Source organism: Saccopteryx bilineata, chromosome 2 (assembly GCF_036850765.1).
Source record: "Saccopteryx bilineata isolate mSacBil1 chromosome 2, mSacBil1_pri_phased_curated, whole genome shotgun sequence".
In the NCBI taxonomy this organism is placed as follows: domain Eukaryota; kingdom Metazoa; phylum Chordata; class Mammalia; order Chiroptera; family Emballonuridae; genus Saccopteryx; species Saccopteryx bilineata.
The window spans coordinates 82,757,109-82,821,347 of NC_089491.1; the positions used below are offsets into that span (position 1 = coordinate 82,757,109).

Sequence of the window (64,239 nt, forward strand, 5' to 3'; positions counted from 1 at the left end):
TGTTTCAAGGCACAGGTTTTAATCTGGTCGTTTATTTTTTTTTTCTTTCTTTCTTTTTTATTTTCTGAGCCCATTTTTCTTCTAAACTACCTTGGCTGGACTGCAAGAGTCAGGGTGCTTCTGGGAGGCTTGAAGCCTCTCAGAGGCATGGGTGAATGTTGCTCAGGCTCCCTGGATTAACTGAAGCCCTCAGCGCAGGCTGGCTGGGACAGCAGCAGGAACTCCTGCTTGAGGTTAGCACTCCTCGAGGTCCCCTTCTTCCTGTTCCCCTTCCTCACTGTCCCTCCTCTGATCCACTCATAAGTAAACTTGAGACATAATATATGGAAGAAGACTTATCGGGCCTTGAATGTCACACCATCCTGGGGCCAACCCTGAGCCTGCCTCAAGTGAACTCAGGAAGGGGGGCTACTAGAAGGCAGTCAACCTCCAAAGTGAGGTCATTAACCATTGGACCTCAAACTTATGTGCTCCAACTTTCTTTTCACTTAAAAGAAATGCCATCTAAGACATTCTCTAGGCTAGTAATAAAACTCTAGAATGCTTGTTCATATACATAACAAAACTGAGAGACAATGTGTGTGTTCATGTAAATTTGTCTGTGTAAACATGTTTACAACCTGGCTAGTAAAATTGTTGTGGGTCAATGGTCTCTTCAGTTACTGATGATGATGTTTTATCATTTCTAAGCATGTTTAAAATTTACTATTCATGTACATATGTATCCACAAACAGTATCATGTACTGTTTAGTATGCTATATAATTTTATAGACAGCATACATTGTATGTATCAATTATTTAATAAATGTAATCATAAAGAGGAGCCAGTATGTCAGCATTCCAACCAAGTGCTGTTCTGATGGGGACGGTCTCGTGAAAGGGGATTATAATGCAGTCTCACTTGAAATGCAGCAGACACCAACCATGAAGGAATGAGGAGCTAATTAATAATTTTTTAAAAATTGGGCAAAGGGAAAGTAAAAATGAAGGTAAGTGAAGGCTTAGCAATATCAGGGAAGTGGAACACTCATGTAGGGGGTGAGAGTGGAGACCTTTCTTCCATCACCAAGGAGGTCTGTAAGAAACCACGGAAGCTTTTGCCGATTTGAAATTCCACCAGCTGAAAAAGAAAACACTGCCGGGTTATTGAAGAAAAGTCTTGGCACCGTAAGCACAGGAAATGAAACTTTTCATTTTGCACTGACTTGTATATTTGTTATAGTCACCTCCCTCCCTCTTTCAAAGGCTGAGGAACAGGCTGAGATCAGAGATGTAATTTGCATAGATTGCCTAGTTGACAGCAGCAAATCAACAGTGAAAGACTAATTAACTAAATGAAGGCAACAAAGAAACAAGGTTTTGGCAAATGACAAAGACATTCATGGAGCAATGTTTACTTCTACTTCAGCAAAATTCTGTTTTTAATTAGCATCAGGATGTTTTTGTTGGGGTCATTTGGGTGGAAGTTCTTTCCCTTAAGTGTTGCATTCTAGAGTCAGGTCTGGTGAGGGGGAGAAGCCCCCACACACCGACCCTCTTCCAGGGATGTCCTCCCATCTGCTTGCCCCTCATTGCAGAACCACCCTGGGCCTATGACAGTCCAAGCCCTGTACCAACTCCCTGGTTGTTTCAGCCCCTAGTCATTTTAAACTCCGCTATAATCTGTGAAAGCAAGGAACCTGAATGCCCAAAGAATTTTTTTAAAAACTTGTACTCCCATTAAATCATTTGAGTTAAAAAGGAAGCTGCTCAGTTTGGTCCTGGGCCATTCTGCCATCACCCTCACCACCCTCACTCTAGACTTTTTAGCAGAAAGATACCCGAGTCAGATGCCACAGGGCTGGTTAGGAATGAAACTGAAATCAACAGAGGAGTCTTAGCTTTCAGAGGTTCCAAGTTCATTTACATCTTCCCTCCAACACTCAGCACTGTGCTTGGGGTGGGCTTGTTTGGGCCCCCTTTGTGTGCACTCCTGCAGCCCAGTGTTAAAATCACAGGGATTAAATTCTCCTTCGAGGGAGGCCCCTCCCAGGAAGGAAGAACAAGTATGTGAATTAGGTGAAGGTGCTTTATTCTCTCCCCTTCCTCCATCTCCTCTCCTTTCCTACTTCCATTGAATAAAATGACCCTTTCCTAACCCAGACATGGGCAATGGAAACTTATTTACAACTACTACCAGCTCAGCTGAGGTCAGTCTGAAATTGGAACTATGGATGTTCATGTTGCTGTTCACCACTCAGCCAAATAAGTAGAGACAGATACTGAATCTTTATGGGTGCTTTATTCCAATGACCATCAATCTGATAAATTGGCAGTTGTGTACCCAAGGACGGTTTCCTCTTATCAGCTAAAGCTAACCTTTTTATAAGGGGAGAAAAGGGTTTTGGAATTCAAGGGAAACAAAGTTTATTAAATAAAAGTCGCATTCCAAAGATTTGTTAGAAATTATTTATTTATTTGTGTTATAGTCGGCATTCTGTCCCTGGAGTACAAAGGCTTTGCTTGCAGACTCCTGGGGCTCAAAGATGGATAGCTTATAAATCTCACGAAGTCATGTAGCCCCATTCAGGTAACCCAGTTCCTGGAACAAAGCTTTTACTTGCACTAATTATAACTAAAGCTATTATAACTCAAACTAAAAATTTAAATCTTGAGTTTCACCTATCAAATCAACTCAACAAAAAAAACAGAGGCAGAAAAATTCAAAGCATTTTCCTAGCACAGATATCTCTTTCTTTTAAGGTTATGATGAAAGCTGATTGTATTGCCTGACCTGTAGTGGCGCAATGGATAAAGTGTCAACTTGGAATGTTGAGATTGCTGGTTCAAAACCCTGGGCTTGCCCCTTCAAGGCACATATGACATGCAACCAATGAACACCTAAAGTGAAGCAACTATTAGTTGATACTTCTCACTCCCACCCCCTCTCTGTAAACTCAGTAAAATCTTTAAAAATAAAGAAAGAAGAAAGAAAGAAAGCTGCTGGTATTGAAGCTTACTAGAGGTTGAGCACAGGTCTAGTTGTTTTGTTTTTTTTATAACTATTAATCCGTGTAAGTCTCCATTTTACACACAATTCAGGTAACTGAGGCAGGGAGAAATGAAGGGACTTTTTGCTCAAGGCTCACAGTGGAGCCCAGGTCTCTTCCAAAGTTCAAGCTCTGCTACTCTCATGTGCTGCCTTCCAAATCTCTGGCTAACCGTCCGTAATGCCTGTGGGTCTGGGCAAGAGGAGTCCCTGCCTGGGCTCAGAGTTTTTTTAGAGAAACTAGGAGGCTCTGCCTATTTAGGGCCCACCTTCCCCCTACCGATCCCCTCTATATTTTTAGACTATTTTAAACCAAAATTTTCAAGGAAATGTGAAAAAAGAAAAAGTTAGGAAAGGAGAGACTTCATTTAGATAAAGCAATTTGCAAAGAGGAGAAACATAGTCTTCTGCAGAAACTGAAAATGCACTACGCAGAGGCAAAGGGGCGGCTGCCTTTCATGGAGAAAGTTCCTAACCAAGTTTACAACTAGTCCAACTTTATGCAAATGAGGTTTTCAAGTTCATACAGTTCTGATTGTTCAGTATCATGCATTCTGACTGGTCATTACACAGCAGTTCTTATTGATTGGTATTGTTGTAAATGAGGATATAATTATGAATTTCTGATTATATGGGGCATGTCTCAGTCCATTGATAGAAAGATGAAACCGGGGATTACCACTATCGTGTTGACTCAGACTGATCCCAGGAAGGGAAGGTAACTTTGGGCTACATGCCTCTTTAGTCAAGAGCAATTTTCAGAGTGGGTTTACAGAGGAGGGCTGTCAGCCATGAGTTCTATAAGCAGTTTGATGCACTATTCAAATCTCTTGAAGAGAGATTGAATAGTGCATAAAAGTATCTATTATAAACACCAAAGTATAAAATTTTATTCATAGGATTATAGGAAACAATTGAATCACAGGAATATGACTAGCTGTGTATTTGTAAACTAAATGTATTTGGCTCCATTCTTGGCTCCGGCACTACCTTGAAGACTAAAAGTAGAATCTTCCTCTGAGTTTCCCTAAGAAGGTGCTTTAGGGTTGGACAGGATAGTTCCACAGAATAATTTTTAGTATTTCTCTGTAGATATCTTTTCATCTCCAAATTTATACAAAAACATCAGCTAAATTGTGTTCCCTCAGATCCCTTTAGGAAGTCTAACAAGATTCACAAGAAATAGTGCTACACAAACATGGCCATTTGAGGAGCTGAATAATCATGAGGGGAGATGATGGAAAGCACACAGGCATCAAAGACACTTGCTACAGGAATGTTCCTAAGGGCTGTGGTCTTTAGTAGGTTTTGAATGACGAACTTCTTAATGACTTTGTCCTTGGGCAGACATTGGGTGCAGTTGGTGCAGCAAATAGGCTGCACATGGCCTCAGTCTTCTTTGCCACAACCATTTTCCTTCTTCTCGGTTGTCTTGAAAGCAAGGACCAGAGAGTACCATTCCTTTTTTAAAAAATAAGATTTTTCTCCCCTGTCCTTCTTCGTTTTTCTTTTGTATGAATTTGGTCATACTCACATTTTCAACTTGATCCAAATTTGCAATAAGGCATAACAGGATTTGAATGGACAAAGTGTACTTATGAACTTTGGCCCTCTGATGTTAAGAGCAGCACTTTATGGATATCTGTTGAGTTGATGGAAAAGTTGGATTTGGCACTTGTGAAACAGTGTGAATGGAAATTATGTAAATCAATAATTTTCAACCTTTTCACTTCATGGCATACATAAACTAATTTCTAAAATTCTGTGACATACCAAAACATGTATTTTTTTTGCCAATAAGACAAAAAATAGATATAATTTTGATTCATTCACACCAGAAGGCTATTGTGTTAGCTGTTATCTCTCCTTTTTTTTTCTTTTTTTTTTTTTTTATCACACTCTAAGGGAAAATAAGTCAGTGCCCCTGACTGATTAGTTAGGCTTTACTGCTTAACCCTGACTTGGATTCTATAAGGTATCATAGTGTTCCTATAATAATTACCTTGCAACACATATTAATGCAGATTGTCACATCTTCCTAGAAGGATATATGTGTGTATTTTTTTTGAGGACAAATCATGTCCCTTAATAATAAAAATATACTTGTAAAATGTTTTATCATGTTTACATATCCACTTTTAAATTTCTATTATGTGTATACTTTAGAATATGCATAGCATTTTATACCTGTAGTGAGTTGGGGACCAAAATATAAACAGGGTATTTTTACAATCTGGATATCTTGGGGACAGAGGTGCTGGGCCTAACCCCTCACCTCACCTGCCTAGTTAACAAATAGCTATACCTGACTCTTGCTTGTCCCACCCATGTTCTCTGGAAGAGACTGGAAGCTAGTTTCTTATTGGTGTAAAGTTAGATTTGAATGGTATGGTGGGGGTTGTCTTTGAGTTGTCTTGGAAACAACTGAATTGCTAATGGACCACATTTTTTTCCCTAAATAAAGGCGGTTGCGTTTTTGGGGGCAGCCATTGCATCGGCTTAGGAGCAGTAGAGACTGTTCGCCGTGCCGTCCTCCCAAACCCATCTATAGGTATATATTTTTAAGTCTCTGTCTATCATTTATTCAATTTCATACCTTTTCCCATTCAAAGACTCCATAATAGACTCGTTGTGGCTGGACCGCAACAGTAGTATATATAAATATATATGTATATTACAATAAAAACATTTCAGAGATGTGTGCTCAAAAAAGGGTGAAATATTAAGTACTGTATCTTCATAATCTTAGGTCCTTTGGCTTAAACATGTGGGTAGACATTCTCTGGATTCGACATTTATGTTATAAACTGAAAGTTTTGTTTTGGTCATAAGCAATAGCACAAGATTTCTATATACACAATTTTCTGGACATGTTAAATATACTCAGGAGAGCTAGATTGTGTGAGATTGTGTGCCTGTAGTATTGGGTAAATATCATAGTCCTCCAAGGTGGCTATGGGCTCTCAGGAAAAATCAAGTGCCCACAAATTGTCGTGAACCAGCCTCGAAGAGTCTATTCCGGGGTCCCGAGCGAGAAAAGGTATGAAATGGAATTAAAGATAGACAGAGACTTAAAGATATATACATACTGGATGGGTTCAGGAGGACACCATGGCTTACCAACAGTCACTACTGTTCCTGAGCTGCAACATGGCTTCCCCAGAAAAGATATTCGTCTTTATTCATGGAAAAACATGGTCCATTAGCAATTCAATTAAGTTTCCAAGGCAACTCAAAGACAACCCCCACCATACTAGTCAAATCTAACTTTACACCAACAAGAAACTAGCTTCCAGTCTCTCCTGGAGAGCATGAGTGGGCAGAAAGCACAGCTTTGTTAACTTAACTAGGCAGGTGAGGTGGGAGGTTGGGCCCAACACCTCTGTCCCCAAGATATCCAAATTGCAAAATACCCTGTTGGCTTATTCGGTCTCCAACAACAAATTATCCCTTCTAGAGTCCGTGTTCACAGAGAGCTTCTTCTCTACTCACCCTGGGCTACACTCTTCCCCATAACCCTCCTCTCATCTTCCTACACTGGCTTTGCTTCCCTCACTGCTTGGAATATTATATAGTCATGGCATAAAGTGGATCAAGTAATACATGCCTCATAGGGCCAAAGCTTTTTCACTGAGCATCCATGAGTAGTAAAAGAAAGTAAGTTCCACACATCCCAAAAGTGGAACTCAAAATTTTAAAATAGTAAGGCCCTGAGGGGGAAAAAATCTGTGATCATGACTCTATGATAGGGTATAGCTTCCGTGTATACCCAAGATCCCACTCCCCAGGGGTGAAAGCCAAAGAAGTGAGCACTGCTGCTCACTTCTCAGCCTTAACAAAAACAAGCAGCAGGCCCTGGCCGGTTGGTTCAGTGGTAGAGCGTCGGTCTGGCGTGCAGGAGTCCCGGGTTCAATTCCCGACCAGGGCACACAGGAGAAGCGCCCATCTGCTTCTCCGCCCCTCCCCCCTCTCCTTCCTCTCTGTCTCTCTCTTCCTCTCCCACAGCCGAGGCTCCATTGGAGCAAAAGATGGCCCGGGCGCTGGAGATGGCTCCTTGGCCTCTGCCCCAGGCGCTAGAGTGGCTCTGGTCGCGACAGAGTGACGCCCCGGATGGGCAGAGCATCGCCCCTGGTGGGCGTGCCGGGTGGATCCCGGTCGGGCGCATGCGGGAGTCTGTCTGACTGCCTCCCCGTTTCCAGCTTCAGAAAAATACAAAAACAACAACAACAACAACAAAAAAATCAAGCAGCTGATCACACCATATCTCCTTTCACATGCTACATGGCAGAAGGGGAAAGAGACCTCTGGGTTTTGTGTTTCGGTCAGTGGTTGTGGTGGTAGAGGCAGGGATTGGGGCTTTCAGCAAGGTTGCGGTGGGCCTTGCCCACCTCCCTGCTCCATGTGGTAACATGTTCACAAGTTACCTGCCTTCCTTGCCTATCTCCACCCCTGAGAGGCTGTGGAAAGCTGAGTGAGTGGCATAAATGCATGAAAGTGTGTAGTTACCTCAGCTCTTTGACCGTCGGGAAGTGTGGGCCCAGAGTGTATCAGGATTTGAAAGCAGGATAAGTTCTCTGCCTTCTCCTCTTGATGGGAAGTGGCTAAAGGGCAATGAAAGGGCTTAGCAGACCTGGAGGGGAAGAATACACTGCTATGGGCTTGAGTAAGAAATTTCCACATATCTCCAAGTAACGCCCATGTCACTCTCTCACCACCAGAAGTGAACTAGATTCAAAGCTAGGGACATGGAAATGGAGCCATGACCTGGGTCACCCTGTCTCCTATCCACCAGGAAGCCCAGTTCTTCAGGGGTTCACAGACAGGATAATTTTCCTTTAAAAAATGGCTTTTCAGATGTTAGAAAATTAGCCCTTGCACAGTGGACACAGCTAGGTGTGCACCAGGCGGAGGATGGGGGTGCTGTGCTGCATGCTGACGTGGCCGTGCTAAGGCCAGGACTCTGGGAGGTGCTCCGTACAGATCAGATATCTCTGTGATATCCATCTGTCTTGAACCAACTTTAACTCAGAAATGAACTCCTGCTGGCTGGTCACCCTGGCAAGGAAGCAACTTTTCACTGAGACTATGCATTGCCTGGCTTGATGACATCAATTCAGGGCCAATGGATCACGCGGTCGTCAACAACGAAGAACACTCATAGTGCAGTCACATAGCACCTGCAGAAAAATGAGAGAGTGAGGGAAAGCTCAGCTCTTGAGTAGAACAGAGGGGAACAGATTAATAGGGGAAAGAATGACCCAGGGTAGGAAGGAATGGGAAAGGGAATGTCTCCATCATTGCTAATCAACCCACTTCCACTCTATGCCCCTTCCTCACAATCTGACTCAGGCTCACCTGTTGATGACTGATTAGAACACTGACAAGGCAAGATGGACTTTATATCATCTTGGCAAGAGTGTGAGTATGCGTGTGTTCAGAGCAGGTGGTAGTAGAGGAAAAGGTGTCTGAGCACAGGCAATGCCTGCCAGGATATTTTTAGGCCTGCCAAACTCCATTTTGGGCAAGTGCCTTTCTTACATTCTTTCTGACATTGTGCAGGATCTTGTACTTAATGCCAACAGTGGCCTATCAGGGCTGAGGTATCCTCTGTGATTATTATATGCTTGGTAGAGTCATTGGATATCTTCTTTAAGACATGCACAGTGCATGCACCACAGGTGGGTTCTGCAATTTATGACAACAGTGTAGTTTTTCTGGGCTTACCTTGGACCATCAGTCAGCCCACTGAAGCCAATGTGGCCAAGCATTCTAAAATACATCTATATGGTATCTTGGTCAACACCATTAAAGGACTGAGTGGAATGACTGCTAAAAAAGAACCATGAGATGGAGTCACCAAAAAGGAGGCGTGCCCATGAAATAAAGTATCACTGGAACCACCTGCTGTGCTTTTCCCACCTGGAGGAGAGAAGCGCTTAGAGTCAGTGTAGCTCATTCTGGCTCCACTTCAATCTCTTCACCTGCCTTGCTCCTCATATCTGGGCCTGAGGAAGCAACTTTTACCTCCTAGGAAAGGTTCACACAGAGCAGGTAAAGCCTGGGAAGGTTGTCTATTTTTTATTACATAATTGACATCACACATTAATTTTAAAAATCTGATTCTCTTAACTTGAAGTTCAGACAGGATAAGTAACCACAAAGGTAGAAAATACAGTCCTTGACAATTCAGGGGGAGTTAATCCTCAGGACTGTGACCTTTCTCATGCTCCCATGGCCAAACACTGGTCATCCAAGGACAGGTGCTGGCTTAAAGAGCTAAATCACTGGCCAGGGGTCACATATCAAGTTATACCTGACTCACAGATCCTAGCTCTTCACTAGGAGCTGCGCCACATTCTGCAGTAACAACAGTCTAATATCACACCCTCTGACCTCTACCTGAAGTTTTTCCAAATTGCCCCTCATATGCCAATTAGTCAGGACCCACAGTCTACTTAGTGCTTAATGGTCCTTTCAGTTTTTCCTTGTCCATCAACAACCTCTTGTCTTTGTTCTCTCTTTTTCCTTGGTAGATGTTATAAGCTGACTTGTATGTCCTCCCCCCAAAATTCATATGTTTAAATTCTAACCCCCTAGTACCTCAAAATATAACATTTTGGTTTTAAAGGTGGTATTAAGTAAAAATGAAGCCTTCAGGGTGGGGTCCTAACCCACTATGTCTGGTCCTTGCAAGAACAGGAAGAGAAAGCAGGGATGGGTGCACACAGAGAGAAGGCCACATGAGGACATAGCAAGCATATAGCCATCTGCAAGACAAGAAGGGCTTCAGAGGAAACCAAACCTGCCCACGCCTTGCTCTTGGGCTTTCAGCCTTTAGAACTGTGAGAAAACAGATTTCTGTTGTTTAAGCCATCCGGTCAGTGGTGTTTTGTTATGGCAGCTCTAGCAAACTGACAGACTTCATGATTCATCACACTTAAAAAACATACTAAACACCCTCACCTCATTATTTTTTCATCATTCCTATCTGACAAAAGTCCAAATCTTCTGCCTCTTATACGTTCGACCCCTAGTAAGTGGCTGAGACCTACTAGATGAGATCAAACAACTGAGCATATCATGCCCTTATAGTTCTATGGTCTATAGCTAAAGGGCATTTCCAGTATTGCATGCTATTCATACCTACATTCATTGCATAGATTTGGTTAGTTCCTTCTATGTGCACTTAGGATATATCAGTGAACAAAATTGGCAAACTCCCTGCTTCTTGGAGCTGATATCATTGTTGCACGATCAACTCTCTTGTCCCCTACTAATCTATTTGAAATATTCTCCACTTTGATAAACTTTTGTTCCCCTAACCTCAACAGATGTGCTGAATGTTTCTTCACAGAGCAAACCATGGCCATCAAAAGAGAACATTCTTCACAAAACCCAAAAAACATTTGTTTCCCTCTCTTCCTTTGTGTTAAGAGTGAAAAAAGTTTTCTAGGGAGAGTCTTTTGATTTATGTAGTTGGGAAAAGTGTCTTTGCTTCCCTAGGCCTACGTTTTAGTCTATGTCAGGGGTCCCCAAACTTTTTACACAGGGGGCCAGTTCACTGTCCCTCAGACCATTGGAGGGCCGGACTATAAAAAAACTATGAACAAATCCCTATGCACACTGCACATATCTTATTTTAAAGTAAAAAAACAAAACGGGAACAAATACAATATTTAAAATAAAAAACAAGTAAATTTAAATCAAGAAACTGACCAGTATTTCAATGGGAACTATGGGCCTGCTTTTGGCTAATGAGATGGTCAATGTGCTCTTCTCACTGACCACCAATGAAAGAGGTGCCCCTTCCGGAAGTGCAGCGGGGGCCGGATAAATGGCCTCAGGGGGCCGCATGTGGCCCGTGGGCCGTAGTTTGGGGACCCCTGGTCTATGTTGTGACTTGGATTAATTATCTTATTCCAGAACGGGAACTCACTGCTCTGTCATAAGCATTAGGTGCTTAGCATTTGGTTGGTACTCAAGAACTCTTTCGGAAATGAGTGAGAAATGAGAGGGCTGGTTGGAGAGAGGGTCCACATATCACATCCTAGGTCAGAGCAAAGAGAAAGGCGACAGGAGTCTGAGGGGTGTCCACCTAAAGCTGTCTCCTGGAAACCACCAAAGGTTTCACCTCAGGAACTCTGTCTCCTTGGCTTCTGGAAGACCACAACTAGAGATTTAGCCTTCAGGTTAAATGAGGTTGTGGTGGAGCTTTCTGGACATGCTTCCCCAGCAGAGGAACTCTTCTCACAGTTCCTCTATCACTGTTTGGCAGGAAGGGCTCAGCTTTGGGGGATTCAGATCCTCAAATTCCCCATGAATGGCCTCTGCCTCAGAATGCTTTCATAGGGCTGCTCACCATCTGGACCTGCTGGAGTGTGACCCATCTTCTCTGCATATTGCAAACCCATGAAGATAATAATGGTAATAATAATTATGATATTTAATATAGAAACTCAGTACTCAACTCCCAAATCTCATCTACTAAAGGGGGAATATTTAAATGCACTAATAATATGATTGGGAAGTTAGAATGAACAGGTAAATTGATACAAATTTAATGCCTGACTTTGCTGAAGTTATCTCATGGATTGGGCAAGTAACACTGTCCAAAGTCCCCAAGAACCCCAGTGCCCTAGAAATATCATGACTGATCCAATGGACAGTGAGACCTCAAGATGGCTCCTATTCACTAAAGTTGAGTAAGTTGATATCTCAAACTATCTCTGCAGGAAAAGTGTATTTTTGGAAATGCTTTTATATAATTACACCAAAGGCTTCACTGTACAGTTTGATATTTTTATATGGTATATATCCTGGAAATATTTCCATGGCAATTCTCATAGATTGACTTAATTTTGTATTTTGGTGTGCCATAGTTTAATTGGACAATATCTCAGCCATTTTTTAAGCTTAAGGGTCAGGGAAGTTAGAACCTCCCAAATGGGAACTGTAGGAGAAAGGGTCGTCTGCAGGGCTATGAAAGAGCAAGGCTCAGGACACATTATTAAGGCTGTGCCTGGCACACAAGAGAAACCTCATAGCCTACCTGAAGCTCCTTATGGAGAATGTGAATCTTAGCAAGTTGTTTGGCAGATCATAGCTACTCAATGAAATGTATAAATAAATGATATAAATACTCTCTTCTAGTTTAGACTTGTGTCTTCCAACCACCAGCCTGCGAACTAGTCCACCAGAAATTTTCTGCTGGTCCACGAAAGAGTTAACCCCCCTGATGTTGTATAAAGATTATAGACCTAATGATTGTAATCAAATTTGCTTATGCTCAGGGTAATTTCTGCCTCAGTGGTCCCCAAAACAATTCTCCTATTTTCACTGGTCCCCAAATGTATAAAGGTTAAAAACCACTGGTTTAGACAGCCACTGGTTATAATGTTCAAGGTACAGAAAAAACAATGTTATAAAGATAACTTGAAAAAATAGTGAAGGATGGTACAGGGGATGTTCTCTGACTTTCAAACACAATTTTCAGCCAAGGAAAATCCCAGCACTTTACAACAAAAACTGTCAGTGTGGGTATTAGATTTAAGTGAGTTAAGAACTTGCCTCAGATACAAACTGAAAAGGGTGCCAAATGACTTAGTAATGAGGAAAAGTAATATATTAATGCAATATTAAAAAAAATAAGTATTAATAATAAGAAATCCTTGATAAAATATCAAAATTTTAAGGACAAGATCTAGCCCTGCAATGATAAAAGTCTGAAAGTTTGCCCTGGCCGGATTGGCCAGTTGGTTAGAGTATCGTCCAGAGAGCAGAGGTTATCAGGGTTTTTTTTGTTTGTTTTTTTTTGTATTTTTCTGAAGCTGGAAACGGGGAGAGACAGTCCGACAGACTCCCGCATGCGCCCGACCGGGATCCACCCGGCACGCCCACCAGGGGGCGATGCTCTGCCCCTCCGGGGCATCGCTCTGCCGCGACCAGAGCCACTCCAGCGCCTGGGGCAGAGGCCAAGGAGCCACCCCTAGCGCCCGGGCCATCTTTGCTCCAATGGAGCCTTGGCTGCGGGAGGGGAAGAGAGAGACAGAGAGGAAGGAGGAGGTGGGGGTGGAGAAGCAAATGGGCGCTTCTCCTATGTGCCCTGGCCGGGAATTGAACCCGGGTCCCCCGCACGCCAGGCCGACGCTCTACCGCTGAACCAACCGGCCAGGGCCAAGGTTATCAGTTTAGTTCCCGGCCAGGGCACCTACAGGAACAGATTGATGTTCCTCTCTCTCCCCCTTCTTCTCTCCTTAAAAAAATTTTTTTAAAAGAGAGAGAGAAAAAAACCTGAGAATTATACAAGTAGGCGGTGGGGGTGGGAAGTAGGGGGCCAGGAGAAAACGTTCAAAGTTAAGTTTTGATAAATCCCATTCTGTCTATAATTTTCTCACCAAAGAAACAGAAATGTACTTATTTGGTAATTATCCTGGGCACCTTTTATACAACACTGCTAAAAAGGGCTATGACTTGTTTACCTATGATATTGAAGCTGTCATAATAAAAATTTCTGGTCACTTTTCAGTCTCAATATGTACAGAAGCACTTGAAGAATATTTGACTTTTTCTAAATGGAAAACGGTAGCTCTCTAAAAATGTGCCAACAAGATGGTTACCACAGTTGCCAACCAAAGAAAAGATCAAAATACTGGGCTGCCATAAAATCATATTGTCAAAGTGTGGGACAGGAAGAATATTGCTTGTAATTTGAAAAAAGAATTAATGTAAATCATAAATTTATATGCTGCTTCTCCAAAACTGTTTCAGTAAGCCAAAATTAAATTATTTAAGATGGAAATTCTCTCAATTGTAAATGAGATAAGCAAAGAAGTAATTCTGACAATATTATGGATACATTTGCTTTTAATAAAGTCCGGGAAATTATACCAAATTCTGCTTTTGGCATAATAAAATATTTAAAGTTAAAATACTGTTAAATTTAATACACCTACTTTTCAATATTTTAAAATTATTTTAACGTTGTAGGAGAAATTAACCACTAAAATTTAATAAATTCATATATAATACATATAAAGATTGGCGTCCAGATTCTAGATGTTTTCCCCTTTTCCTGAATTTGCATCCTTCTCCCAGAAACAATCCCGCATCTGAACACATACTACACAGCACGCTCTGATTTCAAGCCGTCAACCCCTGAATAAATGGCACTTTCGTAAACCGATCTGGCTAAAACACTATCCGAGGACGGAGAGGTCACCGCAGGGAGGGCGCGGAAAATGAAAGGCTCTGTGCGAAGCGACGCAGAGCTGCCCCACCGCGGTCAGGCTCGACAAGGAAGACTTTACTCTCATCCCGAGGCCCTGACAACGCTCACCGGGGCAGGGGGTTCCAGCTCACTGGGAAGTCCGGGTTCTCTCCGTGGGCGCGGAACCCAAGTTCAGGCCTCTGGACCTCAAGGCAAGTCCGCTGCGTCCGCGGCGCGGGTTAGTCCTTCACGGGGAGTTCGGGCGCCTCCTCCCGGCCTTCGGTGGACGTGCGCTCAGTGTCACTGTGAATCAGATAAAGCACCGAAATTCTCTACTGGTGTCTGCGAAAATGGCAACGGTGATACTTTGCTGTCGTTCGGATATGCCTTGGAACCAGAGCTGGAAAATAAGGGAATCCTCAAGCTTTTAAGGCACCTGAAAAGTAATGCCTCTAAATTACACTGGAATGCCAGAATTCATTTAAAGTTTCTTGAGAAAAGTGGAGATAATCAAAATCCAGAAAACATAAGCTCCCTGTTTCCGTGGTGAGATTCCGCAGCAAATCTTCAACTGGTGTGGCGCAGAAGACTACATCGCTGCTTTGAGTAAGCTCTTCCTGGATAAACTGCCCTCTATCCCTGACCACAAAATCAGGAATAACTGGAGCAAAAGACAAAACAGAAATCCTTCAGGTTTGTCTTATTCGGGTATTGCAGTCCAAAGATTTTTCCAGGTTATATCATCTCTATTTGAAGGACGAGGAAGTTGTCAGAATGAAAACTGAACTGTGCTCTTCTCTTATTTTATAATTCCCAGAGGGAGGAGGGGGATCAGGAAATAAAGAAGAATGTTACAGTGTATATGAGGCCATCTCTAATTAATTATATTATTGTTTGCCATGCTGAGGAAACAATAGATAGTTCTTTCCAGGAACTTAGGGAAAAAGGCCAAGAAAAGAGTAACTATTCCAATAATAACCAAGAACGTGTTTCCATTTTAATATTCTACATCTTACAAATAAAAACTTGAAGAAAATATTCTTTTTTTTTTCATTTTTCTGAAGCTGGAAACAGGGAGAGACAGTCAGACAGACTCCCGCATGCGCCCGACCGGGATCCACCCGGCACGCCCACCAGGGGCGATGCTCTGCCCACCAGGGGGCGATGCTCTGCCCATCCTGGGCGTCGCCATGTTGCGACCAGAGCCACTCTAGCGCCTGAGGCAGAGGCCACAGAGCCATCCCCAGCGCCGGGGCCATCTTTGCTCCAATGGAGCCTTGGCTGCGGGAGGGGAAGGGAGAGACAGAGAGGAAAGCGCGGCGGAGGGGTGGAGAAGCAAATGAGCGCTTCTCCTGTGTGCCCTGGCCGGGAATCGAACCCGGGTCCTCCGCACGCTAGGCCGACGCTCTACCGCTGAGCCAACCGGCCAGGGCCGAAGAAAATATTCTTGAAATTAAAAAGTTGTGTTTGTTTTTAAAAAATATTTCTCAAAAATCATTTTTTAATTTCCTATGAACCATAAACAATTCCCATTGTCTTTTCTTTTTATGCTAGAGATTGAGAGAGGGAGAAAAGGAGACAGGCAGTAAAGAAGAGAGAGATAAGAAACATCAACTCATAATTGTGGCACTTTAGTTGTTCATTCATAGCTTCTCTTACGTGGCTTTTTGTTGAGGGCTGGGAGGCTCCAGCTGAGCCAGTGACCCTTTGCTCAAACCAGCAATCTTAGGCTCCAGCCAGCAACTTTGGGCATCAAGCCAGCGACCTTTGGTTTCAGTTAGTGGCCATGAGGTCGTGTCTACGATCCCACAGTCAAGCCCGCGACCTTCCATTCTCATGACATTCAAACCTGTATTTGTTTTCTTTTTGCCCACACACAAAACTGTCAAATTTTGCTTTCCAGAAATATTGAAATGAGAAACAAGAAATTTGAAGTCTTGATAATTATAGAGAAATGATGCCACCTGTTGCCTTTCTTTTATTTTCTTTTGTCTGTATTAAACTCAGGATGAAGTAAAACAACATAAAGCAGCAAAACATTGCCTCATAAACCACCAACTGAAAAAAGAGTCATAAAAATTTAAAATGAAAAATCACAAATGAGTAAAGGAAAGAAGGCTATTTCTCTCTGGCTTTGCAGTCTGGGTCTCACTGTGTACTCAACATGAGACAGAAATTAGATTTTTAAGATGAGGCTAAGGAGGCAAGAGCATGCAATGGGGTAAAGACAGTCCCTTCAATAAATGGTATTGGGAAAATTGGACAGGTACATGCAAAAAATGAAACTAGATCACTAACTTATACCATACACAAGAATAAACTCAAAATGGATAAAAGACTTAAACATAAGTCGCAAAATGATAAAAATCATAGAAGGAAACAGGCAGTAAAATTTCAGATACCTCTCACAACAATATTTTTGCTGCTATACCTCCTCAAGCAAGGAAAACAAGAGGAAAAAATAAGCAAATGGACTACATCAAACTAAAAAGCTTTTGCACAGCAAAAGAAACCATCAACAAAACAAAAAGACAACCCACAAAATGGGAGAACATATTTGCCAATGCTATATCTGATAAGGGTTAATTTCCAAAATATATAAAGAACTTATACAACTCAACACCAGGAAGACAAACAATCTAATTTAAAAATGGGCAAAGGATCCGAACAGACACTTCTTCAAAGAGAACATACAGAAGGCCTATAGACATGAAAAAATGTTCAATGTCACTATTATTCAGGGAGATGCAAATTAAAACCATAATGAGCCATCACCTCACACCTGTCAGAATGGCTTTCATTAATAAATCAACAAACAAGTGCTGGCAAAGATGTGGAAAAAAGGGAACCCTCGTGCATTGTTGGTGAGAATGTAGACTGGTGCAGCCACGGTGGAAAACAGTATGGATTTTCCTCAAAACATTAAAAATGAAACTGCCTTATGAACCACTTCTGGGAATATATCCTAAGAATCCCAAAATACTAATTCAAAAGAGTATATGCACCCTTATGTTCACTGAGCATTATTTACAATAGCCAAGATTTGGAAACAACACAAGTGCCCATTAGTAGATGAATGGATATAAAAGCTATGGCACATTTACACAATGGTGTATTACTCAGCCATAAGTAAAAAAGAAGAAAATCTTACTTTTTTGTGACAGGATGAACAGACCTGGAGAATATTACACTAAATGAAATAAGCAGTCAGAGAAAGACAAATACCATATGATCTCACTTATATGTGAAATCTAATGAACAAATTAAATTTACAAGAAAAATAGAAACAGAGACATGGATCCATGGAACAGATGAACAGCTGTCAGAGGGGAGGGGGTTGGAAGACTGGATATATATAAACACAGACACAGTTAACAGTGTGGTGACAGCCAAAGGGAAAGGGGCGTGGGGATAGGTGGAAGTGGGCAAAAACAGGGGAATGGGGACAAAAGAGACTTTGCTTGGGGTGACGGACATACAATACAGTGTGCAGATAATGCTTTTTTGAGTTGCACGCCTGAATTGCACTCCAATAAATTCAGTTAAAACTATAAAAAAATGGGGGCTCAATGGAATCACACTGACTGAATAAATAATTAAAGGGCTAAATTCTGTATTGTAAGCTTCTATTGGGAGAGTCATTATTGAGCAAAGCATGTTCAATAAGAGTTGAACAATAAAAGCAGTATTGGAAAAATAAAAATAATTGGCCTACTAAAGATAAAATTATTACAATTGGATAATTAATTTCTCCACCTACTTAGAAAAAACAAACTTTTGCTATCAGAGGACTGCTGACACTTTTGATATCTGGGGACATGTGTAAGGAAAGGAGATGATCCCCAATGAGATCTAGGGTTTATACACAAACACTCCAGGGGGAAGAGCAAAGATCCTAAAAGATTAATTGTTTTTGCCAACAAAAGCAAAGTCCCTCCACAGCAGGAGAATTCTAAAGATCTCGGTGTGGTCAGCCTGCCCTCAGCCAGTGAGCCCAGGACAGTCTGGATTGAAGGCAGTCTGTTACTCCAGAGGAAAAGGGCTACTAGGGGTGATATCTACCTTGTGAATGAGGTGTTGCTGGGAAAATTATATTGTAATTAAAATTTGCATATCCATACACACCTAAAAAGAACCAGGATTCCTGCTGCATTCATTAGCACAGCCTGAGGAGCCCTAGAGACCTTCAGTAAAAAATAATGGAAGAGAGGACAATGTCTTTATTAGTCCTGACCTAGTGGCCCCAGTGAAACATAACCACATGGACCTACATAAATGAGTTCTAGAAGGAAGAGAAATTCACTAAAAATCATCATCCTCTGCTGTGAATAAAACAGTAAACAAAACAGTCAGTGGGTTTGAAAAGCTTAATTGTTAAAAATGTTTTGGTAAATTTCTGGTAGGTGTTTGGTGATCATGATCAGAATAGTACTGTCACATTTAATTTGTAGTTGCTATCATCATCATCATCATCATCATTATCATCACCATCACCACCATCATCATCACTTGTGAGAAAGACTCCAGGAATTCTTTGAAATTGTTCTGGTAGATGCTTGGTGATCATGATTAAAGAAGCATTAATATTTATTTTGTAATCAATTCAGAATTGATACATGATAAGAAAATGAAAGTAGCATCAAGGAATGTGTTCTTTAGTCTCAAATCACTGTGGACAACTAAAAATATTCTAATGAAACCATGCCATAACCCCAATACCTTAAGATCTTCTTACCACAGTGTTATAAACTGAATGTTGTATATGTACTAAAAAATCATGTTGATACTCTAACTCTAATGTGATATAGTTAGGAGGTGGGGTCTTTGGGAGAAGACTAGAATTAGATGAAGTTATGAAGGTGGAACCACCAGGATAGGATTAATGTTTTTTACAAGAGTCACAACAAGCTTCCTCCCTCCACTCTCCACCGTGTGAGGATACAAGGAGAAGAGGACAGTCTGCAACCCAGATGCAGGCTCTCAACAGAACTCAATCATGCTGGCACCCTCATCTTAAATGTCCTGCCTCCAGAATTGTGACAAATACAATTGTTGTTTATTAGCCTATGGTAATTAGGTCTATGGTGATTTTCTATAGCAGCTTGAGCTAAGACACATGGCATCATTCATTTAGCACCTACTATATACTAGTTGAGACTGTACCTACATATTTCATATTCAAATCATACATGACAGAGATGAAATTGTCATGTATGATTATTCTCAACCCCTTTCTTTAAAACAAGACCTGATATCTGTGCTCACAGGTAAAAAAACATAGATGCAGAATCAGAGAGAAGGAGAATGATGGCTCCATTTGACAGGCATAAGGAATTAATGAGAGTCAAAATATTTTCCTTACTGAGTTTTTCTGTCAGCTTGTTAATGGAGAAAAAGACCCTATGTGATTTCAGGACCTAAATTATTTTTATTTATCGATATAATTCCTACCACCCTTGAATAGTGCAGTCAGAGAAGATTTTTTTCTTTCAAATTTAACCTGCTCAAGGAAAAGTATTCTTGAGCAGGTTAAATTTGGCAATAGACCATTTTGTCTGGTTTCTTGGTAGACCTTCATATTCTTTAATGTAAAAGTGGATGTGTAATTCCTGTCAGACAGGGGCTGATAAGGAAAGAAAGAACTTACTAGTCAGTTAAAACTCATCAAATGTTCAAAACTTTATTTTACTCTTGGTAGCATGTTGATCTGAAGATTTGTTTCTTAGCACAATGTATTTCTATACATGTTTAAATTATCATAAATGTTTGGGCATATAAAGATTTAATATGTGATGTGATAGGTGTCAAAAAACTCTCAATTTGATGTCTGATTTTACTGATTCATGATACTAATATTAAATCATAGCCACAAAAATGCAAAAGTTCTTATTGACATAAGGAAAATTCTGTTAAACCATTTTAATATTTTTAAAAAAGTGTTCAAGGTTAATTAAAATTTTTTTCATGAAACAGTTTTAACACCCTGAACATTGATAAATACGCTTGGATAAAACCGATCTGCCTGAGAAAAGGATGGAAGTGTAGCCTATCTCCATCCCCATCTCAGTCTCACATTTAGACCTTACATCCCTTTATAAAGCACAGACCCTCTTACCCACCCCAAGCCTCACTGTGGTGCATTCTAGAAGGCTTAGTTCCTGAGAAGGTGTCTCTTGGTAGGAAAGCAGAGGAGGCGTTAGTAAGGTGCTTACGCTTTATCACTTACCTCCTCTCTCTCCTGTATAACACTTCTGTTTACTGGCTGATTTTATAAACATTTAATGTGCTTTATTGTCAGCTTCTTCATCCAAAATATAACAATTCCTCAATCCTACACCACCTGTATTATCTTGCTCCTGTCATTTTGTTCATAGCTCATAGCCAAACTTCTTGAATGTTCTCTGTGAGATCTGTCCTTACTTTATAGGCAGCTCACTTCTCCACTCACTGTGATGTGCCTGCAGCCTCCCTGTTCTGCTGTATGGCTCAGGCAAAATACAATAAACCACATCTTACTCAGGTCACAGATCACCCTCAGTCAGCTGTGACTGACATTTCAGAAGTATCTGACAGTAACCACATCTTCCATTTAAAGTCTACCCTTCATCTGGCTGCTATGCCATCACCATGTCTTACTTTTCTGCTCCTCCTTCTCTCTTTCCTTTGCTGACCACTCCTTTCATCTTCAGGAATTCTGTTGTTCCTCTAAATCAGCGGTAGTCAACCTGATCCCTACCGCCCACTAGTGGGCATTCCAGCTTTCATGCTGGGTGGTAGTGGAGCAACCAAAGTATAAATAAAATATAGATTTAATTATAGTAAGTTGTCTTATAAAGATTTATTCTGTCAAACTTAGCAAAAATCTGACATAAAGTACTTGGTAAGTAATTATTATTATATGCTTTAACTTGCTGTAACTCTGCTTTATAAATTTTATAAAGTAAAGTTACTTCCCTACTTTATAAATCACCATTACTGTGGAACCGGTGGGCGGTTAGAAAATTTTACTACTAACAGAGATACAAAAGTGGGCAATAGGTATAAAAAGGTTGACTACCCCTGCTCTAAATGCTCAGCTAGGTGCCACACCTCATAGCCTCTCTGCACATACAATCTCAACCTCCCCAGTTGTTCCAAATATCCTCTTCATGATTATGACTTGCATATATGTGTCACTACTCAGAATCATCTCTCTAAACATGAGACCTGCCTTTCTACTTGCTGTCCTAGAATACCTGCACTTTATTTTTTTTTGTTTTTGTTTTCTTTTTTCTTTTTTTAAAAAATAATTTATTTTTAATGGGGTGACATCAGTTAAATCAGGATATATATATTCAAAGATAACAACTCCAGGTTATCTTGTCGTTCACTTATGTTGCATACCCATCACCCAAATTCAGAATGTCCTCTGTCACCTTCTATCTAGTTTTCTTTGTGCCCCTCCCCGCCCTTCCCTCTCACTCCCCCCCCTCCGTAACCACCACACTCTTATCAATGTCTCTTAGTTTCACTTTTTAGTCCCATCTACGTATGGAATAGTGCAGTTCCTGTTTTTTTCTGATTTACTTATTTCACTTCGTATCATGTTATCAAGATCCCACCATTTTGCTGTAAATGATCCGATGTCATCATTTCTTATGGCTGAGTAGTATTCCATAGTGTATATGTGCCACATCTTCTTTATCCAGTCATCTATTGACGGGCTTTTTGGTTGTTTCCATGTCCTGGCCACTGTGAACAATGCTGCAATGAACATGGGGCTGCATGTGTCTTTATGTATCAATGTTTCTGAGTTTTGGGGGTATATACCCAGTAGAGGGATTGCTGGGTCATAAGGTAATTCTATTTTCAGTTTTTTGAGGAACCACCATACTTTCTTCCATAATGGTTGTACTACTTTACATTCCCACCAACAGTGTATGAGAGTTCCTTTTTCTCCACAGCCTCTCCAACATTTGTTATTACCTGTCTTGTTAATAATAACCTAATCTAACAGGTGTGAGGTGGTATCTCATTGCAGTTTTGATTTGCATTTCTCTAATAACTAACGAAGATGATCATCTTTTCATACATCTGTTGGCCATTTGTATTTCTTCCTGGGAGAAGTGTCTGTTCATGTCCTCTTCCCATTTTTTTATTGGATTGTTTGTTTGTTTGTTGTTGAGTTTTATGAGTTCTTAGTATATTTTGGATATTAGGCCCTTATCTGAGCTGTTGTTTGAAAATATCATTTCCCATTTAGTTGGCTGTCTGTTTATTTTGTTATCAGTTTCTCTTGCTGAGCAAAAACTTCTTAGTCTGATGTAGTCCCATTCATTAATTTTTGCCTTCACTTCTCTTGCCATTGGAGTCAAATTCATAAAATGCTCTTTAAAACCCAGGTCCATGAGTTTAGTACCTATGTCTTCTTCTATGCACTTAATTGTATCAGGTCTTATGTTTACATCTTTGATTCATTTTGAGTTAATTTTAGTACAGGGGGACAGACTGTAGTCCAGTTTCATTCTTTTGCATGTGGTTTTCCAGTTTTCCCAGCACCATTTATTGAAGAGGCTTTCTTTTCTCCATTGTGTGTTCTTGGCCCCTTTATCAAAAATTATTTGACTATATATATGTGGTTTTATTTCTGGGTTTTCTATTCTGTTCCATTGGTCTGAGTGTCTATTTTTCTGCCAATACTATGCTGTTTTGATTGTCGTGGCCCTATAATATAGTTTTAAGTCAGGTATTGTAATGTCCCCAGCTTCATCCTTTTTCTTTAGGATTGCTTTGGCTATTCGGGGTTTTTTATAGTTCCATATAAATCTGATGATTTTTTGCTCCATTTCTTTTAAAAATGTCATTGGAATTTTGATGGGAATTGCATTAAATTTGTATATTGCTTTGGGTAATATGGCCATCTTGATTATATTTATTCTTCCTAGCCAAGAACAAGGTATATTCTTCCATCTCATTATATCTTTTTCGATTTCCCTTAACAATGGTTTATAGTTTTCATTATATAAGTCCTTTACATTCTTTGTTATGTTTATTCCTAAGTATTTTGTTGTTGTTGTTGCAATTGTGAAGGGGATTGTTCTTTTGAGTTCGTTCTCAAATGTTTCATTGTTGGCATATAGAAAGGCTATTGACTTCTGTATGTTAATTTTGTATCCTGCGACCTTACTGTGTTGGCTTATTGATTCTAGGAGTCTTTTTGTGGATTCTTTGGGGTTTTCGATGTATAGGATCATATCATCTGCAAAAAGTGATACCTTTACTTCTTCTTTTCCGATATGGATGCCTTTTATTTCTTTGTCTTGTCTGATTGCTCTGGCTAGAACCTCTAGTACCACATTAAATAAGAGTGGAGAGAGTGGACAACCCTGTCTTGTTCCTGATTTAAAGGGGAAAGCCTTCAGTTTAGTGCCATTTAATATGATGTTAGCTGATGGTTTATCATATATGGCCTTTATCATGTTGAGATATTTTCCTTCTATACCCATTTTGTTGAGAGTCTTAAACATAAAATTGTGTTGTATTTTATCGAAAGCCTTTTCTGCGTCTATTGATAAGATCATGTGGTTTTTGTTCTTTGTTTTGTTGATATGGTGTATTACGTTAACCGTTTTACATATGTTGAACCATCCTTGAGATTCTGGGATGAATAACACTTGATCATGATTTATTATTTTTTTAGTATGTTGTTGTATTCGATTTGCTAGTATTTTGGTTAGTATTTTAGCATCTGTATTCATTAGAGATATTGGTCTGTAGTTTTCTTTTTTTGTGCCATCCTTGCCTGGTTTTGGTATGAGGGTTATGTTGGCCTCATAAAATGTGTTTGGAAGTATTGCTTCTTCTTCAATTTTTTGGAAGACTTTGAGTAGAATAGGAACCAAGTCTTCTTTGAATGTTTGATAAAATTCGCTGGTATAGCCGTCAGGGCCTGGACTTTTATTTTTGGGGAGGTTTTTAATGGTTTTTTCTATTTCTTCTCTACTAATAGGCCTGTTTAGGCTTTCTGCTTCTTCTTGACTCAGTCTAGGAAGGTTGTATTGTTCTAGGAATTTATCCATTTCTTTTAGGTTGTTGAATTTAGTGGCATAAAGTTTTTCATAGTATTCTACAATACTTCTTTGTATATCTACGACGTTCGTGGTGATTTCTCCTCTTTCATTTTGGATTTTGTTTATATGAGTTCTTTCTCTTTTTTCCTTGGTAAGTCTTGCCTAGGGTTTGTCAATTTTGTTGATCTTTTCAAAGAACCAGCTCCTTGTTCTATTAATTTTTCTATAGTTTTTCTGTTCTCTAATTCATTTATTTCTGCTCTGATTTTTTATTATCTCCTTTCTTTGGCTGGTTTTGGGTTTTCTTTGTTCTTCTTTTTTGTAGTTCCTTAAGGTGGGAAGTTAAGTGGTTCACTTGGGCTCTCTCTTGTTTGTTCATATATGCCTGAAGTGATATGAACTTCCCTCTTATCACTGCTTTTGCTGCATCCCATAGATTCTGATATGTCGTATCATCATTTTCATTAGTCTGTATATATCTTTTGATCTCTGCACTTATTTCTTCTTTGACCCATTCATTTTTTAAAAGTATGTTGTTTAGTTTCCACATTTTTGTGGGATTTTTTTCCTCTTTTTTGCAGTTGAATTCTAGTTTCAAGGCTTTATGATCAGAAAATATGCTTGGTACAACTTCAATTTTTCTGAACTTGCTGGTGTTGTTTTTGTGGCCCAACATATGGTCAATTCTTGAGAATGATCCATGTACACTGAAGAAAAATGTATACTCAGTCACTTTGGGATGAAATGTCCGTCCTGTAAATGTCTATCATATCCAGGTGCTCTAGTGTTTTGTTTAGGGCCACTATGTCTTTGTTGATTCTCTGTTTGAATGACCGATCTAGAGCCGTCAGCAGTATATTGAGGTCTCCAAGTATGATTGTATATTTGACAGTTTTTGTTTTAAGGTCAATAAGTAGCTGTCTTATATATTTTGGTGCTCCTTGGTTTGGTGCATATATATTAAGAATTGTTATGTCTTCTTGATTCAGTGTCCCCTTAGCCATTATGAAATGGCCATTTTTGTCTCTGAGTACTTTTGCTGTCTTGTAGTCAGCATTATCAGATATGAGTATTGCTACACCTGCTTTTTTTTGGATGTTATTTGCTTGGAGTATTGTTTTCCAGCCTTTCACTTTGAATTTGTTTTTATCCTTGTTACTTAGATGAGTTTCCTGTAGGCAGCATACAGTTGGATTTTCTTTTTTAATCCATTCTGCTACTCTGTGCCTTTTTATTGGTGAGTTTAATCCGTTTACATTTAGTGTAATTATTGACACTTGTGAGTTCCCTATTGCCATTTTATATCTTGCTTTCTGTTAGTTTTGTGTCTTGTTTGATCCTTCTCTTTCATTTTTCTATCTTTTGTTTTTATTTGGTTGTATTCCACACATCTTTCCTCTGTTGCTGTCTTTTTTATCTCCTGTGCTTCTTGGTGGTTTTTTTCAATGGTGGTTACCTTTGAGTAATGAAAAGGGTCCCTACCCTGTTCATTGTAGCGAACTATGTTGTGAGTCCTTTTGCACTTCATCGTCCTTTGCTACTGTTAATCTCCATCTTCTCCCCCTCTTTCTTTTTGTTGTTGTTACAGTTTAAATTTGGTTTTATTGTGTTCCTCTTGGAGCTTTTACTTGTGGCTCTGTTTTTTTTTTTGTTCTTTGTATCTGATTGGAGAACCCCCTTTAGTAATTCCTGGAGTGGGGGTTTTCTGATGATAAATTCCCTAATCTTTTCTGTATCTGTGAATGTTTTTATTTCTCCTTCATATTTGAAGGATAGCTTTGATGGGTATAGTATTCGTGGCTGAAAGTTCCTCTCTTTCAGGACTTTAAATATTGGGGTCCACTCTCTTCTAGCTTGTAGAGTTTCTGCTGAGAAATCTGATGATAATCTAATGGGCCTTCCTTTATATGTTGTATTCTTCTTTTCCCTGGCTGCCTTGAGAATTTTTTCTTTGCCATTGGTTTGTGCCAATTTCATTATGATGTGCCTTAGAGTAGGTTTGTTGGGGTTAAGAAAACTCGGAGTCCTGTTTGCTTCTTGAACTTGAAGCTTTAGTTCTTTCACAGGCTTGGGAAGTTCTCATCTATTATTTGTTTGAGTATGTTCTCCATTCCATTTTCTCTCTCTTCTCCCTCTGATATACCTATTATTCTTATGTTATTCTTTTTGATGGAGTCAGATAATTCTTGTAAAGCTATCTCATTTTTTTAAATTTTTGAGTCTCTTTCTTCTTCTCTCTGTTGTGCCTCAAGTTGCTTGTCTTCTATTTCACTAATCCTCTCTTCTATCTGACCTGTTCTATTAGCTAAGCTTGTTACTTCATTTTTCAGCTCGTGAATTGAGTTTTTCATCTCTGTTTGATTTGTTTTTATAGTTTCAATTTCCTTGGACATATATTCTTTGTGTTCATTGAGTTCTTTTCTGAGCTCCCTAAATTGCCTTTCTGTGTTTTCTTGTATATCTCAGAGGATTTTTAGGATTTCTATCTTGAATTCTCTGTCATTTAGCTCCAAGGTTTCCAATATATTAAATTTTTTCTCCATAGATTTTTCCTCATTTAGCTGTGTTACCTCTCTTTCTTTTGTATCCATGATATTCGATTTTCTCTTCCTTAATGGCATCTGAGGGTGGTTTTGTTGATAGTATTAATGAGATTTAATAAAGAATAAAAAGTTAAAAAAATAAAAAATCGAAGAGTTGTTTTTTTTAAATTAATAATGAAATAAAGAAAAATAAAATAAAAAAATTTAAAAAAAGGAAATTATTCCCCTCCTCCTTTTTGCTCTCCTCTCCTCTCCCCTCTTTCTTGAGAAAATCTTGTGGTTAACTGTGAATTATAACAAAAAATGCCTGTAATGAAGGGCCTGAATTGGGGAAGAGTAATAAAGGGGAAAAAAAAAGAAAAAAGAAGGGGGTATGGACCCACAAAAAGCAAATAAGGAAAAAATTTGGGTCAAGAATAAAATGATTTGCTTTTAGGTGTTGGTTATCTAAGAGTTATGATGAGAGGAATAAGAAGAAAACAGAAAAATGGGGGGACAAATTAAAAAATAACTATTGTATTTAGTGGAACAAGAACTAGATAAAATGGAGAGCCAGGGATGGGAGCACTGCTAGTGAGTTAAAAAGGTGAAGTAAAAAACCCCCAAAATGCCACAAACATAAGTTTGAGTCCCAGATAAGATAATTTGTTTGTTATTGAGGTTTGAATGAGAGGAGATGTAAAGGAGAAAGGAAGAAACTAATATAGAGGGAGAAAAGAAAGAGAGAGAGAGAAAAAAAGAGGGAACCACTAAAAGAAGGAAAAAGAAAAAAGAGGAGAGAGAGAGAGAGAGAGAGTTAAGGGTTTTGGAGTGCAACCCTCATAGAGGGAAAGGAAGAGGAGAGAAAAGATAATGGGAGATGTAACACTTATGAGTAATGTAGTTCAAGGAAAGGAGAGAGTAAGACCAGCAGAGAGTTAATCGGCCAAATTGGAGGAGGAAAAAAAATATCAAGAATGAAGATAAGAGAAACAAACGAACAAATATAATAAAATGGGATAGGTTATAAAGTCAGCAGATTATTCTTGATTTTGAGAGGTTATCTTCTTGCTTTTTCTTTTCTCTCCCTCTTCCTGGTCGGTGACTCTGTACCCCAGGTTCTGCCCCTTTGGCACGCTCAGGTAGAGGTTTGCAGTTGATAAGTCTCTATTGCAATGTCATGTATTGTGCTTTAGTCTCGTTGGCAGTCGAGGCTCATTAGCATTTATAGGCTCCGACAGTGAGAGAGTCCATGTTCCTGGAGCCTTTCTCCTAGTCTTTCCTTCCTCAATTAGTAGCCTGATAATCCAGCTATGGGGTTGCTGCTGCCTCTGCCTGGATAGTAAGAGGCTCAAAGAGCTAGCAACTCCCCACTCTATTTCCACTCAGGACAGGGCTCTGGTTAAGGCTCAGTCAGTCAGAGCTGCTAGCACAATCAGGCGGGGTTTCCGCCCACTCAAAGACCTCTGGCTCTGCCACTCTGTCCGGTAACACAGGCGGGCACCCACTTCTGGGGTGCTTGGAGGAAACTCTCACTCACTATCTGCGCACGCAGACCAGGATATCTGGCCAGCAGTCTCACGCTCTGAGTGAAACCCTCAACCGCATGGAAAAGTTGCAGCGTTGGAATTGGCTCTCGCTCCGTCCCCGTGCGCGGCTTTTGCAAGGCGCTGGGGCGGCCTGAGATTCCGCTTTTGGTCCACACAAAGGCCCCTGACTCTGCCCCTCTGTGCGATAACATGGGCGCACACTGCCAAGGCACTCGGAGGAATCTCTCGCTTACTATCTGCGCGTGCAGACCAGGATATGAGGCTGGCCGCGTTTCCCTCTGAGTGAAACCCCCACCAGCACGGAAAATTTCCACTGTTGGAATTAGTTCTAGCTCCCTCCCGTGTGCGGCTTTCGCAGGGCACTGGAGCTGCCCAGAGATTCTGCTTTTGGCCCACAGAAAGGCCTCTGACTCTGCCTCTCTGTGGGGTAACACGGGCACCCACTCCCAGAGCTTAGGAAGAAATCTCTCGCCAACTAACTGCGCATGCCGACCAGGAGATCGGGTAAAATGGCTGCCCCGCTTGTCTTTCTTTGTTTGGGTTTGGCGCGAGGGTTAGCTTGTATTGCCCGGGTTGCCACAGGATCAGTTTTTCCTCGGCTTGGATCTCCGTGCCACAGCCTGGTTGGCCATTTGTGCCGCGGCCTGGATCTATTCACCCCCATTGCCTGCCTCAGTTTCTATATTCACAGTTACCAGAGAAAGCCGCCATGTTTAGGTTAGTGAGGAAAGCGGAGCATTTCTTACTCCCTATTTCCTTCGGGGTTTGGTTATATATTTAGCCAATTTTTCACTCGACCATACCTTTTGGTGTATTGCGAAGCATCTGGAGGCTCCAAGTATAGGTTTTTCTGTTTCTGGTTGAAGGTCTTGTTGAGTTTTAGGGGAGATTTATCGGTATCGCTTCCTACACCACCATTACTCTGACATCATCTCCATATTCAAATTTTAAGTTAATATTGACTCTCTCTAAGCCAGGTTGTACGTTGTCCTCAGTATATAGAGGTGAACATAACAAATAAAGTCCCTACTCTCTGGTATCTAGAATTTTATGGAGAAAGAAACTTAAAAATTCTCAACAAAATTAGAATCAGTAATATTAAATGCTATATTGAAAAGAAAGACCTGACCAGGTGGTGGTAGAGTGGATAGAGCATCAGTCTGGTCTATGAATGTCCCAGGTTTGATTCTTTGTCAGGGCACATGAGAGAAGCAACTGTCTACCTTTCTCCTCCTTCCTCTTCCCCATCTCTCCCTCTTACTACAGCAGTGGCCCTATTGGTTCAAGCAAAAGCCCCAGACAGGTTTTCTGGGTGAGTCTTGGTCAAGGTACATGTAGGAGTCTGTCTCATTATCTCGCATCCTCTCACTCAAAGAAACAAACGTTCTGCAAAATTATTTATAAATTTAAATCAACCAAAATGAAAATTCAATCAAATGCCATTAAATTGTCATTTTATTTATAATAAATTTTGTAAATACCTTGTAAATTTAACTTTAGCTTAAAATTTTCTTTAGTTCTTATGCACTAAATAAGTTTTACACTTTTATTTTTAATGTAGAAAGAATAGATATAAATACAGTACAAAAATATATATACTGTATATCGATTGGTTTCCTCATGGGGTTCAATCAGAAAACCTTCAAAAGACTCGGTCGACATGGGGCAATAGTGAAAACTATATGGTCTAGACTCAAGGCTCAAAACACATGTAGTAAAAAAACAAACAAAAAAAAAACACATGTAGGGAATGCATAAAGGAAATCAAAAGCAGAATTAGAAAGCAAGGGAACCATTCAGAGTTGGAAAACTCCTATGTTCTCTATATAAGACACATGCACAAAGAGAAGGCCTTAGACAGCCTAGAGACCAAGGTTCAGAGAGTCACCCAGCTTAATCAGGCCAGCAGCACCTGCAAAACACCCAATGGCCCTATCCTTGACCTTCCTGGTGGATGGACACATGTAGTAAAAAAAAAAAAATGTACATGTAGTAAATGCAGAAAGGGAACCATTCAGAAATGGGAAACTCCTATGTTCTCTATATAAGACACATGCACAAAGGAAGGCACCCAGGTTAACCAGGCCAGCAGCACCTACAAAATCCCCAATGCCCCTATCCTTGTCAAGCACAAGTAATGTTTTACCGGCAGTTCAGACATCAACAATTAGTCATTTTCTGGGGAGAGCTGATACCATACAGCCCTCTATTTATGACTGGGAATGTAGGGCTATTTGTGATACAATGTTGAGCCTGGTGCAAAGATTAGAAGTGAGGACATCTACCTGATGATGTGAAACCTGGAACTCAGAGTTGCTTCGGGTTTGTAAGTCCCCATTTACCCACATATTTCCAACCCTCTACTGCAATTGGTATGACAGAAATAATTGTCCCTCTCTATAGGAAATATTTAAGTCATCATAAGCAATAAAAACTGATGCACAGCTCTCTCTAAAATTGTAGAATTTTATTTTCTAGTATCATCTCAAATGCTAGAAAAGAGGTTCCACATAAATGAATTCATCATCTAGCAGCAGAGCTATTGGTAAATCCCCTCACTGTTCTTTATATTTCCTTCCTTCCATCACTTACTGCTAATGACAAAGGGTCTCTAAGTGTCTCTCCCCACCTCCAAAAGAAAAATCAAGTAATTCAACCTTACCTAAAAATCCTCCAGTGGCTTCTCTTAAAACTTCTTATAACTCTGGTAAGTGTTGTATTGTATATGTCAACTATTTAAACTACTCTTCACAGTAGTGTTGGTATGTCAACTATTAAAGTATAAAAGGTTGGCCCTGGCCCTATATGTAAAGCTCACACTCTTGAAAGGAATTGTCACCAAACCCTCCAAGACTGAAGATTTGTGCCTTGTGCCTGGGGGAAGTCGAAATCACTGTGTTATTATAGTCATTATGACCAACGGATGCATCCTCCAGGCCATTCTACTTTTGTGTTTCTTCACCACCACAGCTCTTGCAGTGAACTATGAATTGCTCCGATACCAACAAAGAAGGAGCAATTTAGCCAGTCAGAGGCTCCTATGGATGTTGAATAGAAACCTTCAATATTGCCTCGAGGACAGGATGGACTTTGAGGTCCCTGAGGAGATTAAACAACCACAGCAGTTTCAGAAGGAGGAAACTGTTTGGGTCATGCATGAGATGCTCCAGCAGATCTTTGATATCTTGACAAGAAATTCCTCTAGCACTGGCTGGAATGAGACCATCGCTGAGAATCTCTATATGGAACTCTATCAGCAGATGTGCCATTTGGAGACAGCCCTGAAGAAAATCAAGGGCGAGAAAGACTTCACGTGGGGAAGCATGACTACAGTGCTGAACCTAAAGAAATATTACTTGAGGATTGCACTGTACTTGGAGGACAAATTGTACAGTAAATGTGCCTGGACAGTAGTTCACATGGAAATCCTCAGGAACTTTTCCTTCCTTAACAGACTTACAGGATACCTTCACAACTGAAGCTCTCTCAGCCCGTGCCTGTGGAAACAAACGATGCTGACCATGGCTTCTCTTCAGGCAGTCTTCAACCAGTAGCTCTTGACCTGACAGCACTGCCTTTTAAAGAACAGTTAAAGATTTGTCCATGTGCATGTACACTTCTACATTGCAAAATAAAAGTTTTTTGAAACTAAGCCTACGTGGCAAGTTTTGAGCTGTTGTTAGTGGAGTCCCCCCGGGGTCCCTGGGGTCCCATCCTGCCCCATCCCCCCATCCCACCCCACCTCCCCCCTCCCCCCTCCTCCCTTCCCCCCCTCCCCTACTTATCCCTGTCCCCCACTCACCCCACTTCCCCCTCCCTTCTCCTCCTTCCTCTTCCCCATCTCTCACTCTTACTATAGCAGTGGCTCTATTGGTTCAAGCATCAGCCCCAGATCGGTTTTCTGGGTGAGTCTTGGTCAAGGTACATGTAGGAGTCTGTCTCATTATCTCGCATCCTCTCACTCAAAGAAAAAAACATTTTTCACCATTACTTATAAATTTAAATCAACCAAAATTAAAATTAAATCAAATGTCAATTAAATTGTCATTTTATTTATATTAAATTTTGTCAATAGCTTGTAAATTTAACTTTAGCTTAAAATTTTCTTTAGTTCTTAATCTTTCACTAAATGAGTAAGTTTTACACTTTTGTTTTTAATGTAGAAAGAATAGATATAAATACAGTACAAAAATATATATACTGTATATCGATTAGTTTCCTTATGGGGTTCAATTAGAAAAACCTTCAAAAGACTCGGTCGACATGGGGCAATAGTGAAAAATATATGGTCTAAACACAAAGTTCAAAACACATGTAGTAAAAAAAAATGCACATGTAGTAAATGCAGAAAGGGAACCATTCAGAAAAGGGAAAACTCTTATGTTCTCTATTTAAGACACATGCAAAAAGGAAGGTCTTAGACAGCCTAGAGACCAAGGTTCAGAGTGTCACCCAGCTTAACCAGTCGAGCAGCACCTGCAAGTTCCCCAATTGCCCTATCCTTGACCTTCCTGGTAGAAGGTCACATGTAGTAAAAAAAAAAATGCACATGTAGTAAATGCAGAAAGGGAACCATTCAGAAATGGAAAACTCCTATGTTCTCTATTTAAGACAATTGCAAAAAGGATGGTCTTAGACAGCCTAGAGACCAAGGTACAGAGTGTCACCCAGCTTAAGCAGTCCAGCAGCACCTGCAAGTATCCCCATGGCCCTATCCTTGACCCTCCTGGTGGAAGGACACATGTAGAAAAAAAAAGAAAATGCACATATAGTAAATGCAGGAAGGGAACCATTCAGAAATGGAAAACTTTGTTCTCTATATAAGACACATGCAAAAAAAAAGTCTTAGCCTAGAGACCAAGGTTCAGAGTGTCACCGAGCTTAACTAGGCCAGCAGCACCTGCAAGTTCCCCAATGGCCTTATCCTTGACCTTCCTCATGGAAGGACACATGTAGTAAAAAAAAAAAAAAGGCACATGTATCAAATGCAGGAAGGGAGCCATTCAGAAATAGAAAACTCCTATGTTCTCTATATAAGACATATGCAAAAAGGATGGTCTTAGACAGCTTAGAGAACAAGGTTCAGGGTGTTACTCAGCTTAACCAGTCGAGCAGCACCTGCAAGTTCCCCAATGGCCCTATCCTGACCTTCCTGGTGGAAGGACACATTTAGTAAAAAAAAAAAATACACATGTAGTAAATGCAGAAAGGGAACCATTCAGAAATGGACAACTCCTATGTTCTCTATATAAGACACATGCACAAAGGAAGGCACCCAATTAACCAGGCCAGCAGCACCTGCAAAATCCCCAATGGCGCTATCCTTGACCTTACAGGTGGAAGGACATATGTAGTAAAAAAAAAAATGTACATGTAAGTAAATGCAGAAAGGGAACCATTCAGAAATAGAAAACTCCTATGTTCTCTATTTAAGACACATGCAAAAAGGAAGGTCTTAGACAGCCTAGAGACCAAGGTTCAGAGTTTCACCCACCTTAACCAGGCCAGCAGCACCTGTAAGATCCCCAATGGCCCTATCCATGTCTTTCCTGGTGGCTGTGGTGGTGCTCAGCTGCAACCCCATCTGCAGTCTGGGCAGTGACCTGCCTTAGACCCACAGCCTGGTTATCAGTAGTACATTGATGCTTCTGAGACAAATGAGGAGAATCTCCCTTTGCTCCTGCCTGAAGGAGAGAACCGATTTTGGCTTCCCCCAGCAGGTGTTTGGTGGGAGCCATGTCCAGAAGGCTGAAGCCATCTCTGTTGTCCATGAAATGATGGTGCAGACCTTTCAACTCTTCACAACAGAGGACTTGTTTGCTGCTTGGGTTACGACCCTCCTGGACCAGCTGTGCACTGTACTTTTTCAGCAGCTGAGCCACCCAAAAGCTTCTTTGACAGGAGAAGTGGGGACGGAAATGACTCACCTGATGAAGCAGGATTCATTCCTGGCTGTGAGGAACTACTTCCAGAGAATCACTCTCTACTTGCAAGAGAAGAATCACAGCCCTTGTGCGTGGGAGATTGTCAGAGCAGGCATCATGAGATCCTTGTCCTTATCAGCAAACTTGGAGGCAAGATTAAGGAGTAAGGAATGCGACCTGGTTCCACGTGGAATTGAGTCTCACTGACCAATGGGACTCGCATTTTCTGAGTTCTGCCATGCCTAAGCTTCCTCTTGTGTCTGCTGTAATCATGACATGGATAAAATCATTCTATTGAATGTTTCCAGGAATATTATGTTACATCATCTTTACCTCTACAGGCACTAGTGCCTTACAGAGGTTCAGGCTGATGTGTTTATCTATTTATTTATATTTATTTAAATATTTAAATATTCAAATGTTTATTTATAAGGTTTGAATTGTTTTTGTTTATATAAATGTTTTACATATTTAATTTGGAGTAAATTTGTGTATATTAAATATTTATGACAGTAACCTTCTTATACTCTAAATAGAAACAAAGTCAGTTGTACAACTTGCTTAAAGAATGGATGGCATAATTTATTTATCCATAATATTATATTCAAATTTTAAGTTAATATTGACTCTCTCTAAGCCAGGTTGTACGTTGCCCTCGGTATATGGAGGTGAACATAACAAATAAAGTCCCTACTCTCTGGTATCTAGAATTTTATGGAGAAAGAAACCTAAAAATGCTCAACAAAATTAGAATCAGTTATGTTAAATGCTATATTGAAAAGAAAGGCCTGACCAGGTGGTGGTATAGTGGATAGAGCATCAGTCTGCTGTATGAATGTCCCAGGTTCGATTCTTGGTCAGGGCACATGAGAGAAACAACTGTCTACCTTTCTCTTCCTTCCTCTTCCCCATCTCTCCCTGTTACTACAGCAGTGGCTCTATTGGTTCAAGCATCAGCCCCAGACAGGTTTTCTGGGTGAGTCGTGGTCAAGGTACATGTAGGAGTCTGTCTCATTATCTCGCATCCTCTCACTTAAAGAAAAAAAACGTTCTGCAAAATTACTTATAAATTTAAATCAACCAAAATTAAAATTAAATCAAATATCAATTAAATTGTCATTTTATTTATATTAAATTTTGTCAATACCTTGTAAATTTAACTTTAGCTTAAAGTTTTCTTTAGTTCTTAATCTTTCACTAAATGAGTAAGTTTTACACTTTTATTTTTAATGTAGAAAGCATAGATATAAATACAGTACAAAAATATATATACTGTATATCGATTAGTTTCCTTATGGGGTTCAATCAGAAAAACCTTCAAAAGACTCGGTCGACATGGGGCAATAGTGAAAACTATATGGTCTAGACTCAAGGCTCAAAACACATGTAGTAAAAAAACAAACAAACAAAAAAACACATGTAGGGAATGCATAAAGGAAATCAAAAGCAGAATTAGAAAGCAAGGGAACCATTCAGAGTTGGAAAACTCCTATGTTCTCTATATAAGACACATGCACAAAGAGAAGGCCTTAGACAGCCTAGAAACCTGGGTTCAGAGAGTCACCCAGCTTAACCAGGCCAGCAGCACCTGCAAAACACCCAATGGCCCTATCCTTGACCTTCCTGGTGGATGGACACATGTAGTAAAAAAAAAAAATGTACATGTAGTAAATGCAGAAAGGGAACCATTCAGAAATGGGAAACTCCTATGTTCTCTATATAAGACACATGACAAAGGAAGGCACCCAGGTTAACCAGGCCAGCAGCACCTACAAAATCCCCAATGCCCCTATCCTTGTCAAGCACAAGTAATGTTTTACCGGCAGTTCAGACATCAACAATTAGTCATTTTCTGGGGAGAGCTGATACCATACAGCCCTCTATTTATGACTGGGAATGTAGGGCTATTTGTGATACAATGTTGAGCCTGGTGCAAAGATTAGAAGTGAGGACATCTACTGATGATGTGAAACCTGGAACTCAGAGTTGCTTCGGGTTTGTAAGTCCCCATTTACCCACATATTTCCAACCCTCTACTGCAATTGGTATGACAGAAATAATTGTCCCTCTCTATAGGAAATATTTAAGTCATCATAAGCAATAAAAACTGATGCACAGCTCTCTCTAAAATTGTAGAATTTTATTTTTTAGTATCATCTCAAATGCTAGAAAAGAGGTTCCACATAAATGAATTCATCATCTAGCAGCAGAGCTATTGGTAAATCCCCTCACTGTTCTTTATATTTCCTTCCTTCCATCACTTACTGCTAATGACAAAGGGTCTCTAAGTGTCTCTCCCCACCTCCAAAAGAAAAATCAAGTAATTCAACCTTACCTAAAAATCCTCCAGTGGCTTCTCTTAAAACTTCTTATAACTCTGGTAAGTGTTGTATTGTATATGTCAACTATTTAAACTACTCTTCACAGTAGTGTTGGTATGTCAACTATTAAAGTATAAAAGGTTGGCCCTGGCCCTATATGTAAAGCTCACACTCTTGAAAGGAATTGTCACCAAACCCTCCAAGACTGAAGATTTGTGCCTTGTGCCTGGGGGAAGTCGAAATCACTGTGTTATTATAGTCATTATGACCAACGGATGCATCCTCCAGGCCATTCTACTTTTGTGTTTCTTCACCACCACAGCTCTTGCAGTGAACTATGAATTGCTCCGATACCAACAAAGAAGGAGCAATTTAGCCAGTCAGAGGCTTCTATGGATGTTGAATAGAAACCTTCAATATTGCCTCGAGGACAGGATGGACTTTGAGGTCCCTGAAAGATTAAAGGACCACAGCAGTTTCTCAGAAGGAGGAAACTGTTTGGGTCATGCATGAGATGCTCCAGCAGATCTTTGATATCTTGACAAGAAATTTCTCTAGCACTGGCTGGAATGAGACCATCGCTGAGAATCTCTATATGGAACTCTATCAGCAAATGTGCCATTTGGAGACAGCCCTGAAGGAAATCATGGGCGAGAAAGACTTCACGTGGGGAAGCATGACTCCAGTGCTGAACCTAAAGAAATATTACTTGAGGATTGCACTGAACTTGCAGGACAAATTATACAGCACATGTGCCTGGACAGCAGTCCACGTGGAAATCCTCAGGAACTTTTTCGTCCTTAACAAATTTACAGGATATCTTCAAAACTGAAGCTCTCTCACCTCGTGCCTGTGGGAACAAACAATGCTGACCATGGCTTCTCTTCAGGCAGTCTTCAACCAGGAGCTCTTGACCTGACAGCACTGCCTTTTAAAGAACAGCTGCCGATTTGTCCATGTCCATGTACACTTGTAAATTGCACAATGAAAGCTTTTTGAAATTAATTTGAGGTTGCAGGTTTTGTGCTGTTGTTAGTGATGTCCCCCTGGGGGCCCCGGGGCCCCCCCTGCTGCCATCTCCCCTCCCCCTCATGCCATCCTCCCCTCCCTTTGCACGCCCCCTCCCCCTTCCACCACCAAGCCCCCTCCACCACCCCTCCCCCTCCACCACCCCTCCCCCACCCACACCCCCACCCCATCCTCCTCCCCAAATCACCCTCCCCCTCCCCTACTCCACCCCTCCCCCCACCTCTACCCCACCCAAACCCTCCTTCACACCTCACCCCACTCCCCTCACCCACCCCCAAACTCCCCCCCACCACCCCCTCAACCCCACCCACACTCCTCCCCTACCCCCCCACCCCCCTTTCACCCCCCTCGGACATATGCTCCTCGCGAACAACTTCACATGAGGAAGCACGACTCCAGTGCTGAACCTAAAGAAATATTACTTGAGGATTGCACTGAACTTGCAGGACAAATTATACAGCACAAGTACCTGGACAGCAGTCCACGTGGAAATCCTCAGGAACTTTTCCTTCCTTAACAAATTTACAGGATACCTTCAAAACTGAAGCTCTCTCAGCCCGTGCCTGTGGGAACAAACAATGCTGACCATGGCTTCTCTTCAGGCAGTCTTCAACCAGGAGCTCTTGACCTGACAGCACTGCCTTTTAAAGAACAGCTGCCGATTTGTCCATGTCCATGTACACTTGTAAATTGCACAATGAAAGTTTTTTGAAATTAATTTTAGGTGGCAGGTTTTGAGCTGTTAGTGAAGTCCCCCTGGGGGCCTCGGCCCCCCCCTGCTTCCATCTCCCCTCCCCCTCATGCCATCCTCCCCTCCCCCGCCCGCCCCATCCCCCTTCCACCACCAAGCCCCCTCCACCACCCCTCCCCCTCCACCACCCCTCCCCCACCCCAACCCCACCCCATCCTCCTCCCCAAACAACCCTCCCCCTCCCCTCCTCCACCCCTCCCCCCACCTCTCCCCCCACCCAAACCCTCCTTCACACCTCACCCCACTCCCCTCACCCACCCCCAAACTCCCACACACCACCCTCCCCCCCACCACCGCCTCATGCCATCCTCCCCTCCCCGGCATGCCCCCTCTTCCTTCCACCACCCCGCCCCCCCACCACCCCTCCCCCTCCACTACCCCTCCTCACCCCCACCCCCACCCCACCCCAACCCCATCCCCCTCCTCAAACCACCCTCTTCCACCCCTCGTCCCACCCACCCCTCCTCCCCCCTCCCCCCACCTCTCCTCCCACCCAACCCTCCCCCACACCTCACCCCACTCCCCTCCCCCTCCCCCAAACTTCCCCACACCACCCTCCCCTCACCACCCCCTCAACGCCACCCACACTCCGCCCCCACCCACCCCTCCTTCACCCTTCCCCCACCTCTCCCCCCACACAAACCCTCCCCCACATCTCATCCCACTCCCCTCCCCCACCCCCAAACTCCCTCCCACCACCCCCTCAACCCCACCCACACACCTCCCCCACCCTCCCACCCCCCTTTTACCCCCCTCGGACATATGGTCCTCGAGAACAACTTCACATGAGGAAGCATGACTCCAGTGCTGAACCTAAAGAAATATTACTTGAGGATTGCACTGAACTTGCAGGACAAATTATACAGCACATGTGCCTGGACAGCAGTCCACATGGAAATCCTCAGGAACTTTTCCTTCCTTAACAGACTTACAGGATACCTTCAAAACTGAAGCTCTCTCAGCCCGTGCCTGTGGGAACAAACAATGCTGACCATGGCTTCTCTTCAGGCAGTCTTCAACCAGTAGCTCTTGACCTGACAGCACTGCCTTTTAAAGAACAGCTGCCTATTGGTCCATGACGATTTACACTTGTAAATTGCACAATGAAAGCTTTTTGAAATTAATTTTAGGTGGCAGGTTTTGAGCTGTTGTTAGTGAAGTCCCCCTGGGGGCCCCGGGGCCCCCCCCCCTGCTTCCTTCCCCCCCTCCCCCTAATGACATCCTCCCCTCCCCCGCATGCCCCCTCCCCCTTCCACTTCCCCGCCCCCTACACCACCCCTCCCCCTCCACCACCCCTCCCCACCCCTACCCCCACCGCACCCCTACCCCATCCCCCTCCCCAAACCACCCTCTTCCACCCCTCCTCCCACCCACCCCTCCTCTCCCCTCCCCCCCACCTCTCCCCTCACCCAAACCCTCCCCCACACCTCACCCCACTCCCCTCCCCCACCCACAAACTTCCCCACACCACCCTCCCTTCACCACCTTCTCATCCCCACCCACCCCTCCTCCACCCCTCCCCCCACCTCTCCCCCCACACAAACCCTCCCCCACATTTCACCCCACTCCCCTCCCCCACCCCCAAACGCCCCCTCACCACCCTCCCCCCACCACCCCCTGAACGCCACCCACACTCCTCCCCCACCCCCCCACCCCCCTTTCACCCCCCTCGGACATATGGTCCTCACGAACAACTTCACATGAGGAAGCATGACTCCAGTGCTGAACCTAAAGAAATATTACTTGAGGATTGCACTGAACTTGCAGGACAAATTATACAGCACATGTGCCTGGACAGCAGTCCACGTAAAAATCCTCAGGAACTTTTCCTTACTTAACAAATTTACAGGATACCTTCAAAACTGAAGCTCTCTCAGCCCGTGCCTGTGGGAACAAACAATGCTGACCATGGCTTCTCTTCAGGCAGTCTTCAACCAGGAGCTCTTGACCTGACAGCACGGCCTTTTACAGAACAGCTGCCGATTTGTCCATGTCGATTTACCCTGTAAATTGTACAATGAAAGTATTTTGAAATTAATTTTAGGTGGCAGGTTTTCAGCTGTTGTTAGTGAAGTCCCCCTGGGGGTCCCCGGGCCCCCCCCTGCTTCCATCCCCCCTCCCCCTCACGCCATCCTCCCCTCCCCCGCACGCCCCCTCCCCCTTCCACCACCCCGCCCCCTCCACCACCCCTCCCCCTCCACCACCCCTCCCCCAACTCCACCCCCACCCCATCCTCCTCCCCAAAGCACCCTCCCCCTCCCTTCCTCAACCCCTCCCCCCACCTCTCCCCCACCCAAACCCTCCTTCACACCTCACCCCACTCCCCTCACCCACCCCCAAACTCCCACACACCACCCTCCCCCCACCACCCCCTCATGCCATCCTCCCCTCCCCCGCACGCCCCCTTCCCCTTCCACCACCCCGCCCCCTCCACCACTCCTCCCCCTCCACCACCCCTCCCCACCCCCAACCCCACCCCACCCCCACCCCATCCCCATTCCCAAACCACCCTCCCCCACCCCTCCTCCCACCCACCCCTCCTCCACCCCTCCCCCTACCTCTCCCCCTACCCAAACCCTCCCCCACACCTCACTCCACTCCCCTCCCCCACCCCCAAACTTCCCCACACCACCCTCCCCCCACCACCCCTCAACCCCACCCACACTCCTCCCCCACCCACCCCTCCTCCACCCCTCCCCCTACCTCTCCCCCTACCCAAACCCTCCCCCACACCTCACCCCACTCCCCTCCCCCACCCCCAAACTTCCCCACACCACCCTCCCCCCACCACCCCTCACCCCCACCCACACTCCTCCCCCACCCACCCCCATCCCCCCTCCCACCCCCTCCTACCTATGGTCCTCATGAGCAACTTCATGTGGGGAAGCATGACTGCAGTGCTGAACCTAAAGAAATATTACTTGAGGATTGCACTGAACTTGGAGTACAAATTGTACAGCACATGTGCCTGGACAGCAGTCCACATGGAAATCCTCAGGAACTTTTCCTTCCTTAACAGACTTACAGGATACCTTCAAATCTGAAGCTCTCTCAGCCCATGCCTGTGGGAAAAAACAATGCTGACCATGGCTTCTCTTCAGGCAGTCTTCAACCAGGAGCTCTTGACCTGACAGCACTGCCTTTTACAGAACAGCTTAGGATTTGTCCATGTCCATTTACACTTGTAAATTGCAAAATGAAAGTTTTTTGAAACTAAGCTTAGGTGTCAGGTTTTGAGCTGTTGTTAGTGAAGTCCCCCTGGGGGCCCCGGCCCCCCCCCCCCCCCCGCCTCCTTCACCCCTCCCCCTCATGCCATCCTCCCCTCCCCCGCACGCCTCCTCCCCCTTCCACCACCCCGCCCCCTCCACCACCCCTCTCCCACCCCCACCCCTACCCCTACCCCCACCCCCTCCCCCTCCCCCACCCCCTCCCCCCTCCGCCATCCCTCCCCCACCCACCCTCTCCCCACTCCCCCACCCCCTCCCCCCTCCACCATCCCTCCCCCACCCACCCTCTCCCCACTCCCCCACCCCCTCCCTCCTTCCCTACCCCCCACCCCCCTCCCTTGCAGTTCGGGAATGGCAGAGACGATATAAAAGCGGCAGCCAGATGGCTCCCGACAACCGGCGCGAGGGACAGCGGGACGTTTTCAGACTGTGGGGCAGCAAGGGCGCCCCGCTGCCTGCACAGAGGACCAATCTTCTACCGGCCCACCACGGTTCGCATTTCTAGGCCTGTGATTGTTTGCGGGGCTTCCATAGATACCAATGCAGCGGAAATCTTTCTCAGGCGGCGGCAAGCAGAGCAGGGTACTGGGCGTGGTCGTGCACTCAGACTTAAAAGATTTCCCGTAGTCGCCGGCAGGGGAAGTCGCCCCGGCCGGTCGAAGCTTCCCAGCGCTGCACGAACTGTTCCTGTGTCCCTAGGGCCCTAGAAAATTTTCGTTTTCAAGGTGTGCAATAGCTGGGAACATTGGGAGACACAAGGGGCCACCATTTTTCTCAGCCAAGTTAGCAGAACTCAGCGGCAAGGAAGAGGACACCGGCCAGCGAGTCACCCTGTCAAACAGTCTTGGTAATGATCAGTGTGTATATCGCAAGGGAAAAGGATATTGGAAGAATGAGTGCCCCAAAAGAGGTATCAAAGTCCCAGGTCTGGAGACGCAAAGGTGCTAGTAGGCAAGGGAGAAGATTCAGACAATAAATGGTGAACCCCAGAAGTTCTTTCATTACAGCAACCTATCAATGTTATCGCCCAGAAACATCAAGTAAAACTACCAGCGGGACATAAGGCTGTCGACTTTCTTAGTGATATCGATGCCACTTACTTGGTTGTTAATAATAATAGCGCATGACCAGTGCTGTGTGTGTGTGTGTGTGTGTGTGTGTGTGTGTTTCTGAAGTGAGAAGTGGTGGGCGGCAGACAGACTTTCGCATTCGCCCGATGGGATCCACCCTGCATGCCTACTAGGGGGAGATGCTCTGCCCATCTGGGGCGTTGCTCTGTTGCAACTGGAGCTATTCTAGCACCTGAGGCAGAGGCCATGGAGCCATCCTCAGTGCCGGGGCCAACTTTGCTCCCATGGAGCCTTGGCTGTGGGAGGGGAAGAGAGAGAAAGGAGAGGGGGAAAGGTAGAAAAGCAGAAGGGCGCTTCTCCTGTGTGCCCTGTCCGGGAATCGAACCCGGGACTTCCACACGCTGGGCCAATCCTCTACCACTGAGCCAACCGGCCAGGGCTACCAGTGCTTCCTGACCGGCAGTAACTGTCACCGGGATCTCCGGGAAGCCTCAGAACCAATTCTTCCTTGAGTCATTACAATGTACTGTTGGGGACACTATACAGACTCAGAAGTTTCTGTATATTTGTTTATGCCCGGTTCCATTATTAGGATGAGATTTACTTGCCAAGCTGTGTGCACAAATTACTTTTGTGCCTGAACAGCAGCAGTTGCACTTTCAGATTCTGCCAGAATATGCCTGGCAGTTGCTAATGAAACCATGGAAAAATTTCAATACTTCAGAATGTCCTTGGTGGAAGGAGCTGCAGGAGCAGGTAAATCCAGTGGTATGGACTTCAGAATCGCCAAGGTGAGCAAACAGGCAAGTCCCAGTCAAAATTGAAATAATGCTTGGGGCAAGAAATCAAACAAGTAGCAATATTCTTTGTGAAATGAAACCTTAGAAGGTATATGCTCTCTCATTCAGAAATTTGAAGAATATGGACACATTAGGGCTTGTCACTTGTCCTTATCTGTAAAGAAACCTCATTCTGATGAATACCAGCTTGTACAAGACTTAAAGACTATAAATGATACGGTTCAAGATATTCATCCTACAGTCCCTAATTCTTAGGCATTGGTTAACAACATACCAGAGTACAGTCACTGGAATTCAGTATTAGATTTGAAGGATGCCTTTTTTCTGTATTCCGGTAGTTTGAGACTCCCAGCCCTTGTTTACCATCGAATGGCAACACCCACAATCCAAGGCCAAGACTCAATACTGCTGGATGGTGTTGCCACAGGAATTTAAGGACTCACTTATGATTTTCAGTGAGCTCCTAAGTCAAGATTTGAAAGACCTGAAATTTGAAGAAGGTGTCTTGTGGCAATATGTAGACAACCTCCTGATCACTGGGCCATCATTCTGACAAAGCTGAGCCAATACTAGAGCCACCTTGAATTATCATATTTAGCATCCTGTGGCTACAAGGTATTGGCACAGAAAGCCCAGATCTGCCAACAGGCAGTAAAGTTTCTTGGATTTTTACTAGAACCCAAGGAAAGAAGCCTAATGGGAAACAGGAGAAAGGTTATAATACAGTAGAAAGTTCCCACTACAAGAGAGTAGTTACAAGGTTTAATAGGAATGGCAGGTTACTGTCATCTTTGGAATCCTTCCTTTGGGCTTATTGCAAAACTTTTACATGAGGTTTTAAAAGGGCCAGAATTTAGCCCTGTGAAATAAACAAAAGAATGCACTCAGGCTTTTGAGACTTAAAGCACACTTAGCCTCCACACTGGCCTTAGGACTTCCAAATTTATGAACACTTTTTTCAACTACATATCCCTGAAAGGCAGGGAATTACCCTTGGAGTATTGTCTTAGATGCTAGGAGATGTTACACAACCCATTGCCTATTTGCCTAAGACCATACTGGCAGATAGGACCATACTTCCACAGAATGGCCTGCATGCTTAAGAGCTGTAGTGGCTACCTACGAATTGTCACAAGAGGCTGAAAAGTTTTGTTTAGGGCATCCTATCACCATTTATGTACACCGTCAAGCCACAGACCAAAAGGGAAATCTGTGGCTTACTCTGGGGCTAATGGGGAACTATCTCATCCCTGCCTCCCTCTTGAGAGAACTCCATGCTCTCCCATTAATACTTGACTGCATTGAAGTCACTGATGTAATTTATTACAGTGGAGTAGATCCACAGGATCATCCCCTTGAAGAGGCAGATTGAACTTTATACACTGATGCAAGCAGTTTTATAAGAGATGGGAGCAGAAAAGCTGAGTACGCAGCTATACATCTTGAAGGTTTAGTATAAGCAAATGCTCTACCACCAGGAACTTCTCTGCCCAAAAGCCTGAACTAATCACATTAACAAGGTCACTAGAGTTGTTATCACAGAAGAGGTAATATACTTACTCATGATAGGCTTTCCTAATTTTACATGCATACAGTGCAATATGGGAAAAAAAAAAAACGGGGACTACTGACTATCAATAAAAAGGATATTAAGCATGCTGTCAAAATTCTAAATATATTAAAGGTGGTTCAGGTCCCCCTATAAGAAGCAGTAATGCACTGGCCCAGATATCAAAAGGAGCGTACTGATGTTGCCAGAAAAAGTAATTTAGTTGATTGAGTGCTAAGGCAAGCTGCTGCAGGGGCACTCATATTGCCTTTCATACTTGTCTTGGACATTACAATTTGACCTGAATTATTTGGCCACCACCCTAGAAAGATCTGAGAGTAACCTTGGGCTCAAGCCAGCAACCTTGGGCTCAAGCCAGCAACCATTGGGCTCAAGCCAGTGACCATGGGTCATATCTATGATCTCACACTCAAGCTGGTGACCTCACTCTCAAGCTGGTTTGCTAGTGCTTCCTGGTCAAGGCACATACAAGAAGCAACTTCTACAAGGCAACTTCAGGGTTTTGAACCAGGGTCCTCAGCATCCCAAGCTGACACTTTATCCACTGCACCACTGCCTGCTCACCCCCTTTAAATGGGATGAGAACATTTGGGTGTATGTACCTAGCTAAATATACACTTATATTTTTTTACTTCTGTCTTACAGGAGGAACTTATGTACAACAAATTACACCATGATTTGTAGGTGTCTGTATTCCTCTAGAAAGTCTCCAGAATCATACTCTGCTTCAATATATTGATAAACCTATTACTTACAATGAGATCTATGATCGGGGGCCTGTTATTCCAAGGAAAGACAATGGGATGTTCTCTCTCAAGGTAGCCAAAATAGCTCGGGTTAATAACTGTTATTTTCTCAGGCTGCAGAGCAAGTGACCCCTTGCTGAAGGCAACAACCTTGAGCTCAAGCCAGCAACCTTTGGGCTCAAGCCAGCAACCATGGGGTCATGTCTATGATTCCATACTCAAGCTGGTGAGCCTGACCTCAAGCCAGATGAGCCTGCGCTCAAGCTGGTGACCTTGGGGTTTTGAACCTGAGCCCTCTGCATTCCTGATCAACACTCTATCCACTATGTCACCACCTGGTCAGGATCCTAATATTCTTAATGCTCTGATGTATTAATATTACTGCCTGTTTTTGTAGCCAATGCACCCTCTTTGCCGCTCCCTAATTCCAAAATAACCCCAACTGTCCCTTTAATGCCAGGTAGCATTGACCAGCAGAATAATGACCATTTTCATATAAAACTAATCTCATAGAAATGAATTTATTACTAACAATGGGGAAAGTAAAAGGAGTTGTGGAGGGTGTTTAACGTTACATAATGTATCTTACATAATTTGATTTTGTTTCTCCTCCACAAATACTTGGCTAAAAAATTGTTTTGCAGTATTAGATGGCATGATGGATCACTCATAAAATCTGGGACTAGAATAGATGTCTTGATATAAATCAAATGATCTCTAGGATGAAACAACCTGACTGGACAACCTGAGGGGACATATGTCAAAGTCTTTGAAGACAATTTCGAAAAAGCTTTACAGCCTCCATCCTTGCTTGGCTAATTACATATATTTTTGCTTTTAACTGTTACTAACCACTTTGAAATCACTATAAAAGGCCCCACCTGAAAAAAAAAAGATGTTAATAGGCAAAGTTTAAGTCTGAAGCCCTCTGCCTTCTCAAAAGGCTGGACATCAGATTAAAAGCACATTATCTCAATGCAAATTTTGTCTGCATATTGGTTTACAGTGAAAGGCAGCAGGTGTTTTGCAGTTATAAGAAAACCCAAGGAAGTGGCAAAACATAAATGCTCTGATATTGAATTGACCAAAAAGCGAGACAATTGCAGAAAGGTAACTAAGTAGGTGTTGGGCAAATAAGTTATAAAATTTGTGCTATTTGGTTTTGCTCACTTGATTGTTAAAGATGGCACTGCCCATGTGAATGGCTGTTGCCTAGGTGATAATATTAATTACCTTCATGCTTGGGAAGGGGCTTGGTTATGCTAATGTGTGCTGAAGGAGCGGTTTTTGCGCCAAAAGGTTTTAAAAGGTGGAGCTAGGAGGCCATTTTGAAGAGGAGTATACCACGTTGTTCCAGGAAAGAGAGGCCACGTGATTGCAGAAAGAAGGCAGGCAGTGGAAATAGAGGCATACAGAAGGGACTAAGAGTAGTGGACCTTTGAATCTAGGAAAAAAACAGAAAGATTTTCCTGGTTGTGGAATGGGAGGAACATGTGAGTGGGTTTTGGTGCCCCATGTGTTTGTTTTTTACTCGTTGGCCAGTATGAGTCTAGAGCAGTGTTTCCCAACCTTTTTTTGTGCCATGCCCCACCTTAACCTTTCTAAAATTTTTATGTCCCCCCCCTATGTAACCTACATAATTTTTAACATTAAAAAATTGATTTGTTCACTTAATAAACATAAATGATAGATTTTAGGAAGAAATCACTATGAAATTGTTAACAAAACACAGTAAGTAAAATTTCAAAACATATAATGAAAAACAAATTTAAATTCCAAATAATTTTAATATTTTCCAAATATTAAAATAATTTTAATATTTTTCTATATTAATTTATTATTTTAATTTAGTGTGATCCTTGTGCTTGATGCTTGCTGCACAGAGATTTTATATTAGGTTCCAATTTGGTTAGCTTTAGTCTCAAGTCTCCACATTGTGTTATATCCAGCTGATTTCTTTTTTTTTTTTTACCAGTAAATCATTTAAAGCACTAAATCCACATTCAGCTAAAAATGAAGATGGAAATGGTAGAAATAGTTTTCTTGCACATTTGGTTGAATTTGGGTATTTGATTTCTGTTTCCTCACAAAGCCATGCCATCGCTCCTTTGATATTAAATAAAGCTTTAACTGACTCATCATTTTGCAATTCTGCGAGTTCTTCTTGATACTGCATATTTGATATATCAGACAAATCCACTAACATTGACTGCATCATCCATGTTGGGAAATCAATTTGTTTTAAATCAGAAAATCTTTCTTTTAAATCGGCCGATAGAATATTCAAATGATTGACAATAACAAGTAAAGCGGTATCAGTTATTTCACATTTTTGGAGCCAATGAAACTGTTTAAAGTTTTTGTTGTTAATATGTTTCTGACATAACTCAAGATTGGTAATGAAACCAAATATCTTTGTTTTTGCGTCGACAAGAATTTTATTTGTTCCTTGAAGTTGCTTATTTAATATATTTAGTTTTTCAAAGATATCGGCTAAATAACTCACAAATACTTTACCATCTATTGTTAACAGATACTTCATTTCAGGTTTGTCGCTTAAAAAATCACTAAGAGTATCAAACAGTTCCATAAATCTTTTCAAACAGTTTCCTTTAGATAGCCATCTGACTTCAGTATGAAGTAAAAGTCTCACATGGTCTTCATTTTGTTCTTCACAAAATAGCTTGAAAAGACACTCATATTTGGCACTAGCTTTAATAGCATTAACACACTTTATTACTGTATGTAATACTTCATTCAGAACAGGCGAGATGTTTTTAGCTACCAAGTTTTCCCTATGAATAACACAATGCTCAAGAATCATTTCTGGATTTGCATCTTTCATCAATTTTAAGCAGCCATTTTTCTTGCCCATCATATTGGGAGCACCATCTGCAGCACAAGATGTTATATTTTTCATTGGTATATCATTAACATCTAAGTAGTTTTTTTAGCTTATTATATATCTTTGGAGGTAGTGGTGCTTTCTAATCTTTTACAGAACAACATTTCTTCAGCAAAATGTTCTTTATCAATGTATCTTACATAAGTTATCAATACTGCCTCACTGTCTCTCAAAGTTGATTCATCCATTTGCAAGGAGAATTTTCTTGTTTTCAGCTTTTCAATAAGTTGTTTTTCAATATCCTCACTCATTTTGTCTGTTCTTCTGCTAACAGTATTGTTACTGAGTGGCATAGCTTTTACATCTTTGTCATCTTTTTCAAGAACCGTTTTAAGAAATGCTGATATTGATGGTTTTATTAAATTCTCTCCTATAGTGTGATTTTCTCCAGTTTTAGCGATGAATAAAGAAATTTGATAACTAGCCTCAAGAACACGATTATTAGTTGAAGTATGAGCAGTAAATAGAGACTTTAATGTAGTTCTTTTTTCAAAATTTTTCTTTAAAGTTTTAAAGTAACTCAAATCTGAATTAATATGAGCACTATGTTTCGCCTTCAAATGCGCCTCAAGACAACCTCGTTTCATTGATTCGTTGGTCAAGCATTGCTGGCATAAAAGACAAAAAGGAATCTGCTCATCGTGAACAGCGGGTATGAACCCAAATTTTAAATATTCCTCCGAATATAGACGAGTTTTTTTCTTGCTTGCACCACTCATTTTACTATGAGCTATAAGAAATAAAAATAAGATCAATTAAAAACTAATACTAAAATATGTGTTAAAATATATTCAATGTGACATAAAGTAAACGTATACTAAAAATTCATATTTATTTAAATGTATATAACACATTTACTACACTACCACCGCAAATCAAAAGGTATCTATATTTTTTCCACTTGACAGAATTTTCTGGAAAGTTATGCTTCTAAAATTAAAATTGTCATGCATGCACTATTATAGCCCCAATAATATTTATAAAATATTAGTGCTTTCTAGCCCTGATGCAAGAAGTACTTAATAAAGAGTTTAATATTGATAAAAATAAAATCAAATACTTACCAATTATATCTATACAATATATATATGTATATTTATTAAATCAACGAGCTTTTACAACAGTTTTGACTGACGCTTATTTCAAATTAACACCAACTGAATAATGTGAAACAACACTACAGAAGTTGCAATGGGCCAATTAGGTGAGAATAACTGCGTTGTTTAGCGAGTTTTTAAAACGTCCGGGGTTCCCCGCGGCAGACCGCACGCTCCACAGGGAACCCAGGATGAAGTTTACTTGAAGACGCCAATCACCCAGTTGATATTTTGGTCTCGTCTATATTAAGTATAACGAAATTATACTTAATAATTATTTACCACAATTATTTAAGAATTGCATTTTTTGTTAAATTTGGCACCGATATCTAACATTGCATTTAAATGGCCCGGGGCGAAAGAGTTAAAAGTCTTTTTGAGTCCATTTTCAAATTGCCCCCCTTAACTATCGAATTGCCCCCCTGTGGGGCGTGGTCCCCAGGTTGGGAAACACCGATCTAGAGTAAAGGAAAATGGCCCATCATTTCTTGGCTCTGCTGTTTGATTACAATCTGCCTGAAAAATGTGAACCTACACGGGCCAGGCAGCTGTGATGGTGGTCACAACTACTGGCTATACAGTAGGCATGGAGGCTAAAGGAAATAAGAATTATTGTTAACAAGGTCTGTTTGTACATAATTCTTTCATTCTCAACTTTCCGTCATTTTAAATTGCCTGTAGTTCAAAACAATATCCTGACTGTTCTTTACATCGGAGTCTTTGTTGCCATCTGGTCACTTTTGGATAGTTTCCAGGTCACTTGAGCATTGTAGCCATGGGAGGATAAGACTGGATTCACTCAGGCATGGAACTGTGCCAGAGGAGAGGCAGGGACACAGACAATTGTCAGTCATTGGTAGAATTTAAGAGAATGACTCCAAAGGTATTTCTAAGACAGTGACTATCTAAAGGTAATGCAGTAGGAGACCAGCTGAATTTCAGTTTCTTGGCTGGGTGTTTTGAGGTGATAGGGAAAGGGAGGGCTTGCTCACTTGCTTGTTTATTTTTGTGGACAAAGGTAAAAAACTCTTAGTGTGGAGGTTTTCTGTAAGAAGATCTGGCAGGATGGGAGGCTGTGGGCCAGAAATCCCGAGAATCTGTAATAGCTCAAACTCGGGCCTTCTAAGAAATAGGAAGAGAGGGGATTTTAGCTTGCGTCCTCCTAGCAAGTGGCACCTCAGTAGTAACGACAGAGGTTTCCAGAATCAAAACAGCCATAAGAAATGATGACATCGGATCATTTACAATAACATGGATGGACCTTGATAACGTTATATGGAGTGAAATAAGTAAATCAGAAAAAAACTAAGAACTATATGAATCCATATATAGAAGGGACATAAAAATGAGACTCAGAGACATGAACAAGAATGGGATGGCAACGGGTGGGGGGTGGGGGGAGGGGGATGGGGCGAAGAAGGAGAGAGGGGTTGGGGGAGGGGAGGGGCACAAGAACACCAGATAGAAGGTGACAGAAGACAATTTAACTTTGGGGGAGGGGTACACAGCACAATCAAATGTCAAAATAATCTAGAGATGTTTTCTTTCAACATAGGTACCCTGATTTATCAATGTCACTGCATTAAATTTAATAAATAAAACAAACTGAATTGCAGGAGACAGCAGCCCCCAGTAGCCCCCAGGGTAGGCAGCCAGTGGCTATCCTCCCCTGGGTCCCAGTCACTTCTCTCCCCTCCCCCCTCACCCCATCTCTCCAGTCCTCTTCTCAGTAAGAGAGGTATATGGGAGGGTGGTCCTAGAGGGGAGGGCCAGAAGGGAAATTCGGGGCAATTCATTCCAAAGGACCTCCCTCAAAGGCCTTCATTTACATGCAGAAAGCTCTCTGGTAAAATCAGAGCCTTTGACCTCTCCTAGGGCTTCTTCAAGTCCCCCGCCCTTAGACTGCAACTTCCAAACTGCAGGGAGGGAGAATGTTAGAGAAACTGGCCCAGTATGGAGTGCAAGTGTCTCCTACAGATCCCAACCCAGGAAAATCACTCTCAATCATGTCAGAATAACGGGTGGGGATGAGGATGGGGGCATGGAAGGGTGAGGGGCACGAGTCAAGGGTCAAAGGCAAAGTAAACAGTAGATCTCAGCATCTTAGATTGAATGAAGAAGTGGGAGAGGGGAACTCGACTCTCTCATTGAGTGAACCTTGACTCTTAAATCCTAATCCCAGAGTTGTATTAAAAATCTAATAGAAAAAATGAACAGGACTAGGAGGATGTAAATATTCTTAATGCCAATGAACTGTATGCTTATCACCAGTTACAATGATACATTGTAGGCGATGTCTATTTACTACCATTTAAAGAAAACAAACCAACAAATGAATCAAAACCTGCATATGTGGAAGGGGGTCATCTGCAGTGTGAAAAGCCAGGGTTCAGCAACATGAATTATTTCTGAAGAGACTGAAAATTGTCAATGACAGTAGGAGTAATTTAAAAATCAAGACAGGCAGGAAGATCTTTACCATTTAAAGGTAAAGCTTATCCTCCTTGCTTTTCACAGCATTTATAGTATGAATCAATGTGTAATTTTGGAATCAAAATAGAAAGTAGTGCCAGGGATCTTTGAAAGATTTATTCTCCATGTGCCTCTGCCTCCCTATCTCAGTGCAGCACCAGGTGGAAGCAGCAGAGTTTTCCAGTGTCAAGTGCCAGCATGTGAACGTGGCTAAGCCTCCACCCTCCCTGCCAGCTGATTCCTGGGCTGCCGCTGTCAAGACCCCCTGAAGCCCAGTCTCACACAGAAACGAAGTAAAGACAGAGAGTGCATCATACCTGCATACCTGTGACGGGAAGGAATCCAGCTCATCTGTGCCTCCCTTGAGGTAGTTCCATGTCTGATTATAAGAGGAGGAGGCTGTACCAGTGCTGGACTCATATTTGCTCAAAAAACCCACAGAGCACATCCTGAAACATGAGGGAGTGGAAAGTCAGCAGCAGCTTGAGAATTTAGAAGAACAGAGACATTTAAAGCATGGACTGCATGGGGCAGGTCTATGGGATGAAAACCATGGGAATGGCCAGCACTGAGTTCACTGTTCTCCAGATCATTCTAATTCACAAATGAGGAGATTGAAGTGGATGCTGAGAGCACAGAGTTCTCCCAATACACGTGGTCAATAGCAGTGTCTCCAGCACAGGGACATGGATACCTCAGCAGCCTGCTGAGTACTGGAAACATGAGGGTGACTCCAGTGCCAGCTCCAAACTTGTTTCCATTGTCAGAATAATCTACTCCCTTAAAACTATTTAAAAATGAATGTTGGCTACTTTTCCTTAGAATTTAATGTCAGTTCAATTGACTCATGCCACACTCCTGTTGCCATACTAAACGATAGACAGTAATCCTTTGGCATTTGAAGTACAACTTGGAACACTTTATCACCTCACCTTTCCTGCTCTGTGATTTTAGACGATGGCCTCTTCTTGGGTCATAAATCCCATGTCTACTTCTATCCTTCACTTAACTATTTCTTTCAGAGAAGTCAGTATCTTGAAGGTCCCTAAGGTTTTGATCTTTGGTATCTTCAGAATAATGCATCCCTCTGGATTCATATTGCTCTCCAAAGAGTGGTGGAAATGAGTGTAATCCAAATGAGGTTATTGAGAAGGTTGAGTTTATTATTTCAGAGATTTAGAACAGTGGTTGGTCTTTATTTAGTATGTAATACATTTCAATGTTGTCATTTAAAATATTATTGCCATTATTATTATAGTGATTAAGACCAGAAATTTTAAGATCATTCCACTTCTTTTTCTTAATTTGAGATTTCTGTAGATAGGCTTTTCATTGCCTTAGTGCCGTGATGGCAGACCTTTTTATGAAAACCGTCCACTTTTGCAGTGCTGGTCAACCTGGTTCCTCCCGCCCACTAGTGGGCGTTCCAGGTTTCCTGGTGGGCTGTAGCGGAGCAACCAAAGGGCACCACGATTGGCCCACCATGAAAGCTGGAATGCCCACTAGTGGACGGAAGGGACCAGGTTGACCAGCACTGCAAAAGTGGGCGTTTTTTATAAAAAGGTTCGCCATCACGGCCTTAGTGGATTCATTAACTAGATAGAGCACTCAGACAAGGGTTACTATCCACCATCTTCCCAGAGAGGGTTCCTATTCTAGTAATAGGGATTGGGATTGCCAGTCTCGAGGGTTGCCTGCAGTGACTCCTTGAAAATTGTAGAAAAAAAATGATGAATCTCTTTGCCTTTCTTTTACTCCTCTTTGTTTGTATGAACCTCGGGATGAAATAGAAAGTAATGCCAGAAGAGCAAGACAGAATATGCCCAGTAATCAGCTAAGTAATAACTCTATGGTTATTTAAATTTACAATAAAATTATCAGGGATAAGTAAAAAAAAAAGAAGCTATTCCTCCCTGACATAGTACCTTGAGACTCACTACCCCGCATTCTGAGCATGAGACAGAGTTGGTGAACAAAGAAGCCCAACAGAAATATGCAGACTGACTGAACAGTGAAGCTTACTAGTGTCTGTATTAAAAGATTCTGTATTAAAAGATGAGAGACGTCATCACAGAAACTCCTGTGCCCAGCTAAGATTTTGAGCATAACAAGTGTTCAATAATTTAAACGAAGTGTTGAAACATAAAAGCTGTACTGGCAAAATAAAAATTATTAACATAGTAAGATAAAATGACTGCAATTGGATAATTAATTCCTCCTGCTACTCAGACAAAATAAACTTTCACTATCAGCGTTGAGGGCTGGGGATGCTGATACCTGAGTCATTTGACAGGAGAGGAGGAGGTCACCACTGAGAACCAGGGGCCTTCACACAGACACTCCAGGGAGTACGGCAAGAATCCTGAGAGAGTATTTTTCCAGTACAGACACAAGCCCCTCCAGAGTAGGGGAATTCTAAAGACCTCAGGGTCTGGACAGCTTGCCCTCAGTGAGTGAGTCCAGAAGGGTTTGGGTCGAGGACGCTCTGTCAGTCCAGAGGAAAAGGGTTACTAGATCTGATATCTCCCCGGTGAATGAGGTGGAACTGGAGAAATAAAATTATCTTGATATTAGAGCCTCCACACCTACACGCACCAGAAAAGAACCAGGATTCATGCTGGAGGTATTGGCTCAGCCTGAGAAGCACTAACCAGCAGATACAAAGTGTTGGAAAGAAAAGGTGATGTTTATGTACATTCTGACCTAGAGGCCCCAGTGAAGCACAACCACATGGACCCGCTTGAATGGGTTCTAGAAGGAAGAGAAATGTCCCAGAAACTCATTCACAAAAAATCTCAGCCTCTGCCGTGATATAATCAGTAACCAAAACTCAGTCCTGGTTCTAAAGAGCTTGTTTAGCATGCATGGTCTGCTAAGTTCCTAACAAACTACACAAACCCACAGGGCTGAGGGAGCCTCTCTCCCTTATGTAAAGTAAAGAGGGCAAAAATGTTACACAGATCCTAGGCAAAATTTTGTTTCTAACACAGAAAATAGCATTATTTAGGTAATAAAAAATGTACATGAGAATGTGCGTATGTGTGAGTATTTCCACATCTACATACACTTCTGACTTCAGGACAGAAGTGTTTTTCATTTGACTGAGATGTATCCATTTGGACTGACACATCTGAATTTTGCTAGGAAAATTAAGTGGAACAATTAATAATGTAGATTATGACATCTTAGACCACCTGGAGAACTCATAAATAAAAACAGAAAAAGAAAGTAAAAGTGCAAAGAAATGTTTAGAAAATGAAAATTTGTGTTCCCTATTTAATTGGCCATGCCTAGAAAGGAGGTCATCGGAGAACCTAGTAGGGTCCAAGGTTGTTACCAGACTCCCAGCTCAGCAGGGCCAGCAGTGCTCTCGTTTGCCCATGGCTCTCCTGCTCTCTTTACTCTCAGCCCTGGTGGTGTTCAGCTGTGGCCCTGGTGGATCTCTGGGCTGTGACCTGCCTCAGAACCACATCCTGCTCAGCAGGGAGAACCTCGTGCTTCTGGGCCGAATGAGGAGAATCTCTCCTTTCTTCTGTCTGAAGGACAGAAAAGACTTCAGATTCCCCCGGGTGACAGTGGAAGGCAGCCAGGCCCACAAGGCCCAGGCTCTCTCTGTCCTCCATGAGATGCTCCAGCAGACCTTCAACCTCCTGCTCACAGAGCACTCCTCTGCAGCCTGGAACACGACCCTCCTGGACCAACTGCGCACGGGGCTCCACCGGCAGCTGGAAGACCTGGACACCTGTTTGGTGCGAGAGATGGGAGAGGAAGGATCTGCCCTGGGAATGCAGGGCCCTACCCTGGCCGTGAAGAGGTACTTCTATGGCATCCGTCTCTATCTGGAGGAGAAGAAATACAGTGACTGTGCCTGGGAAGTTGTCAGAGTGGAAATCATGAGATCCTTCTCCTCAACAACAACCTTGCAAGAAAGGATAAGAAATAAGGATGGAGACTTGGGGTCACCTTGAAACAATTCTCACTGATGAATGTGCCAGACCACATTTGCACTTATGTCTTGGGCCATGTCAAAGATTCTTATTTCTGCTTTTCTCACTGAATTAATTGTATTAATTTAGCAATTATTTTGTTAGAATATTAAGCAAGAAAATGTTACAAAGTTCAGCTTCTGTGCATGAGTCTCTAAGAGGTGACTTCCATGATTTAGTTTTTGCTATTTATTTATTTATTTATTTATTTATTTATTTATTCTTTCATCCCAGCATATTCATATATTTATACATCCAATGTATATATTTTTTTACATTGTCCTACAATTCATAAAAATTTGTTTACTTTTATATTATTAAATTTGCATTCTCTTTTATTCTTTAAATTCTTATTGGCCCTGGCCAATTAGCTGTTGGTTAAGAGCACCATCTCGAAATGACAATGTTGCAGGTTCTATCCTTAGCCAGGGCATAGAAGAGAAGCAACCAAGGACTGAGTGGGACAAATGAATGCTTCCTTACCCTCTCCCCATTCTCTCCTTTCTTCTATCTCTATCAATAAATAAAAAAATTAAGTCCTGGACGAATAGCCCGGTTGCTTGAAGCACTGGCCCAGAGTGTGGATGTTGCGGGTTCAGTTCTTAATCAGGGTACATACAGGAGCAGCTTGATGTTCCTGTCTCTCTCTCCCTGCCGCCCTCAAACAATAAATTTTAAAAAATATTTTCAAGGAAAACTTCTTGAGTTCTTTTATTCTGAAAAGTAAAATTCCTAGTTTTGCTTTCTTCTATATATAACTGTTTTTTTTTCTATATAACTGTTAGAATAGCATTTGTCTATTAAGTCCTATAGAAAAATTTTATCACTTGTCAGAAATTGCCTATTAAAAGCTGGAAATCCACAGAATTGAAGGCCTGGGAAATATGCAATATGTTCAATGTTTTGAGCTGGTTGTAAATGATTTGCATCCAGTGAGCAAGGAGCAGGGGTAGTAATATCTGAATGAGTCATCTAGAGAGAAGTGGGAAAGATATATGGCATTTCCTGGATGATCCTGGCACCTGGTTCTCTTCCTTCCACCCTCTTTCCCGTCCTGCTTTACTGAATGCTGTCACTCCAGTGGTGGGGTTTAGCTGGTTCACAATGGTTTAGCCAAATGTATACCTAATTTTTGGTTGAGTTTGGCGAACCGGTTGTTACAATGGCACTTGTAATCAGGGTTCTCTCTAAGGCGGGCACCTGGGTAGCTAGCTGCCCAATGTGGAAATCACAAATTTACATTCCTTACTTTTTTTAAACACTCATCTGCGCAACAGCATATTCTGAGCTCCCGTAGTAATGTTCATTCTGTCCATAGGTGAAAAGTTGCAAGTGAGCGCACCAATCAAGAAGCAATATGGAAGTGTGACCTGTGGTGGTGCAGTGAATAAAGCATTCACCTGGAATGCTGAGGTCGCTGGGTTGAAACCCTGGGCTTGCCCAGTCAAGACATAGAAGAGAAGCAACTATTATGAGTTGATATTTCCTGCTCCTCTCCCCACTCCTTTTCTCTCTTTCCTCTAAAATCAATTTAAAAAAATATTTTTAAAAAAGAAGTAATATGGAAACTTTGATTCTATCAGAAACATCTTTAATAACAGTTTTATTGTTTTTTGTCAGATATTATTTAATATTTTCATTAATATTTTAAAACTTTTTTATAACAATCTAGTTTTTTGTACCTCTTTTATTGTTCTTATTTAAGTATAAAATGCATGAAACAACAAACTACCTTTTGGTATATCTTCATATATATATATAGGGCAGACAACAGGATGTTAAATTATTTGAATCCCAGCACTGAGTCACTCCCTTATCCAGTCCCTTCACTCCCCCACCTCACTGCCCAGCGGCACAGGTGCCCTGCTTCTGTTGTGTTTCAGCCTCTAGGTTTAGCTCAGAGTAGAAAGCTGAAAGGAGAGAGCGAAGGCTGAGTGGAAGCTCTGTGTTCTTTTTTATTTTTTTTAATTTTTTATTTATTCATTTTAGAGAGGAGAGGGAGAGAGAGAGAGGGAGGGAGAGAGAGAGAGAGAGAGAGAGAAGAGACAGAGAGAGAGAAGGAGAGAAGGGGGGAGGAGCTGGAAGCATCAACTCCCATATGTGCCTTGACCAGGCAAGCCCAGGGTTTCGAACCGGCGACCTCAGCATTTCCAGGTCGACGCTTTATCCACTGCGCCACCACAGGTCAGGCCGAAGCTCTGTGTTCTTCAAAACCATTTTAGGCAGGTCTCTTTCTATGAGTGTCTTGATGTATATTTTTGGGTCGAGAATAAATGCCATTGTTACAATTGTGAAATAGGTGCTGATGTAAAGGAAGTCAGCTGAGTTCACTTTATTGTGTGTGTTTTGTGTGAATTTATCAGATAACAGGGAGAAACATCAATTTGGGAGGAGTTTTTGAATCTTTGCCTTATATGACCTAGCCAATGCTTTAGTTTGATTTTCTATAAATTGTGGGTAAAATTTTTTAAATTTATTGATTGATTTAGAGAGAGAGGAAATGAGAGGGAGACTGAAACATCGATCTGTCCTTGTGTGTGCCATGACTCAGGGTCAAACCCACAACCTTTGCGTATTGGGAGGATGCTCTAACCAATGAGCAACCAGCCAGGGCAAATTGTGAATAATATTTTTAATACATTTTGGTCCTTTTTCTTTCTCTTCTCTATGACTTAGTCTTCATGGACCAGTTTATTTATTTATTTATTTATTTATTTATTTATTTATAACAGAGAGAGAATCAGAGAGAGGGATGGACAGGGACAGACAGACAGGAACAGAGAGATGAGAAGCATCAATCATTAGTTTTTTGTTGCGCATTGCAACACTGTAATTGTTCATTGATTGCTTTCTCATACATGCCTTGACTGTGGGCCTTCAGCAGACTGAGTAACCCCTTGCTGGAGCCAGCGACCCTGGGCTCAAGCTGGTGAGCTTTTGCTAAAACCAGATGAGCCCGTGCTCAAGCTGGCGACCTCAGGATCTCGAACCTGGGTCTTCTGCATCCCAGTCCAATGTTCTATCCACTGTGCCACCGCCCGGTCAGGCCATGGGCCAGTTTAAAAGCAGAAGAAAAGCTTGGCAATTCTGGACTTCCTCTGTGTCATTCTTCGATTGCGTGATACCTTTCAAATATTAAGATCTTTTCTATACAGTGTGTTATAGAATATACACATTTATATAATTATCTAAGTGTAAAATATCCAAATCTATATATGTATGTATATGTATATGAAATGTATATAAACATCTATATATATATACATATGTATAATATTTCCTTTTCATTCTGTTATAGTGTCTGAAAAATTCTCCTAGTAAGCTTTTCCCTGTCACTTTATTCTGAATATTTCTGTAGCCATACATTATTTCCTTCCCATGAGTTGCGAACATATTTATGAAACTATAGCCTGACCGGTGGAAGCTTAGTGGATAAACTAAGCAGCATCAGCCTAAGATGCTGAGGGCCCAGGTTCAAACCTCCAAGGTCAGTGGCTTGAGCGCAGGCTCATCCAGCTTCAGCATGAATAACTGACTTGAGTGTATGATCATCACACAATTCCATGGTCGCTGACTTGAGCCCAAAGTCGCTGACTTGAACAGGGGGTCACTGGCTCGGCTGGAGCAGCCACCTCCTTTCTCCCTGGTCAAGGCACATATAAGAAGCACTCAATGAACAACTAAAGTGCCTCAACTATGAGTTGATGCTTCTCATCTCTCTCCCTTCCTGCTTGTCTGTCTCTCTCTCTAAACACACACACACACACACACACACACACACACACACACACACACACACGTATGTGTATATGGAAAGTGTTGGAGACCCTGGAGGTAAAGCCAGCACATCTGCTACACACAAGCTGGTAATGAATCCAAGAGCTTATTGTGCAGGTGTTTAGGTGCTTTCAAGTTCTGATTTGACTGGTAGGAGCCTGCATCAGTCAAAAGACTTAATTTGCGTAATAAGCAAAAGTGAGCATCAAAGCCTGTGAAGTTATAAAAACCTGCAGTATTTGAAGAACTTGGAATGTAAGAAAAAGGGAAATTTTTGGTATACAAGTCTCTTGCTTTTCAGACTAATGGATGTCAAGTGTGTTATATTTCAGTTACTAATGTGTTGTTTGGCCAAGTAGGAGGTCTGCTGGTTTAGACTGTAACCATGGGCGCTGTTACAGTGAGGCTTCTCTACTGTCAGCTACATTTTAAGGCAAGTGTCAGGCTGGTGGCTGATGACCTAGCCAGGTTGATACATGAAATTATCATCACCAAGACTGTCCTGGAGAAAGAATGTTCATATTTTCAGCAGCCTCTCTGCTTCTCGGGAACAATGAGATCCTTAGAATGTTAAGAACTCAAACTGTGGAGCCAGGAGGCCTAGATTCCAAAATGTTGCTTTAATCTTGAAAATGTTAATATTCCTGTGGTCCTGTTTGCTTCCTCATGAAATGGGGATAATGAAAGGAACTACATCTGCCCATCTTGTTCACTCATGTGAACTAAAGTGAGTAGAACAAGACTGCCACATGAAGGGCCTGGGGAAACACCTGTTTCATAAATGCATGCACACAAAGGAGTGTTCAGAAGGATGATTCACAAATGTGCTTAGACAGTAGGTGCTCCAAAATGTTGTTCTTATTTACAATATTGTCATAATTTTACAGCTGAGTCATCTTGAGTATTAATGATATTGAGCTGACCCAAGTTTCTGCATGCATGCACTAACCATGTGAAATGCACATGGAAAAGGACCAACATCCATCACTCTGCCAGACAGAATGAGTAATTTGGTGTTCTTATCTAAAGTGAGTCTCTTGTGAGTTTGTTGGTATGATTTCCTTTCCTTGTTCCAAAACTGATTATATTGGGGGAAAAAATGAAAGAAAAATTATGTGGCTTGTTTTGCAAAGATGAAGGTTGGCCTTGGTACAAGAATTACTTTCCTTTAAGCCCCTGCCTGAGTAATCAGCTTATGTTCTTTCTTTACTTCTACTGTGACCTACACCCTCCCGTTGGCTATGAATTCAGTTGCATTGAATATATATAACTTACATTTTGTCATTTTGTTACTGAGAGTCAGACTTTTGTTCTATTCAGGCTTCCAACAGTTTAGAAAAGGGTTACTTTTATCAGGGAGGACAAACCTCATTACCCAGTCCATCTAATTAAATGCTAATTTTATTCCAAAGCAGCCTCACAGACACACTTTGAACATCTGAACAAGTGTCTGGGCAACTCATGGTCCAATCAAATTAACACATAACATTAACCATCACAAGAATCTAAAATAAAATAGTGTGAAGCCTAGTGGATTACTCAACTTGTATGTCTGTAACCCCAGGTATTTCATTTTCGGTTATATCCTTTCAACTGACTTAAAGCCACATGTGAACATTCTCTGGAACACTATGTGAGTGACTAAGGGTTTAATGCTAAGATTTGTTTCGGTCACAGAATCCTTCCCTTCTACAAAGAAGGAATAGCACAACATTTATATACAATTTTTGGCAATGGAGAACACTCAAGATGTCTATATGATGTGAAAGTATGTGCACCTAAGTGAGTTCCATGACTTCTCCCCCAAGTTGGTGGTGTGTTGTTCGGATGGATGAAATACCCCACAAGTCACTTTTACTGGAGCCCCAGATTCATAGAGAGCCTTACCCTTTTCACCTGTGCTTCAATCCTCCCCCTAATTATGTTATTTTTCTAGAACTGAGTTCATAAATGTGCACTACAAGGGCAGTTCAGACCTCAGCCTCCCCCAACAAATTTTATAGTGCGAATAGCATCTAAACCTTAAGTCCAGAAACACAGGCTACTTGGACTAATCCAAGTATAGCATCATCCACTTGCAGAGCACTGAGCTAGGCCTGCGGAAGATCCCCACCCCGTGTCCTGCACAAAGTTAGAGATACTATAGGCCTTTAGGGTTGTTAATAAAAGTGATAAATGCAATAAGCTTAACATTGTTGTGCCAGTAAAACTGGCAACTACTATCTTGCTGCATTTTCTCTCCTGGGTTCCTCCTGTCTTCTCAGGTGAGCTCTACACATCTTCAGCAGGCATCTCCTAAGTCTTTCCCTCCACTTGCTGCATAATAAGGGCGATTGTTATCATTTTCCTATTAGTATAGTTTGCTCAGCTTAAAAAAAGGGATAATGAGAATACTACATTGCATGCAAGATACTATCACTTGTTATATTCTCCATATGACCAGAACATAGCAACTAATAAAGTTATTATCATAATTAACTGAGTAAATTATAAAAAGTATTAAGGACATGTTAAGCATAGTTATGAGAATTATTACTATGACAGATGCATACAAAGATTTAAAAGCCATTATATCATGTCTCCCAAGAACTTGTTATGGCACATTTGTGACTTGCTCAGCTCGTAATGTCATTATGCAAAATTTAAACCTCTGTGAATTAAAATAGGATAACTGTTTTTTAGTATTGTATGAAGGTATGTACAAAATTTTTACTTCAATTATCAAGTGAAGTATTCTTATATCTATACTAGACAATACATTAAAAACACCAAAGGATATCCACTGAACACCAGTATAAAAGACAAACAGTGCACATAGTGCCTAAGAGATTTTAAGTAATAAACGATGTAACATTAAGTACAAACCCACATTATGCTGAAATGGAAAACCTCTTGATACAAATAGATTATGAATTTTTATGAAACTTATTCTTATGAGAAGACATTTTGAAAAAAATACAATTCAATGAAAAATCGTGGTTATAGAAAAAGATGAATGCTTACTACAAAACTTGGGCTTAAAAAAAAGAAGAAAAGAAGATTTTTGTAAGGTAAAATAAATTACTTAAGGGAATCACTAGGTCGTAAGATATTGCCCAGGATGACAATTCTTTCCATTAAAAATGAGATAAGCAGAGAATTAATTTTGAAATACTATTGATGAGGATGTTTCCCATTAAGCCAAGAAATTATACTAAAGTCTAGTTTTGGCCTAAATAATATATTTTAATTTAATGTGAGTTTTAATACTTAGTTTTAAACTTTAAAATATATATCTTTTCGACCCTTTAACACTGTTAAAGAAATTAACTATTAAAATTGAGTGCAATATTACACACACACACACACACACACACACACACACACATTTTCCTTTAGGTCTCAGACGTGCCCCCAGATTATTCCACGGTAATATTGACTATTTCGTGGGATCCTGTCCAGATTGCAGATGTTTTCCTCCTTTCCCTGAATTCGCGTCTGTCCTCGAGAAATAATCCTGAGTCTGAACACCTACCATAGCACGCTCTGATTTGGAGACGTGAACCCCTGAATAAATTGGCACTTTTCTAGGCCGATGTGGCTAAAATGCTTTCCGAGGAAGGAAAGATCACCGCAGGAGTAGGTCCAGCTGAAGGTGAAAGCCCGGGTTTCCCCCGTAGCGGAGGCGCTCAAGGCCAAGGCTCTGGACCTCGAGGCTTGTCCTGCTGGATGGTATCTCAGTTTGGTTGTTACGGCCGGTTCTAGCGCCCCCTTCCGGCCGCTGTGCCTCAGCGAAGGGAGCGCTGCGTGCGGAGTGGTGGCAGCCCACCGAAAATTTCACCCAGGCCCTGGTGAAGTGCTCAATTTCGGAACTCCCTAGTCTCTTTGCTGATGGCATGGGTGATGTCCTCTTGCATCCCTCACGTTTTTCCCGTTTGTATAAGCTTTCTTATATGTTCCCTGTCATTCCCCATATTCACGTATGTTGCTAGCATATATATTTGCCCTTTTTAATCCCCAAGACCCACTAGCTTAGTGTTTTCAATAGAGGAATCATATCTCATTCTGGTGCTGGGACAAATAACCCTCATGGGCTTGTCTTCCATGCTTCTTATATATTTGCCATAAGAATTATTGAGTAATATATTTGAAACACGTGGCATACATTAAATTTAGTTATTTTATAATTACCATTAAAATTTTGTTGATTATATTTTAGACTCAGACAT

The 64,239-nt window shown here is 41.8% G+C and overlaps 2 protein-coding genes and 2 pseudogenes across 2 annotated transcripts; all 4 read left to right on the forward strand.

Annotated features, from left to right (window-relative positions):
- Positions 1-31,268: 31,268 nt before the first annotated feature.
- LOC136322877 (interferon beta-like) lies at positions 31,269-31,912 on the forward strand. The gene has a single exon (XM_066254749.1). It carries the CDS (start codon positions 31,269-31,271, stop codon positions 31,833-31,835), a length of 567 nt encoding a protein of 188 aa, XP_066110846.1. The 3' UTR covers positions 31,836-31,912.
- A 1,972-nt stretch (positions 31,913-33,884) lies between these two features.
- LOC136322875 (interferon alpha-2-like) lies at positions 33,885-34,505 on the forward strand (annotated as a pseudogene).
- A 2,360-nt stretch (positions 34,506-36,865) lies between these two features.
- On the forward strand, positions 36,866-37,433 carry LOC136322876 (interferon beta-like; annotated as a pseudogene).
- Positions 37,434-55,617: 18,184 nt separating this feature from the next.
- LOC136324450 (interferon omega-2-like) lies at positions 55,618-56,236 on the forward strand. Its single transcript, XM_066257350.1, has one exon. The coding sequence runs from the start codon at positions 55,649-55,651 to the stop codon at positions 56,234-56,236; it is 588 nt and encodes a 195-aa protein (XP_066113447.1). The 5' UTR covers positions 55,618-55,648.
- Positions 56,237-64,239: the final 8,003 nt, after the last annotated feature.

What these genes read in the sequence shown, in the direction of transcription:
- LOC136322877 (XM_066254749.1), top strand. Translation starts at nt 31,269, where the DNA reads ATGACCAACGGATGCATCCTCCAGGCCATTCTACTTTTGTGTTTCTTC.
- LOC136324450 (XM_066257350.1), top strand. Translation starts at nt 55,649, where the DNA reads ATGGCTCTCCTGCTCTCTTTACTCTCAGCCCTGGTGGTGTTCAGCTGT.